Below are 61,958 nucleotides of genomic sequence, written 5' to 3' on the forward strand. Positions count from 1 at the left end.
CCTAAAATTTTGATTAATGCACAAAAAGTAGTGAAATTCATAAAAATGTCACCAGTTTGCAATCAAACCTTTCAGAAGAAAGTTACTGAGGAATTCTGTAAAGAAATGGAACTGCATCTGGATGTTCGTCATTGTTCGAATTCACTTTTTTCAATGACTGCGCCTTTGTTAAAAACTAAGAAATATTTATTCCAGACATTTACTGAATTAAATGCTCTTGGTGCAATCAACAAGCTAGATTTTGATTCATTAGCTTCATAACTTGCCAATTTAGAGCCAGCAAAACCAGCAATGGAATTTCTTAGCAGACAAGATGTAACGTTATCAACAGCAGATACTGTTCTTGATTTCATGCTTGCAAAACTATTTGCTATGAATACAGAAATCGCATCTTTATTGCATTCAAATTTAAAAAAGCGCGTTAATGAAAGAATTAACGGAAATTTTGTGCAGTTGCTAAGGTACCTAAAAGATCTTTCAGTTGTTCCATTAAAAAATACTTTAAGTTTTACTGGAAAACTTCCGTTTAGGCTTTTTGGATTTACTTCTAATGATGAGAAACCACAACTAGTTGAAGTACCATGTACAACATTGAAAAGTTCACCTGTTTCTCCTAAGGATGAGTTAAACCCACTTTTCAATAAAGATAGCAATAAATAAGATCAATTCTTGCCCCCTTGTTGTTCCTTATATACATTAATGACCTTCCTAAAGCCTCTACAAATTTTGATTGCATAATGTTTGCAAATGATACAAATCTGTTTCAATCATCCTCTTCTATCGATGACTTTTTTGGTCAAGTCAACTTTGAGCTTTAACAACTTAAAACATGGTTCAGTTCTAATAAGTTATCAATAAACGTACAAAAAACTAAATAAATTTTATTTCACTCAAAGCAACAAAGAAAGGCACTTCCATCAGTTCTTCCCTCTCTAAGTATCGATTTCAACAATATTTAAAGAACCCAAACAATTAAATTTCTTGGAGTGGTTATAGACGAAAATGTTTCATGGACAGCCCAAATAAAGGCCATCAACACTAAAGTATCTAAAAATCTTGGTTCACTTTTTAAAGCTACACTATTTTTATCACAAAAAAACTTGAAAACTCTTTACTTTTCGTTTATACATAGTCATCTTACATACGCTAACATTGTTTGGGGAAGCACACACAAGACAAAATTAATGTCTCTTTATCAACGGCAGAAGCATGCTTCGAGAATAATATATCATAAAAACAAACTTACACATGCTAAACCTCTATTAAAAGAAATAAAAGCGATAGACATTTATCAAATGAATATCTATGCTAATATACTATTTATGCTAAAATATAAAGTTGGATTATTTCTTTCACGACTTACGGAAAACTTTTTTCATTCAATTACCAATAAGATAAACACTAGAGCAACTGGTAACTTTATCGTACCCCGAAAAAGAAACAAAAAACTCTCAATTCTCTATCTCTTATCGCGGCCCCTATTCATATAAAAAATTAATTCCAAAATATACCTTAATTACTCTTCCTGAAAATATATTTTCTTTAAAGTCAAAACTTAAAAATCTTGTTCTTAATATAAATAATTACATAGAATTGAACTAGTTAACATGATAAATCAAAATTTGAACTAAAACAATCAACAACGTGAGAAAAGTCGGATTTATATATATATAAAAAACATCAAAAAAAAAATAAAAATACACAAATTATGGTACAACTAAAAAAAAAAAAAAAAGTTTTACCCAATAATATTTAAAATCTTTGTGCATAAGAATCACAATGTTTATGTGTATCTTGCATAATACCCCAAAGTTCTCGATGATAAGATTTATTCAGTCTTCTACGACTATAAAGATATAATTTATCTTAACAAGTCCTTCATAATATATTCGACTAATGCTTCCTAAATTTAACTTTTTCAATTTTTTCTTCTTTTTAACTGAGTGTTATTTTTTCTGTTATTTTTTATTTTATTTTATTTTTTTTGTTAGATGTATTTTAGCAGTATTTGGTTAAATATAATCTTTTGTAAAGGAAGTATATTTTGCTTATATTACAATGTGAAAAAAATTATAACTACTATGTAGTTGTGAGAATGTAAATAAAAAAAAACTAAAGTTGTTTTTCTAAATTAACTTTAATTGTCTTTCCATATGCATTTGGAAGTGTCTCAAAATAATTATGCTACTAAACCAATCTTGCTTAGAGATCTTGACTCAGAGGGGCAATATGATGGTCAACCCTGTTATATGCTGAATAGCAAGGTGCATGAGTTTAAAATGCTCCTATTAGTTTGACCTCCTTATCTCATTATTAGATTTAAATACTTATCAAAAAGAAACTTGTGCACCTCATTCAGCGGTTCAAATCTTGAAATCATTAAATTGTTGCTTGTATTCGGAAAATTTTGAGTGGCTAAACAACTACATTAAACTATAGCAGAGATTTAGAAGAGTAGCATCAATATATTTAATTGTAAAAAAAGAATTTTAATTTCTTCCTCATCAGTTTAGATAAGGTTAAGCCACTTTAAAGTCTTATTGTTGTCTATGACGTTTGTGGAGCAGTTTTTAGACTGTATTGTTTACAAATTTTGACAAATTTCACAAATAAAAGCAATAAAAAGCCATAATACTTGAAGCCTTAAGTCCACCGTTGGATATAACTTACTTTGTGTGATTCTGCTTATGGCTCTAACAGTTTAAATAATTTCAAGACTATTAAAAATTCATTCAAAGTTTACAATAAACCATTTTGTTTTTGCAATAGTTGGGACCAATGCTCGGCTAAGGCTAGCAATGGCAGAAAAGATATCTGAACATACTGTTCTCTTGAGTGGTTTTCATTTTGGATAGCAAGTAACATTAATCAAATTTGTTTTTTTAAACGTCTCTAAACAATGCACAATGATGCATCGAAGTACTGATTGTTGTACAATTAACTATTAATTGATTTGTAGTTTTGCTACTTCTTCTTTTATTAATAACACGAGCCTAATACAGAACAAGTTTTGCTGTGGTCTGCCTGTCAAAAATTTAGTAAAACCTCTATACATTCTTGTTTTCTTAGTTTTGTCACAGGTTGTCGTTATCAATAAAGATTTTTTCTGGTTCTGTTTGTTTAGTTTATAAGTATAAAATCTTATAAGGTTTGAATTTTTTTTTCATTTTTTATCATTTTCCCTTTGAGTTTTTGCTAGATATTGTATTTTTTATATCCTAAAAACTCTAGATAAGTTGTAGCACTCTGGACATACAGATAAGTTTAGTACGGTATGTTTATAAATAATAAGTTATTAGCAAATAATAAGATAAGTTTAGTATGTATAAAAAAGACTAATATATATATATATAAATATATATATATATATATATATATATATATATATATATATATATATATATATATATATATATATATATATATATATATATATATATATATATATATATATATATATATATATATATATATATATATATATATATATATATATATATGTAACTTAATTAGGTTAAAGTCTGCGCATTATGTCGGCCACTGTGGACATAAAACCCCGAAAAACCTTAAATTAAGTAAAGGTAAAAAAAAAAAAAAATAGTGGGACAAATGATGCAAACATGTAAGCTGTTACGGAATAGAAAAAATAGCATGAATATTTTGTTCCATTAACATGCCTCAATGCTCTATAACTAGCAGAATCCAGTCCACTGTGAAGTGAAATATTTATTTTTTATTTTTACTTTTTTTTTTCTTTTTTGGTAAACACATTTAAATAAATACATTTTTATTGTAAAATAACAAAGTATGTAACTTTATAATCAAACTAACAACATATAAGTATATAATCAAAATAATTTTTTGATAAGAAATTATATAATATAAAATTAAATAATTTTTTTTTTCAAAAATAGCCAAACTTGTGATAATACTTAAAGAAGGAAACCAAAGAAGATTTAGTAATTTTTATATATATTTAGTATAAAATGTTAGTAGAGACGTAAAAGCAATATAATTAACAAATTAAAAAATTAAAAAAAAAACAGTGTATAGGAAATTCCCCATCCTAATTTCCCATGGGAAATTTCCCATCCGCCAGTATCCGTAGCGCAGTGGTTAGCGCTTGCCTCAGAAGCCACGTGGTTCAACGCCAACTCTGGTCAAGTTTTATAACACCGGTAAGGAAGGAGGTGTGAACTTCCTTTTAAATACTCTTACGCAGTGCTCTGCGATAAGACCGCAAGGACTTCTTGCACCTAAATAAAAAAATAAATAAAATTTCCCTATTTCTAGAATTCCTAAAATCATAAATTCGTTACTTAAACTCTTTCACAAATTAGATAAAAAATTCATCAAAATTCATCAAAATATATGACAGTGTGAAGTTCAAAATTTTTCTCATTTACCCCTTGAAATAGCTTTGAATGATCGTAAGTGCTTTTAGGAGCCATATTCTAGGGAAGAGCTATTAGGGGTTGAATAGAGTCAGCTACAACTATTTATAATTAGATTGTTATTGATGTTTTACATTAAAAAGTCATATTAAACATTTGTTCATAGGAAGCTGATATTGTACTTTTTACGAGCTATCTGAAAATAGAAAGCTACTTTAAAAGTGTTTGTGGTTGTAATTGCGTTTTTACAGCTTTATACGCAGTATGAGGCTGTTTAAATAATAAGTGACAGTCTTAGGGTAGGGAGAGGAATTAGAATATTAGGTATTGGAAAGCGTCAACGAATACCACATGGGGAGGGCGATGGTTTGCTACTGTGTGACGTGACAAAAAACATTTTAAATTAAAATTTTTATCACTGCGTAATTAGTTTAAATTGCAAACTCGAAGGTATTTATATATAATACAAAAAATTTTAAGAAGTACGATACGCAACGACTTCACAAATAGCAAGCGATTGTTGTTTAATTATCATTTAACAAGTACTTCTTTTTTTATTAAATGATCAGAAGAGATTTACCTAAATTTACGCAATAAGAAGTAACTTGGGGTAATTGCTAGAGATCCCACAGTGCAACGAAAAATATTTGACGTTTGACAAAAACGCATAACTATCATAAACTTTTCTCACTTAAATCTTTTTTTATAATCAATCAAAAAACCTTACGGTTTTTTGCATCAAAAAAACCTTAAGGTTCTAGCTTGATTATAAAGTTAAACTCAACTTCTTTCCAACTAGTTAGACTCACTTTCTTTCCAACTTGTATAGAAAGTTTTCAATTAGTAATTTAAAGTACTAAGTTTTAATGGATTCACTTATATATTGTTCATATCTTAAGACTACTGTTGATAAAAAAACTTGCAGCGGTAATGTTTTTTCGAAAGAAGTTTTTGAAGGTAATGATTCCAAAGTACCAAAACACATCAAGTTGGTTTGAAAATCTCCAAACAGATTAAAAAAGGGATGAGGAATTCAACAGAATGGGAACCTTTTCAACATTTGTACGATATTTATATAAATAGATTAAAAGTTTAGGTAATTACAGGTGCCGAAAATTAGAACTTCAAATATAATACATAATCGATATTATTCTTGATTGCCATCGGATCAATAAATTACTTTTTTTAGTTTTGCAATACTATAATTTTCAATTTTATTATTATTATCGTCACATTTAATGTTTTGTGTCACTCTATAGCAATTAATTGGTTTAACTTCTTTAGTTACAAAAAAAAGAAGAAAAAATTCGTTGTGCCAAGGCATATTTCAAACAGCATGACCTTAATGACATATTTGTGACCACCAATGCTCATAGCAGAAGAGCCTTTAATAGGGCAGAGAGTCCGCTAAGCCATGACTTATATACTTTCATTTAATTATTTTTAAAGCGATCTTAATTAAAGAGGAGAAACAACAGACAAAGTTATGGAGAAAGGAAATTTTGCCAAAGTGAAGTTCTTGCACAAATTTGGTCCAGTAAAGTCGTTGATGAATTCGAAACTATAGGCGAGTACAAAGAACCAAACAGTTAAAATGTGTACAGTTAAAGCAGAGAGGGATGCTAAACATGTTTGAGATTAACATATTTAGCAAAAATTTTCAAATGTAATGATCAAAACTTATTCTTCCATTACTTTCTTTGTTCCAAGGAGAAAAGGGTTTGAGTGCAATAATACAAAGATTAATTTTGCAAGCCTCTTTTCAAACTTTTCACTTAGCAAAACAATTTTACCAAAGACAGGTGCCAAAAAGTTTCCCAAAACATTGCCATACGACTACTCATGACCAAGCATTCAAAGCTCTTTACCAAAAAGAATTTGTATCAATTGTAACCTATATTTTGTAACTATCAAACCAATAAAACAAAACAAAACAGTTTGCTCAAGTATTGGATTATCGAATGATATTCAAAAAGTCAAACCTCGCCGCTTAGTTGTTCAAAGTTTATCTGAACTCACAAGTATCTTTTTAAATTCAGACAAAAAAAAAAAAAAAAAAGAGTGGTATGATCAGGACAATGTTGGTACCTCTGACCACAACTGACCTTTAATAAATATTAAAGAACATGAAACTCAAATACTTGAAGGTCGAAGTCCGATTAGGCAACAAATTTGGGTTTTAAACAAAAATTTTGTAGTCACTTGTAACTGCATAAATATGCAAAAGTTCTACAATTATAACTCAAATTGTAGAACTTTTGCATATTTATGCAGCAAAAAGCAAATTTAATTACTTACAGTAAGCATAGATGTGTATTAATAAACTAACCAAATAAATTACCATCAGTAAAATGCACGTTCTGTAAAATCCGATATAATATTTTTAAAATTTTCTAGAACAAAACTTGTAAAAAATTACACTTAATATGTTTGCAAAAATAATAACAATAAAAATGATGATGATAACATTTTAAAAATTTTTCCAAACAAATAAATATGCAAATACATGTAAAAATTTTATTCCAAAAATGTGTAAATATCTTTTTCAAAATAAACAGCAAAAATATTTTCAATAAAAAATCTTCCTGTCATAAGACTTGATCGATGCATCAAGGTGCATGGAATGATTATTTTGTCTGAGATGATATTTTAAAGATGATACCAAAGATGATAATTTTCTATTTAGACATCATTATTAACCACGATGACATGAAGTATTTAAATAAAAATTCGTTTTATAAAAACAGATTTCAAATTTTCTTCATTTCTAAAATACTAAATACTTATTAAGGATTTAGAATAAATAAAAAATATATATAAACACACATAAACACATATAATACAGATAAATAAACAAATAAAAAGATACTTCTTAGTAAAATCGTTTCATGTCGTTTTGTTTTTTTTGATAAAAGTAAAACGATAAACCACCAGCAAAAGTAACAAATAAAAGTATCGCCAAGAGCCAGTTCATAGCTTGTTCACGACGCGTTGAAGGTTTAGATGGATCATCAACATGTTCTGAAAATAATAATTTTTAGCTCGATTGTTGAGTTTGAGTCAAGTTTTTCAATTTTTAAAAATTTGGTCGATCTATTCTAATATTATTTATAGTAATACTAATAAGTTATAAAAAAAAACTTTTAAATTTTTACCTCTATTAGGTTCTGATTCGTTTGAATTTGGTATAATATTTGAATAATCGCCTTCTTCCTCTTCGTTTTCAAGCTCGTAAAATTTCATTGAAAGTATATCGTGATTATCTTAAGAAAACAAAGAAGGAAAAAAGTAAAACCTTTTCTACGTAAGGGACGGACAAATATTATTTATTTAATTATTATTATTACATTTCTACGTAAGGGACGGACAAATTATTTATTCAATTATTATTATTACATTTCTACGTAAGGGACGGACAAATTATTTATTCATTTATTATTATTACATTTATTATACTCGAATTGCTATAAAAAAAAGAACTACACATTGAAAACACATAATCGAAACATTGCTTGCAACTATTTAATCAGTATAAACTATAATTTCATTAGTGTCTATTTAAAAAATTTATTTGTAAATTAAATTTTCATTGTCTTTTCTTAACTGTGGGTGTAATTATTAATTCAAGAATATAAATTGAAAAAAAATTGAAAAAAAAAAAAAAAGATCTACATTAACCTTAAAAAACATAAAACTTGTAAAAAAAATCAATAAACATATAACAAATGCTATATTTATAAATAATTATATTACAGGTTTGAATAAATTAATTTTTATTGATTACAATTTTTAAGGTTTACAAGATCAAAAACAAATAATTTTATTATTTTAATAGCAAAACAGATAAAGTTGCAGACCAGAAAACTCCTCAGTTTGTTATTAGTGACAACAAATGAAAAAAAACAACTGAAAAAATGGGCTGGTAAGCTAAATTATATAGAAAAGTATAAAAAGAAATTTATTTTTTATAAACAAAAGCAATTTCATAATTACACATGACCAAATTTCATTAAAAGAAATGATTAAGTTCAAATCAATTTTAAAATAAAATTAAAATATATGACCAAAAAAAATATATGTATATTATATAACATAAATATTTAACTATTACAAAACTTTTTGATAAAAATTTTATATAGTTGTATTCATTCTCCTTATTTTTTGTTTTGTTTCAAGAGTTGTTATGCTTATAACTTTTAATCTTTCTTTATATGAAATCTTTTTGAATGCTGTTATTAGTATTGTTGCTCTGTGTTGCATACTTTGTTGCTCTGTGTTGCTTTCTATTTCTTAGATTGTAGATCACAAGGGGCAGATCAAGAATTGCAAAATCTGGAAATATTCTCATTAAAAGCCACAAACACTGTTTTAATAAAAGGGTCTATTTGGAAAATTTAAGAAAAAAGAAAACAAATTTACGACTGCAAAAATAATAACAGCCAAAACTTACATATTACTTATATATTGTTTTTTTAAACACTAGCTAATTCATATTTTATGAATAATTATGGCTTTAGTCTGCATTGAAACCTAATAATCATTTTTTTGATCATTCGAATCTGGTGTCTAAATCCGATTTAACTTAACATGATTATACTTCGCTCCTAACTTTTGCTATTATTTTAGTGTCACCAGTATACATTTTCATTACTTTTTTCATATTTTCTGGTAAGTCATTTATATGTATCATGAATAATAAAGCTCCTAAAATTGGTTCTCGGGGCAAATGGCTGAAAACTAACATCTGCGCCAAAAAAATATTTTAACTTTTAAAGTTGTTTTCGAAGGCTTATAATCCCTTTGATCCATTTCAACAGTTCGTCTGTTATGTAAGCTGCTAGTTTGATTAGTAATCTGTAACCAAATGCTTTTGCAAAATCTAAATATGTTGTACTAACAACACTTGCATGGATCATGTCTGGACCGCTAGCTTTATCTGTTTCTAAATTCTTAATTTTACAATTTGTTAATATTCTGTCTTTTCCACTTATATCTTCTATCACTAACTGGTGACATTGATTATTCTTGATCTTTTGATTTTACTGCTCTTTTTGCTGTTTAACTTTTATTTGTATTATTTGTATACCTAACAACAACTTTTTTGTTTTTTCTTCAAGTACTTTATAAAAAGTTTTCGAGCTTGGTTAGTTTTAGTTGTTACTTATTTTTTAATTTTTTTATTCTTTAACTGATGTTTTGTTTAGCCATTTTGTTTTACAGTTGATATATATCATTTCAGGTTCTCTTTTTTTTTTGTATTAGTTAATTTGATTGACTGCTTATCCATGGTGTATTTTTATTATTTACGCTTGTTTTTGGCCTGAACTTATTGAAAAGGCTAATTAAGTAAATAAAAGAAAAATTTTTTGAACTGGGTAGTCTCTAAAAAAACTGATCCCATTGGTTGTTTCATCTCACATTTTTCTAAAAAAACTGATCTTATTGGTTGTTTCATTTCACATTTTTTATAACCAGCTTTTTTGTAGTTAAAAATATTTTTTTATTCTGCCCACCGCCAGCTAAAATAAAATTAAAATGTAATATATTGTGTCTTTGTAATATTACCTTGTGGAAACACTACCTAATGGAATTGAACTTTTATGATTCTTTTTAAGATTCATTCTTTAGTTTTAGAGATTTTAAGTTTTGTTTGATAAAAAAACTATTTGTTGAAAAGTCGGTATATTTAAATTAAATATTCATTATTTATCATTTTGCTGAACTGTTAATCAATTGAGTTGGTACTGGCATCTATTTGTGTAGCGTACCCATCTGACCATTTTATATTGGTAAAATTGAAGTTTCCTATAATTTAAATTGAAGTTTTCTATAATAATAATACTGTCTATATCTATTATGTCTGTAAAATTGCTTGGTCTGTATATGCAACCTATTTTGATTTTCCTAATAATTATGACAGCTCACATCCTAGTTAACTATTATTTAAAACGTCATCACTCGGCTCATTTAATGTTAAACTATCATCTATATATAAAGCTACTCCTACACCTTTTTGGATGCCTATTCTGTCATGCTTATAAACAGTTTATAGGCATGATAAAACAGGCATTATGTAGTTTTCTATACCACTAAATGTTTTGAACTATATTTCACTTATACCAATTATGTTTGGTTCACATTCATTTACCAGAAGTTTGAATTCTTTTTTTTTCATATAAAGACATTGTTTTCAGTCTACCCAATTTGAAAGTGGACGAAAACATAAGACTATAACAGACAACTAGACGGTATTGATGCTGATGCACTATACCATTACACTTGTAGATATTAACAGTCTCTAATATTATTATTTTTTTTATATGTTATTTTGCGTATTCATTTTTTGGTAATCTTTTTTACAAAAAACCTACAAAGTGTTAAACTATCTAGTTTTTATTGTTTTTGTTGCCAACAATTATGCTTTCAGTTTCAAGTTTGTTAGCTACTGTAACTAGCTCTACCATTAAAAACTAAAAACTTGTACTGTTAAAAAATAAAAACTGTTGTATTATGTACTATGTTTTGTACCATGCGAAACCATTTTTCACTTATACCAACTATGTTTGGTTTACTTTTATTTATGAGAAGTTTGAAAGACATTGCATTGATACATTTACATTTCAATTTATTTTAACTTTAATTAAAATCGAACGGTGAACTGTGAAAAAAATACTGCCAAAATACAAAACAGCTTGCTCACAAAAGAACAGCTTTGTAAAAAATTGTTCATTTTGACAAGACTCTCTTTTCAGCATTGTTTACATTGAGCTACTTTAGTGAGGCTGTCTTAATTGGATCTATTTTAGCCTAAGCAATTTTGATAAAGCGCTAATGTATTTTGTTGAGGCACTGAAATGTCAATGTTTGAAATATTTAAATACAACTAATGTTACAACTAATGTTCAAAAGAATACAATGTTTACTCAACACAACTTGGTTTAACATGTTCACTATCAAATAATACAGGTAATATTACCTGAAAGGTCACCAGTCTGAGCAGATAAACCAAAATAATATCCAGTTGGCATCTCAACACCATATTTGTCCAAACATTCCTTCCAAGAATCATCATTATCTATATCATATTGCACCTAAAAAGAGTAAATAAATATATGTTGTAAATAAGTAAACAACATAAATACGCTTGTTGTAAATAAGTAAACAAACTAGAGCTTTTTTTAATGCCCACTCACATGATTCAAATTTTTTTTTGAATTTTTCACTTGAAATTCACTTTAAAATGCAAATGCTGCAGACAGCCATCTTATAAATCAGAAAATATTAAGAAAATGGATAAGAAAATGAGAGAAGAGAATTCCCTGGGTCAATGTACATAGAAAAAATTATTATTACATTTATGATAAAATGTTTTTCGAATACATAGAAATAATCATTGTGAAATGACAGTCATACAAAAACAATTTTGCAGAGATAAAGAATAGATGAAAGCTTGTTAGAGTAGGAACCATGGGGTAGAGTAGAATCATGGTAGTAATTTTAACCTCATAGTATTATTTGATATCTAACTTAAACCTTAAAATTATATATAATATAACAATAAATGTAAATTTTATAATTTAAAATAAAAATTCACACACCCTTAAAAAAACACAAGCCTAATATGTTGATTCAAATATAGTCAAAAATGAGGACTTTAAAAAATAAAAAAAACACTAACTGTTAATCTTTTTTTTGATCCAAGATATCTAATAGCAACATGTGTTTCGCCTGCAACACCACGGAAATTAACCTTAAGAGAAAAAATTTTCAAAAAATAAGCAAAAAAAAAATTAACTGACTTACATTATAAACAAAATTTTAAAATCATACCGAACAACCCGCAAGTTGTGTGTGTGTACCATCACGATCATGATCATAATGTATTGAACCGTTTGAAACTTGAGCAGAAATATAAGGATGTTCATGCTGAAATAAATTATTATTGATTAGTAAATTTTTGGTTTTTTTCCTTTCTATTAATTCTATATATTGAATGTGACTTAAACTCTGTGGTTCAAACTTTCATTTACTACTGAAAAACTACTTTGTATATTAGATTCAGACACATTTTATAAAATGTAATGAACTCTCTCGTTCTCTATTTCTCTCTTTTTTTTAAACATGAAATCATGTTTTTAAAACTTGATTTCTTTTATTTTTAAAAAAAACAACATAATTTCACAAGTTTAAAAAATCTTATTTAATCTTTTTATGTTATGTATAATAGATAATATGAGTTAACTAATAGTTTTTTTGTTTTTATTGTTTTGAAAAATGTATGCGTTGGGGAGGGGATTGATTTTGAAATAATGGGTATGTATGCAAAGGGGAAGGGGGTCATTGAAAGTATACAGTTGTGTATAAAGGGAAAGGGGGGGGGGGTCCTAATACAATGGTTTTATTGTATACCACGTCCCTGGTAGTACCGCGCTCAACTTGTTTCTCCGCGCAGCGGCCTTGTTCGTCGAGGTTTGTGTTTCGGAGTTATAGAGTTGAGAGAGGGTTATAACCACTATTGAGTAGCCTCCTCATCTGTAGTGGCCTTCATGGCCTTGAGGAGGTGAATAACAAAAAAAAAAAAAAAAAAAAAAAAAATATGTACTTTATAGATGCTCCCAAGTAAATATATTATTCAGAGTGTATAAGTTATTTAAGTAAATATACTATTCAGAGTATATAAGTAATATCGGTAAATATATCATTCAGAGTATATAAGTTATATTGGTAAATATTAGGTATTGTTGTTAAAGGTATGTTGTATTTATAGTAGTTATCTATTGCATTTTTACAATATAAGCAACTGTAATCTACACAATATAAACAACTGTAATGTTCTAAGTTCAAGAAGTTGCATATAAGTTATATGTTGCAGACATTAAATTGGTGACTTAAAGTGTAGCAGTTAAGTTGCTATGCAGAGAGAGTTTTAGATTATATAGGGAGGAATCTGTGAGTGGGAGTGGGGGAGCGGAAATCCTGTAGAAATTAAAAATTTTGAGTTTCAGTTAATTGTTCCATATCAAATTTTGAGCAAAAGTTATACAGTTGTTGTAAATTGTTCATTTAAAATAAAAAAAATATTGAAAATTTTGCTTAAGCAATAAACTATATTTTTAATAATTAAATGATTTTTTACTCTTTTAAATAAAAATAATCAGAAAAATATAATCAGTGTGAAAAGAGCCTTGTGAGTGGAAAAGCATAAAACCTTATTATTTGAAAAGATAATGAAGGTAACTTATTTTTTAAATTTGATATTTTTATTTAATATTAAATACTTTTATTTAATATTTATTTTAATCTATATTTTGAACTTACTTTAGATATTTCAAAAACAATGTTAGTATTACCAAAGTAAAAAAAGATTATATAAATAAAAAAATTATATAAACCTATCTATATTATATTGATAAATAATTAAACAAATCTTATTTTGTTTTTCTACAAATAAATTTAGATATTAATATAGACACCTTCAAGCAAAACTCTTAAATAGAGGATGTGCCCTATATGCCCCATAAAATCACAAATATCCTTCATTCTACATCAATACTACCAATTCTATTGTTACATACTTACATCAATTTTAATACCACATTTTTAGTACCACTGTCATCACCATAATTATCTTTATCTCTATCTGTTTCTATTATCTATGTATTATCTCTTCTTTTATCTCTTTTATTGTACTATCTCTACTATAACTTATTGCTCTCTTCAATTTCTAACTTAATACTATTGACCTTTAAAAACATGAAATTAACCTGGTGTTCACCGTTTTGATTAGCATAAGTATCAAAAAACAATGCCAATCCAGTAAAGTAGTCTTTATTACCAAAAACTGGACCTAAAAAAAAAAATAAAAAACTAAAAAACATAAATTTTAGTAACTTAATATATTAAAAAATCAATTTCAACTAAAATAATTAAAAATAACAACTAAAAACTAAAACTTTTTTAACAATTAAAAAATTTAAAAAAAAAAAAAAAACTTGTATTAAAAACAAAACAAACATTTCATATAGTGATGCAAAAATACTGATTAATCGGCATCGCTATTGACTTAATCTCCTTTTTTACAATTGTTATTGCTATGGGTATCGACCTTTTTTTACTCATTAACATATTTTCTAACTGATTGCTTTTAAAAAAAATTTAATCCTGCATTATGTAAATGGTTAAATGTTAAATAAACCAAACTCTCTTTATATATAATAAAGGTATACCTTTTATTTTTGAGACAAAATTATGCAATTTAATATATATTTTTTATATATTTTACTTTCGAAAAATTGGGCAAATTTACCTTTAAAAAAGCAGCAATCAATATTATGTTAGTTGACTAACAGAGAGCATAAAAGAAAGTTAAATAACAAAAAAAGGGTTGAGAGAAGACTTTCAAAACTGTAAACTGCATAAGTGAGAAAAATATTGTGTAACAAAATTAATAAATTTACTGAGACACTATACTTTTGAAAAAAGATTAGAATTTTTTTACTTTTGATAGGCGCTTTGCCTGATGGATACCTTTTCTGTTAGCAAAGCTGGCGGAATGTCGGTAAAATTGGCTAAGTTTATTTTAAATACTAAAATTATTAACAGCGAAAACCATTTATCCTTTCTTTTGTTTATATTTTACCCAAATTTATTGTATTGTAATCAAATTGAAAAAATTTTGATATCCAGAAGGGTATTCTTTGATTTTTTTGGATGCATCCTCCTGATGATTCATCAGAATTTATATTTTTTAATACTTTTTTGGTCACCATAACTTAAAGAAGAGAATATCAGTGGCATTGATCATCAACAAAATATTTATTGAGCTCTAACGATGAGCTCTGCATATTGCTCAGCAGTGTAAACTCAATCAAAACAACGGGTCAATCTTTTTACGATTTTTTCTTTCACTTGATATGACTCTTTCCTCGACTTTCTTTATCATCCTTGGTGCATAAGAAAACTAACCTTTTATATAGAAATTAGCTACTATATTGCTTAGGGTTTGTTTTTAAAAGTAATCTTTATTCATTAACAAATCTTTTCATTTTTAAAATCGGCTAAGATTACTTGTGGGCTTGTATTTTTTTTTTTAATTCGCTTTTTAATACTTTTTTTGAAAAAAAATATTTTTTAAATAAAATTGCAAAAAAAATAACTTACAACATAATTTTGTTTAGCATTAATATAAAAATATAATACATATGTGGGATGATAAAAAGTTTAATTTAATTACAAATTTCTTCGCAAACGGATTGCTAAATATTGTAACTCTCTGTAAAGACTAAAAAGTAGAAAAAAAATATAACAAAAACATTTGCTGAAAAATATAATCTTTTTTATACTAAAAAGTAGAAAATAAACTTTTTAATTCAAATTACATTTTACAAACCCACAAGTAAAACAAATATGTATAATTGAAAGTTTTTAAGTCTAGTACAAGTCGTCTAAAATGTTAACTCAATAATTATGCATCAATAACAATAACAATGCTATATAACAATAACGCATTGTTAAATGCCTTAAATCATTATAGAGTCTATAAAATAGAAAATAAAATATAGCAAATACGCCATCTTTCCTAAATTTTGTATACAGGTGGTCCAGACAACATTTTTTGTTGTTTGAACCACCTGTGTGTCATGAATTTGAAAACAAACAATCAAACAATATATAAAAAAAAAACTATCAACAAGCATAATAAAATAAAAGATATAAAGATTTGGACTTTATAAAACTGCACACATTTTGAGCAATTCAAGAAATATCGACTTAAATGGTTACTTGCTTGTCAACAACCTCACTGTAATTAAAAATAACTTCCTCATCTTTGGCCATGCATTTGCAATATTATTTGACAATGACCCACATTTGTTCGGAAATCTTAATGACAAACAAAATAAGAATACTGTTGGATTAAATTTGTTTGATGCCTTAAAACAATTATTCAAAGAGCATTCATTCGGAATTTTGATTTCTGCAAGTAAATCTTATTCAGTGCTTAAACAACTTGACAAATTTACTTTGCCGATTCTCATTCTTGCGGATCAAAAGGAGCGCCAGCTGCAAATGAAAGAGCATGTTCATTGAATGCAACAACTCACTGAATATGCAGATGCACAACTGGAAATAAAAACATACAATATACTTTAGACAGAATTGATGTCATTGTCAAAAATGATTTTGTTAAACAAAAACTTCAGCTTAAAGATTGTCCATCCAAAAACGATGTTGACATGATTGACCACATTCTGGTTCAAACATCCGTTTGCTCACCAATAGAAGCTCATCAACCAAGAGAAGAAGCTATATTAAAAAACCTGTCTGAAGATGGAAATGACTACCTATTTTATGCCCTACAAAGATATGAATTTCTGAAAGTTAAATCAAACATGCTTAAGAAGAACTTCTAAAGCTCATGCTTTAGAAGAACTCCAGATTATGAAACCACTTATAGACTGTGATATAGAAATGGAAGAATGTAATGACGAAAGAACGACAGATACTAATTTTGATTTAGCCAAAAGAGCTATGAATGTTGGACCACATGATTTGTTTAATTATATTATGTCAAACATTCGATTGCAACTCAATGGAGACAATCAACGCGTTAAAGTGCTCATAACTGGTCAAGCTGGAACTGGAAAAACTTTTACTTTAAAAGTACTTAAAGAACAAATTCAAAGATGCTATGAACAAACAAATTTTGTCAGGAAAGTCTGTGCACTCACAGGAGCTGCTGCAAAGTTGGGAAACGGAGAAACAATTCATTACACTAAAACTACCGCTTAAAAAAGATGGTAAAATAATCGAATCTTCCTATGCTATCTGGAGACTACCTAAAAAGAATGAGACAACAATGGCGCAATACTAAACTCTTCATCATTGATGAAATTTCCATGGTTTCTTATGAAATGCTATGTATGATTGAAAATCGCTTGAAGCAACTTAAGGACAGCTCTGAATTATTTGCCTGAATCAACATACTTTTCTTTGGTGATTTGATGTAACTACCACCTATTCGAGGTAGCCAAGTGTTAAAGCAACCAGAAAGAATGCAACGGCAACACACTTATGGAGACTGTTTACAATGTGTGAATTAACGGAAAATATGAGACAGCAAGGTGACAACACTTTTATTGATATTTTGAATAACTTGAGTGTTGGAAAAGTGACTGGCGAAAACATCAGTGTTTTACTAACAAAACTTGAGTAAAACGATGTTGGAAATTCTGCTCTCAGAAAGGCACTTCCAGTGCATCCCATTATACAGCAAGTTGAAGACCACAACAAAGCAGTTTTGGAGCTTTACGAGAAAAACAATATGAACATTATTCATGCTCAAGATACAATTGTTGATGCAAAAAAGAGCTTAGAAAATTTCAAAATTCAGAAATTGTTTCCACTAGACATTAATAAAATTGGGGGACTCCCAAAGGAACTGATTATTTTTGAGGGTGGCTACACTATAACATTGGCGTGTCCAAAGGACTATCTAATAGATCAATTGGTTTCATAACAAATATACATGTGCCACTGTTCTGGCGCAATCAAGTTCATAAAAATGACATTCCTTACGTGGATTTTGCTGATATCGGAATTCACCATATTGAACCAAAAACCATACAATTTCCAGCTAAACACTCTTTCGGAACAGCAGAAAGACAAATGCTTCCTTTGATTCTTTGCTCATCATCTACAGTTCACAAAATGCAAGGCACAACTGTTAATCAGGCAGTTATCAATATAGGATCAAAACTTTTGCACCAAGACAAGCATACGTTGCCTTGAGTCGTGTACAAGCTTTGGAAGGATTAAGATTAGAGCAAAGTTGCAAAAAGCTAATATGTGAAAACGTTTGCAACAAATCTACTTTGAAAGAAATGAAATGACTAAGAGAACTTCCATCATTTTTTGAAGTAGAAAAAACCAATAAAATCCCTTTACCCACTGTAGACACTAATGACCCAGTAAATTTTTTTTTTTTTTTTTTTTAGATTATTAACCCTAACCCTAACCCTGACAGTAAATGAACCTTCTCTAAATTTTAAAGTTCTTTTTAAAAACCAAAAAGTATCATCTTTTCCAAAACAGTCAATTACTCAAAGAATAAATAAAAGAACATAAGAAATGGGAAAACGAAAACGAGAAACCAAAAAAATCCCAGAAAAGAACAAATAGAAGAAAAAAACCTAAAATCGATAAAGCTAAGAATTTCATGGCAGTGAATTCTAACAAATTTGTCATCTTTCCTAACTCATGCAACGTTATCATAAACAATCAAAAATTGCACATTCACAATTTGTGTCCATACAACTCATATGCTCATGGAATGGTCTGTCTTTTTAAAACAAATCCAGAAATTGCAAAATACATGAAAGAAAACACACTTCTGCTTAAAATTTAACATACATTATTGGGTCATTCCATATGAAATCATCTAGACCATGGCACCCTTACATCTCAGAATTAGTTCAATTTTATCTCACTTGCAGTCTTTTATTAAAAAAATGATAACTGCGAAAATTCAAGTCAAAAATACACATAGGTTCCAGAGATATTATCAGTTAAAATAATGCAGACTCAGCATTTTAGTGATTATCTGAGGCGACTATAAAGCAACTTTGACATATAGTATCTTCATAATGGCTTGGGGAAATTTCCTAAAAATTGGTACCTTGAATTTTATTATAAAATTTAAATTACCTTTGGTAACTTAAAAACAAAAGCAATTGAAATGTTTTTTAAAACATTTATTTGAATAAAACATCAAAATAGTGTTATTTATTGACTAATTTAGGATGTTTATAATGGGCCAAGGAAGGGCCAGGGGGCCCTCTGACCAACTCTGTTTCCCTTCCCCCAATCTCCCTAAATTTTTTTTTTTTTTTTTTAATGCATAAAATGATATAATAATAAATAATTATTAAAACTCAATTTAAAAACATAATTTTTTTTAGTTTAAGTTTGAGAAAATTTTTTTTCATTATTTTAATTCAAATCGGTGAATGCTTACCTCTTATTATATCAAAAACAAGCAAAAGTTTTGTTTTGTTCTTTTTAAAAGTTGTATTTTACTTGTTTGTATTTTTTTTTTGAAGATTTAAATTTACACGAGGAATGGGAATCAAAAAGTGAGAAAAAAATTAGGTTAGATACCACTATAGAATTGCTTGGAATTTCACTAGTCAAACTAAGTCTTTCAAAACACAGCAAATTGCCTGCAGTAAAACAAAAGTTTGAGAACATTATTGACAGAGTTGCAAAAATGGTCTCATTAGCATAACATTAGCATAACATTAAAGAAACTTCTTTAACAAAAGAAATAAAAAGCCCCATTTCAGATAACAACATTAACAATGACCATGATCTTAACATTTTAATGTATGAAATAAAATAAAAATTTCAGAGACTGACTCTTATCGCCACAAGGTGCAAATGTTAACACTTGCACCAAAATCATGGACACATACAAAGATATCAAGCTACTTTGAAGTGTCTGAGTATCTTGTTCGAACTGCAAGAAAAGTTAAAATTGAGGATGGAACTCTATCAAAAACTGGAAACCCATTTTCACCAGGAACAGTTAATTTAGTGATTAACTTTTATCAAAGTGATAAATTTTCAAGAATGATGCCAGGAAAAAAGATTTTGTAAGTGTTAAGAAAAACCAACTTGTTCAAAAAAGATTGCTACTCAATCTTAATGAATTACATGTTGCATTTAAAAAAGACTACGCCAAAGTCAGTTTGTCAAAGTTTTGTACTCTTAAACTTAAATGGTGCATTACAACTAATGTGTCAGGTACTCATAATGTATGTGCATGCATACATCTCCAATACAAAATTTCTCATTGATGCCATTAGGTGGAATAAAAGTTATAAAGATTTCATGGCATTGATTGTTTGTTCACTTGAAAATGCAGGATATATGTTGCATTGATGTACCCAACGCCCTAGGGTATTGAAGCATTAAAAAGTTTTTTAGTGCAGGAGTTTATGGACCATGAGCTCAAAGAAGATGTAGCATTCAAGCAATGGCAGAGTACCAATTGTACAACACTACTATTACAATCATTGCCACTAGCATTGACAACCTTGCCACTCATTCATGTATTGTAAAAACACAAAGTAGATACTTGAAAAACTGTAAGGAAAATCTTAACCAAAATGAATGCTTAATTTTAGGAGATTTTGCTAAAAATTATCAATATGTTGTTCAGGATGAGGTTCAAAGTTATCACTGGAGCAAAATTCAATGTTCACTTTTTACAATTGTACTTTATTTTATAGAGAAAAAAATTCTCAAATAAATCTTTTTGTTACCTTTCAGATGCTGATCATGATACAGGATTTATTTACAAGACTCAGGAAGATATTTTTTTTTTAAACATCTTTGCTTCCAACAAGGCTGCAAGCAACCACTATTTAGAATTGGAAGAGAAAAGATGAAGATTGTAGAGCAAGATAACGATTGACAGATGACTTTAAGGATTGCAAATTATATGACTCAGGAAAGCAATATGAAGAGAGCGAATTCCAAAGAACTGATGTTCAAGGAAAAAAACTAGACAAATAAGAGTTTTTGGAGCACTTAGGAACAGTCACAGAAAAAGGATGAGGAAGAAAGCTTATGGAAAAGACCAGCATGCCAAACTTTATCTAAAGATTTAAAAACCTTGCTTATATAGGAAGAAGACTAATAGGACGGTAGTTAGACAAATCGCTCTCCAGAATTTTTGAAAATAGGGATAACATATGCTGCTTTCCAGCAGGCAAGAAAACAAGACTCTGATAAGTACTTGTTGAACAGTTTAGTTTTTAAAGTATAGATGACAGCTCCAGAGAACACTTCTGCAAGAATGTAACAGGTATGTTGTCTGGGCCACAAGCTGTAGAAGAGTCTAAGCAGGAAATCACTTTAGATACAGAAGCTGGAGTGATACAAATGTCAAGAAATGGATCAACCTATTTGACGGCTATTACAGGTAGAACGCAACTAATGGAATCAAGAGATGATATTGATGAAAAGTTCTTAGCAAACAATTCAGCTTGTCTTTAGGTGAGGTGACAAAGTCTGAACCGTAAAAGATAGGTGGAATTAAAGATTTGCCCTTATTATTAATGCTATTAAAGATTCTCCAGAAGTCACGAGAGCCTAATTTTTATGATGAAATACGACATTTCATGATCTGAGAATAGCGGGCTTTGACTTAGACAAAACCTTTTTACAATGGTTTCTAGCTGTAATAAACAGATGCCTGTTTTCTGGAGAATTGTTTTGCTGATAGATACGGAAGTGATGGTTTCGATTGGCAATTGCAGCAGCACAATGTGAGGAAAACCATGGAGAAGAGTGAGGCCTGACCTGGGATCGTCAAGAGGGAATAAAAGATTCCATGCCAGCCTGAATCAAAGAAGTTGCATAAGAAGCATATTTGTCAGCAGGAAGACGAAAGATTTTTAACCAATAGCTATCATAAAGAAAATAATGGAAAGAGTCACAGTCAGCTTTAAGGTATTTGTAAGAGGTACGATGATAGGGGGATTCAGATGAAGAAGAATGAGATAATAGTTTTAGAGAGATCAAACTGTGATCAGAAGCACCTAAGGGTGAATGTGGAGAAACTGAGCACTGACTAGGATAAGAAACAAGACATAAGTCGAGTAGAGAATATAACTAGATATATCGAAAAAAATCTACCTGATGTATCAAGTGTGAAATACTTTTCCGATGGTTGTGCAGCACAATTTAAAAATTTTAAAAACTTTATCAATCTTTGTCATCGCGGTAAAGAATTTGATTTAAATGCTGAATGGGTATTTTTTGCTACCAGTCATGGTAAATCCCCCTGTGATGGTATTGGTGGGACTGTTAATAGTATATCAAGAAAGTCTAAAACAAATAACTGCTGGGCAGATTTTAGATGTTAATTTAATCTACTCCTTTTGTAAAGCTAAGATAAATGGAATTTGTTTTAAATTGATTTCTAAAGATGAAATTGACCAACATGAGCACAATTAGAAAAAAGATATTTAGGTGGAAGAACAGTTCCTGGCACAAGGATGTATCATCATTTTATTCCAATTGCTTCAAACACTGTAAGTTATAAAAAAACAAGTATTGATACATGTATTGAAATATTTGATATCATTCCAAAAAGCAAACCTAATAATGAGATTTCATTAAACATTAAAAAAATAGATTATATTGTCTGTTTTTATGATGGATTTTGGTGGGTAGGAATTGCTGAATATGTATGTAAGCTTGATATAAAAGTCAGATTCATGCATCCACATGGACCAGGTAAAACCTTTTTCTGGCCAGTGAGAAATGATGAGTGTTGGGTGCTCGATTCTAAAGTTATGTGCCTAATTTCTACACTCACAACAATATCAGGTCATACATACAACATATCTGATTCAGATTTGAAGAATATAAGCAGTAGGTTACAAAAAAAAAATTAAGTATATCAAAAATAATTTTGTAATTTTATTTACCTATTTTGCATTTTAAATTTATCTTTACTTTTTTTCAAATACTTGGATGGAAGGCTGAGAAGGAGGGGGTTTAAATAAATCCCACTGTCCACCTTATTATGTCGATGACTACATTAGTATTAATCTACTAAATAATACCATAAAGATATTGATTGTTAAAATGTTTTAAAAAACATTTCAATATCTTTGGTTTTGAAATTTATGATTTTTAAAATCGTGAAATGATCTTAGTTTTGAGTGCTTACTTTGAAATAAGAGGTAACTAATAAAAAAAATTGTTTCTCAAACTTAAACTAAAAAAATGTGTTTTTAAATTGAGTTTTAATAATTATTTATTATATCATTTTATGCATTGAAAAAAAAAAAAAAATCCAGGGAGATTGGGGGAAGGGGGATGGAGTTGGTCAGAGGCCCCCTGACCCTCCCTTGGCCCATTACTATAAACATCCTAAACTAGTAAATAAGTAACACTATTTGATGTTTTATTCAAATAAATGTTTTAAGAAACATTTCAATTTTGTTACAAAATTTAAATTTTTCTAAACAGACACAATTTTTAAACGCAAATTTTGATCAAGCATTAGAGAGACAATTGATGAATCTAATTTTTTTCAGTAGACCTAAGATAAAATAATGATATTCAATTAAACTTTTTATTCGGGATTTTGGGCCACAGTCTTCATTTTATCTCCAAAAATTATGAATTTACAAGTCAATAATTTTGAGCAAAATTGGATAACTGAGGCATTTCTTGAGACAATTGAGTCTTGAGGGTGCTATTTATGGATTCCACAATTAAAAATCTATTTGGGTACCAACTTTTAGGAAATTTCCCCAAACCATTATGAAGATACTATATGTCAAAGTTGCTTTGTAGTCGCCTCAGATAATCACTGAAATGCTGAGTCAGCATTATTTTAACTGACAATATCTCTGGAACCCATGTGTATTTTAAACTATAATTTTCGCAGTTATTATTTTTTTAATATGGACTGCAAGTGAGGTAAAAATGAACATTCTGAGACGTAAGGGTGTTGAAAATATTATTTTTTGGATGATTTCATATGGAACTACCCTATTGCTAAAAATATCATTCAGGTGACAAACCTAAAGAAAATTGGATTTCATACCTTTCAAAAGAAGCTAAGCAAAAATTTGTAATCAAAGACATTCAAGATGGTGTAAATGATAAAATGTATCAGATCGATACAACAAATAATATTACATTAATGGTTGGTAAAACTCTACAAGACTTTGTGGTATGTAAGACTCTCTGAAAATGCTTTACCGATGGTTGTAACAATATTGATAAAAATAATTTCTCAGAAATTTTGATAAGAATACCTTAGCATGGTTTGAAGGACATCAAGGAATTAGTACTTAAAATTGTGACACCAGAACGTCAAATATGCAACATGTAAACAGAATTACAAAATTCATGTTAAACTTAATAAATTCATCTTCATCAGTGTTTACCCTTTAAGGACTGATTTTCAAATAAATGCACCAAAAAAATCAATTTTTTTTTTATGCCTAGAACTTAAATATTGACATATTAAGAATAAAAAAAAAGTCTGTTTTAAAAATAAACTTTATTTTTATACATAAATATGTCGTTTTTTAATTCAAAAAAATGTAAAAATGATACATATTAGTAAAATATTAAAATAGATTTAATATAATAATATTGTTACAAGATTATTTTCACGAATTATTTCGGCTAATACATAATGAAACGTAAAATATGTGACCGCCTGAGTTATCTCGGGTTCGGTTTTTTTGGATGATATAGCATGACCCGAGATATCTCAGGGCTGGTCCTTAAGGGGTTAATTGAGTCGAAACAGATCTTGTAAAGTTTAGTGATATTCAAGAATTATTTTAAGCATGACGATTACCTTAACTTTGTAATTGATTTTCACTACTACCTTAACTTTGTAATTGATTTTCAAATTACACATTTTGTTTCATACTGTAAAACACCTGGAAACTTAAGGCTTTTAAATGACATCGGCATGAAAGAAGAAATTATCTATGGAAATGCTGACGCTGTTAAATTAAATCCAGTCTTCCTAATCTATTCTCGATACAGTCAAAACAATTTTTAATGAGCTAACATAAAAAGACTAAAACTACATGCAACTTACAACATAATTTTGTTTAAGAATGATATAAAAACATACTACAAAAGTGGAAGGATGAGATGCGCAAAGCAAATGAAATATTTGTTACTCTATTTTACTTCTATATTATATATGAAAAATTTCTATCCTTTAAAAAAAAAAATTTCGTTCCTTTAACTAGAAAAAACTACATTTTTTTAATAAGGCTAAAAAGCTCGATTTAATTACAAATGTCTTGACAAATGCATCGCTAAATATTGTAACTCAATGTAAAGACTAAAAATAAAATAAAATATAGCAAAAACATTTGCTAAAAAATATAATCTTTTTTGTACTAAAAAGAAGAAAATAAACTTTTTAATTTAAATTTAATATTCAGTAAACTAAAGATCTGCACAAGATTTATATAAAAACAAACCTGTCAATCTTTAGTTTACTGAACTATTAAATTTAGATTAAAAAGTTTATTTTCTTCTTTTTAGTACAAAAAAGATTATATTTTTTAGCAAATGATTTTGCTATATTTTATTTATGTTTTTAAATTCTTAATCGCAGAATAAAAATGAATGAACCCTGATTGAAACATAAGTTGTGATGTTTTTGAAAGACTTTGTTGCTTGACCATACCTTAAAAATCTTATTAACGTATGATTTTTGCTCTGTCCACCACATGAATCACTAAATAAAATAAGGTTCTTTGCTGTTAATGGCAATTTGTTCTTCAAATAACCAAGAATCAATTTGCAAACCTTGAGAAAATCTAAAGACTTTCTCCTGTGTTTTTCATTGTATATGTAGAACTTTGTTCGCTCATTTTTAACATTATGGATTCAAAAATACCCCTAACATTATGGATTCAAAATACCCCTAACATCATGGATTCAAAAAATGAATACCCCTAGATTCAAAGAATGAATACCCCTTATGGGTTTCATGGACAGGAATGTTTGGAAGGGCCATGCTTTGCATAAAGTCATAAAACAATACAGCAGTTGAATCCTTGTATTTTCTTTTATTGTTTTCAATTCTTGGTAAAAAATTTTGGCTCTCTTTTTGTGGACCATTATTTCTATTACAGCAGCCTTTTTAGCATTTTAATTCAATAAAAAGTGACTTAATTTTGCAGCTTAATTTTTTGCATTTATTGCAAACATTTGTTTGGGGTCAACCAAAGCAAAATTTTTTTTTGAAATATCTTCTGAAGAAAATATATGAAACTTTTATTCCTGATGAATGTAATTGCGCCTTTTCAACTTTTTATTTTCTCTGTCAATATCTATTATATCATTACTGTCGGACATGATTTATACTAGATGAAAACTCACAAAAAATGAAATGTGTTAATTGGTCTGTAAAAATAACATGTCTGCAATGCATGAGTTGTTTTTACAGATCATGTGAAAATCACCTACTTGTTGATGCCATAATGTACTATCACTGTGAGCCATAAAGACCGTCAGGTTCAACTTTTCCCCACCTCTAATTTTTTTTTTTAAAAGTAAATGGAGTTTTTGTAAGTCTTTTTCAAGTATAGAACAAATCTAAAGTCGATCAGAAGAGTTAGTATTTTAAGTATTAAAAATTAGAAAAACCTAAAAATTTAGTCTTAAAAATAATGCAATCCGCCATTCTCGGCTTCTTTTTCTTTAATAGTTTTGAAATGATTCAAGTAAAAAAATATACATATGGTAAAGATGGCTGATTTAAAACAGTCTGTTTGTGCAGTCTGTTTGGAAAAAAAAGATAAATATTCAAAATCTTTAGTAAAAGTACAACCATCTGTAGCAAATAAAAGCAAGGAGTTAATTTGGCCTGAGTACAATGCAGAGTTTAATGTCTGTCCGGATGTAATTTGTTCAAGTTGTAGAAGAAACATCTTTTTGCTGGAAAAGGTATCAAACACTTATCTTTCAAACTGGATAAGTAAAGTTTCTCAGGTATATGACTTTAAACTTACTTAAGTTAAATGATTAATACATATAAACATATAGATTTTTTATTAAGTGCTATTTTGAATTAGGTTGACAGACCAAGAATTAGACGTAGTACTGAGCTTAGTGATATTATACAATCATCTCATGTTAATACAAAAGATGTTGAATCTCTGAAAAAAAATATGTGCAGCTGCTGCTTTACTCTCCTTGCAAGAGGTTAAAAATTTATAAGTTACTTGATAAGTAAATAAAAAGTTATCAAATATTCATTTATAAACTTTAATAAAAAGCCTTTAGGCGTATATTAATTTAAGAGTAAATTTTATTCTTCAGGATGTCATAACAACTGTTGTTCTAGTCAGTCTGTTTTGAATTTAATTAATTTGGCAGAAACTCTTGATCCCACATCATGTGAGCAAGTTGCTTCAGGCATAATAAAAAACAAAATGAAGCGAGAAGACATTGAGAGAGGCCAGTCCTTTAAAATATCTACAGGTGTTTAAGTTTTTATTTTCATTTTTAAATAATTAAAAAGGGTTTATATGTTCAGATAAAACTTAAATGCACATATAAAACACTCAGTAGATATGAGGCTTTTGTAACTAAGCAATTGTATAGGTTGCTAACAATTTTTTCAAAATGTTTGCAATGTAAATTTAAAGTAGGGGTAGGTTAAAGATACATATAATTAATTATACTTTATCTTTAAGGTGGAAATCCGTTAACTTTAACTGTCGGAACTAAAGACAATAAATCTTCTAGAAAGTTTTTTAATCAGATATCATTTCAAACAGTGATGGAATTAACTTCTGTTTTGGAATTGACAAAAAATAAAACAAAAAAACTGATATCAAGTCTCCGTAAGAATCTGGGATCATCTACTGTTGTGGAGAATAATGTAATTAGTATGATGACATCATTACAAGAAGAAATTGAATCTAAATATAAAATAGAACAAGAGAACTTTATTTGGAATGATGAAATTGTAACAAGACATGTAGTATTTATCTATGACACTTCTGAATTTATTCTTAGTATTTTAATTGAAAGAGGAATGGATCCTCTCTCCAGTATGATACGTATATCAATTGATGGAGGTCAAGGATTTCTTAAAGTAATTGTAAATGTCTTTGATAAAATTGATAAAAATGAGATTTACATTGACAGTGGAGTTAAAAGGTGTTTTATTCTTGCTATTGTTAAAGATGTTTGTGAATACAATGGAAATTTGCAGAAAATCTTGAGTAGATTAAATCTGGATAATGTTACATATCACCTTGCGTTTGACTTAATATGGGCTAACAGCATCTTTGGTTTGTCTTCTCATTCAGGTAAATATGCCTGCTTGTGGTGCGAAGGCGAATGTTCCCTAGAAAGTGGTGCTCCAAGAACGTTAGTTTCTATTGATCATTGGTACAACTTATTTGTTGACAATGGAGCAAAGCGGTTAGAGATGAAAGATTTTAAAAATGTTATTAGTCCTCGTCTCGTTTATTTAGACAAAAATGCTGAAGATGAAACTAATCACTTAGTCCCTCCACCAGAGTTACATTTTCTTATGGGGATTGTGACATTACTTGGTAGACTACTTTTAGATCATTGGCCTCTTTTTAAAAACTGGCTCAAAGAACATTATATCTTACTTCGAGGTTATCATGGGATAGGCTTTGATGGGAACAATTCCAATAAACTTCTGGAAAAAATAGATATTTTAGAGAGAGATGTGTTAGCATCTCAAACTAATTTATTGCCTATAGTTCATTGCCTCAGAAAGTTTGAAAAGGTTAAAAAGTGCACCTTTGGATACGAATTAGGCAGCATTGCTTCTTCAGCTATTGAAGAGTTTAAAGTATCATTTTGTGACCTACAGCAGTATGCAAAGATGCATTTAAATACAGAGCTGAAGGTTACCTGGAAAGTCCATATAGTTGTCTGTCATATTCTTCCATTTGTAAAGTTTAATTGTTGTTCTTTGGGATCATATGCTGAACAGACTGGAGAAGCTGTTCATAGTGCTTTCAAACCAAGTTAGTCTCAATACAAGCGAAGGATTGAGCATAAAGATTATGCTAAAAGATTGAAATCTACTGTTGCAACTTTTTGCTTAGATAAAATGTAAATATTGTAATATAAAAGTAGATGTGTTATTTTTGTTGCATTTATTGTATTTTTTTTCTTTTATCTATTGTTATAATAGTGTAAAAGGAGTTTAAATCACTTCAATTTAAGATTAGTAAGAAAAAGTAATGCCTGTTTTAAGGAGGATAATGAAAGATTAATTTAAATTTTTTTTTTTTTTGAAAGGAGGTAATATCATCATAAAGGGGATAACTTTATCACTTGAAGGGGGGTAAAAAAGGTAAAAAAATAAGTTTTTATGTTACTTTTGATTGACTTTAGATTTGTCCAATACAAAAAAATAACATATCTAACCAGCACTTGTCTTAATATGAAAAAAAATTAGAGGTGGGGAAAAGTTGAACCTGGCGGTCTTTATGGCTCACTGTGCTATGGTACATGTCTGATTTTTACAAAATATCATAGATTCCACACACGAGGAACATTTTTGAAATAAAATCAAAAAGTAAAAAATGTGACATGTTTGCAGACCATGATTCAATAGATAACATACAAAAAAAAAATTAAATTTTTTTTTTTTTTTTTAAATTCCAAATAAAATATTGAAAATAAAACAAAACAAACGAAAATAAAGCAAAACAAACGCTCTATTTAAATTCCAGATACAAACCTTTTAAATTGTAAAACAATCAATTTAAATAAAATTGGCAAAACTTTCATTCTTTTATAATTTTTTTTAAACTACAAAGTTTGAAAAAAAAATTGACTCAGCATTTGATTTTCTGCCAATTTTATGCACTTTTGCCAAAGCCTGTTTCAAATTTTTTGCCAACCTAAAAGGGTTTTCTACCAGCAATTTTTGACAACCTTATTTTTCCTAATTCTGAGGGTTTTGTCATACTTATAGTCCAACATATGTAATCTTCATATGACATACAGCATTCTCATATGACATATATCATTCTTGTATGATATACATCATCCTCGAATGACACGTCACATGAGGTCTGATTCTGAGGTCGAACTGAAATAGAAATGCTGCTGGTGGCTTCAGTACAAAAACCATGTATAATAAGAAGATAATGTTGCTAAATCAACTTTTTGCAAATAAACTGTATGAATTAAGGTGGGAAAGAAAAAGTAGACAAACACATATCTATAAATGCTACAGTGTAATATATATGTGGATCATTCAACAGATATGATATGTACATATCAGAAAGAAGCTAATATGTACATTTTATGAACTTTCAGAAAAATAAGTTTAAAGGCTTAGCATGCAATGAAAAACACTATTTTGAACGAAATACATTTGAAAGGCTTATAAGCCAAACCACTTTACTTCACTTTTTGCAAATTTCTTAGTTTAGATCAATTCTAAATCGTCACTTAAGAACTCATTTAAAAAAAATTAATTTTTATTCATGTTTTTGGTATTTAATACCAAAAATAATGATAATACCTTAAAAAAAAAAAAATTAAACCAAAAATATAAATTAAAAAAATGATTTTTCTAGGAGTTCTTAAAGTGCCGATTTAGAAATTATCGAAACTAAGGAATTTGCAAGAAGTGGAGTTTGGCTTATGAGCCTTTCATTTATTAATTTATGATTGTAATTAATAACCTTGAATGAATTAAAATATTAATCCATAATACAAAAGTTTTTCAAAAGATTTCAAGTCAAAAATAAAGAATTTTTTGCAAACATTTTTTTTTTTACTTATCAACATTTCAAAAAATAAAAATTGTAAGAGTTTTTTTCATTTATAATTTTTATTCGTTGATAATTTAAAAAAATAAATGTTGCCAAAAAATACTGTGTTTTAAAAAAGTTTTAAAAATATAATTATTTTAGAATAAATCAACATAGTATATTAAAAGTTAATTAAAAACATTAAACTGATCTTTTAAGTAATTTATAATTAATGAAATAATGAAAACAATGAAATTAGCACTTTCTAAAACTTAACAATGTTAAATAAAAATACAATAAAAGCAAAAATAAAACAACTAACGGTTAAAGAACCACTTATGTTAAAGTTAAACCACTGTTTAACTTTGAACCACTGTTAAAGTCAGTTTAGCAGCATTTTTGAATGTTTTAATTTTTGGTTAAAGCTAAGTAAATAGAATTTTATCTATTTTTGTTTTTGCAGTCTTCATGTATCAACAGTAATAAACTCAACAAACCTTGTTTGTTTATTGCTTCTTTTTTTTTTTTTTTTTTTGGGGGGGGGGGGGGTTGATAGGTGTAGGTCTTGTATAACAATTGGTTAATTCTGTAGTATATAATTTCTACTTTTTGGTTTAACTCTTTTACCACACTGTGTAAGGTCTAAGAATCTAAATGGTTCTGGATTGAGACTATACTTAAACTGCAAATGACCATAGATTTTTATTGAACCCATCTTATATGAAACTAATTTACTTTATTCCGATCAGCATCTACTGCTTTCTTAGCCAGTGAAATACTTACAAAAGTGTTTATATCTAAACTATATATAAAGGGCTTACTTAAAACTAAAAGATGTGCTAATGTTTTATTTCAATAACTTTAAATGGTTCTTACCTTTACTGTCTTAACAAATTGATGTCTTTTGGTATCATTATAGGACTGTTGGAATATTTTTTCGCTCTTTCTATTTTTGCATGATCAACATCACACTCCAAATGAGTGTGCTCTGACAGTAAAAATTTTTGGTCTATTATTTGTAAGTGATAACATTGTTAGGCAAATTTAAAATTTTTTGGTACAGGCAAGATACTATATCATTAGATCTTTCTCTATTAATTGTCTCATGCCACATATAGCATTCAGCACTTTTATTGTCCTCAGTCTCTAATGGTCAAATTACGGCCTTGTTTTAAACCGTTACGCCTAGAGCGATTTACGTACGCCTTAAGTGATTTTTACATACGCGTAGAACGATTTTGGTTAAGCTACTTTTTATCATTTTTTAACTTTTCAATTATCGGTAAGATAATTGAAAAAGAAGCAATTAATTTTTAAAAGAACCACATTAACTTTTGAATGACGATATGTAAAAATATTTGTTACAAAAGTTTGAAAGTAGTTACGTTAAAAATAATTGTTGTAACTTTTTATTGCAATGATTTTTCTTATCTGTTTATAACAATTATATTCAACGTAATTTTACGCTAACCTTTTATCTAAATATTTTACAAAATGAAAAAAGTGTGCCAATCCTTAGCTAAATATTTTTTGCAGATGATTTTAATAAAAAATACAGTAAAAAAACTCAATACAAATCAATATTACAAAAAACATTTATATTCTGTAATCTCTGAAAACAAAAATATGAAATTATTTTTTCAAGATATTAAAAAAATGTGCCAGTATATGAATAATTTATTTTTAATTTACATAAAATTAATTCTTCATTAATTCTTACTCTTTGCTTTTTTTATTAGTTAAAAGTATATGGATACCTTTAACTTTAACATATACAGGGGGACGGGGCCTGTACATAAGAAAAGAAAGTTACCTGTTACTCAAAATTTTTGAAAGAAGACAATTTGTTTAACTGCGTGCGATTCAATAAACTTTTTTTTTTCATAAATCAAGTTATATTATAAAGTTAAAGACATCACGAGTAGACTATAACATCCGCTGATGACACGAATATTACGTTAAATATATTTATACAACGGAGGTTTCATTATGCATGCGCACGTTGCCGACTCCATTAATTTAAAACTAAGGCATGTTTTAGTTTAATGACAGTCTTTATTCTTTACTAATGACTATGTATTTTTCTATATAAAATAAGACAAACTAGAATATCAAAACCTAGTATATTTTTATTCTCTCCAAATTGTTTGAAGTTCAATAATGGATTGTATTTTGAAGAACCAAAAAATTACTTTGAAAACTTTTGAGTCCTGGGACTTTGCCGATGTTTTTCTAAATTGAAACACTCACTGAAAAAGGGAAGATTTATGTCATTAAAATCATATGTAGTTTATGTAAGCTTCATCAACAGAAAATCTTATCCAAAACCAATGGTGCCATGAGGGCAGCTGCTCTGCGGTTTATAAATGGCACGAATTATGTTAAAAAAGATAGTGTTTGTAGACATTTGTCAGGAGCAACTCATCAGCATACAATTCAATTAGAAAATGAAGGCAAAAATGAAGATGGAGTAGCCAACAGTGTAAGGGTTTATAAATTAGTTAAATTTTTTTGTTTCATTGTCAATCGATTCCGTTTTAGTTAAAAGCAAAAAAAAATATTATATTTTTGGCTTATTAAATTAAATATTTATCCAAGTAAAGTTGTTAGACTTGAAATAATTTTAAATCTTGTAAATCGTGAATCGAAGCACTTGCTGATTGTGTCGTAATTCTTAGAAACCATAGTCTTTGGTCAGAAGAAGACTATGATAATATAATTGAGCGTTCTCTCGCCAAGTACACGCAAAAACGCCGAAAATGTGTCACTGCTATTGCAGAAAAAAAAGTAGTTCAAAAAACTTAGCAGATTTCGATCAACTAATCGAAACAAGTTATACGGAGGACATTGATAGTGACGATGATCTTTAACAGATAGTCTTCGCGAACTAATTATGTAATTAAAAAATATATATATATTCAAGTTTATACAGATAAATGAATTCATTAAGCTTGATTTTGACTCTAAGCTTGTTTTTTGTTTTGAGAATTATTAACAAAAGAGTTTGCATAGTTAAAACTTTTTTATGTAATTTAATTTTTTTTTTGTTTAATAAAATTCAAAAAAAAAAAATTTATTTGTTAAAAACGATTATTCTCTATAGCTGTGTTTTTTTGTGATTTGTTTAAATGTAAAACATTTATAAGGTAACGTAAAACATTTATTCATTAAATTCCTGGCGAACGCGATCTAACTAAGTGCAAAAATATGCTCAAAACAGGCATTAAACTTTTTAAAATGTTTTTTATAACGCAAGTGAAAACGCTGAGCAACATAAATATACCTAATATACGTAATATCTTAAAAACCTAACTTATTCTTTGCTAGTCAAAACAAAATCGCTGTTCAAGTAATTAACAAAGGTTTTCCTTTATCAATATGTTAATATTTTTTGTTTACTCCCGAAGTTTTAAAAAATAAAAAATAATTGTTTTTTTTATTAAATAACGCTATTACAATTTTTAGAAATAATGAATATATATATATATATATATATATATATATATATATATATATATATATATATATATATATATAATATATATATATATATATATATATATATATATATATATATATATATATATATATATATATATATATATATATATATATATATATATATATATATATATATATATATTTTACTTCATAATATTGAACTAAATTTGATATTAAAATAACAATTGAAAACACAACAAACTTTTCATAATATATTTACATTTACAACATTTATACATTGTTTTAGTTAATTGAGTTAATTGTAAAATTAAACCAGTTCGCGGTCATTTATTTATTGCGGTAGTTAAAACACTTAATGAATATAAAAAAAATAAAGATAAGCCTATGACATCAAATATCGCGTTAAGCTAATGCGTTAAGCACTTTTTTATTTAAAACAAGGCCTGAAATTAAATATTGACAAAAACCTAAAATAAAAATAAAACATTTGTAGAGAGAGAAAGAGAGAGAGAGCTGAAGTATCTAGAACTTGCTCTAAATTAAATACTAAAACTCTAATACTGCTAGAAGCATTGATTTGTTTTTTTCATGTAACCTAAATCTGCATATTGTTTCATATTGTTGCTGGAGTAATATCTGCTGTTCTTTATCTTTCTTATATCTTGTTTAATTTGTAATATAAAAATATCATAAGCTTTACACGTGTCCAGTTTTAGTTAAAGTTATAGTTATAAGTTTTAAACTTATAACTAGTTTCTTTAAAAACATGTTTAAACAAGTTATATGATTCACATTTTTCACCATTTTTCTCAATTTTATATTCTTCATACAACTTTTTAAACTTATTCAAATTACATCGGGGATAAAATTTATTTGAGTGCCTATGAGAACAGTGGCTTTGTTATTAAGGATATTTTTTAATGTGATTTCTTGTGTCTTCTTTTGTCATTTTATTATGTGGTTCATGATGATCATGATTATAGTAGTTGTAATATACCTGAATCACTCAAATTTTTTTTAATGTACAATTAAGTCAATTGTACCACTAGGTACACACTTTAAAATATCTTTTTATAAACTGTTTTTTTTTTGATTTTCTGTTTGCATCACCATATGAAGCAGTAACTAAACGATTATAATTTAGTCCTTAGCAACGTATCTAAGAATTTTTTTTTTTCATAGTGCACTAGTTACGTGTAGTGAGAAAAGGGTACTTTGATAAAATTAAGGCATTTTAACAGTTTGCTGCTTTATTTTTGTTTAACATGTTACGTTTTTATTTACTAGAGGCCAAGTAAGTTTAATTTATAGAATAAGTACATTTAAGTATTGTTACTACAACCCTATCTTGAACATTTTTTAAAAACACAAACATTGATAAATATGACCACTACACAGAGAAAGAACTCAAATGCAGTAATAGCAGAGATTTGGTGGGTAACTCCTAACCTTTTTTACTAAAAAATTGTCTAAAAGCTACCACAAAAAGCTCTGATTATTTAGGAAAAGAATAGTTTTTATTATGAAAATGCTCAACTAAACGCATAGTCAAACTGCACTGATAAATATATTTTAACTAACAATAATAACAATGACATCCAACTCCTAAAATTACATTGCTATTGTCAGATAGTTTTTATTTTGTTATTTAACTTGCATACGTTAAAAGAATTAAAAATCCAAAAAAAAAAAAATTAATTAATGAATCAAAGCCTAAAATCACCTGGCTGAGCACGTTCTTTTGAATACCAAAATGCAAATCCATCACCATACAAACGAGTGCCATGGCCATGAATTTTAAAGTTAATATGTATCTCCCAATTGCGTATATAACATGGCTGAAATTTTAAATTTAATATTTATGTTATATCTAGTACTAAAAAGCAACAGAAAAGAAATTATTAAATTAATTATTAGCTTAAATTATCAAGCCTATGTAATGTCTTTTTACATATACACACATAAGAGTGAAATGGATCAAAAAACATTAAGCAATTTTGAAATATATTATTTATTTTAATTCACCTTACATATCAATTATAAATATTAAAATACATGTTTTGCTGTAAAGCTTCTGACTATTTTTTTTTTTTTAAATTACCTCATCACTGAATTACCTTTCAATTAGTACCTCATCACTAAATTACCATTCAATTAGCATCTTGTCACTGAATTACCATGCAATTTGTTCTTTGTTGCTCCTCTTCTACTTAGGGCTGAAATATTTTTAGTGTTGTTTATGATCAAATTGACCAAGCTATTTCTCATGACAGAGTCCAACTCTCAAGTAAAAAAGTGTCATTTTATCATTGCAAAAATCAGATGCAAAAAGCTATTGTTTAATGTTAAGATCCATTATTATTATTTTATCATTATTTATTTTATATTAAAAGTTAAGTTCTAGATACTTTTTGATAATCTTTTTTTCCTCTGCCTTTAATTCCTCCTTGTGGACAACATTCTTTTCATAGTTTTACAAAGGTGTTCTCAAGAACTTTTTTCATTACTCTCTAAACTATTTAATGAGTTTAACCTTGTTTTAACTCAACCTTGTTTTAACTGAATCTTGTTTTAACTTAACCTTGTTTTAACTTAACCTTGTTTTAACTGAATCTTGGTTTAACTGAATCTTATATATCTGAATATCATATATTTTAAAAAGTTTTATGATAAAATGTTTTTAAAGCAAAATATTTTCATTTAAAGTAATCTAAATGTTTATCAATATGACATTATTCCTTAAATAAAAAAAATGATTGTATCTACTTTTTTTAAATGGAAAGCAATTATTATTGTAAGCTTTAGCAATATTGATAAAAAACTTATTAATATTGATAAAACCTTTAAGTATGACATTGATAAAAAAAATTTGATCATGATATTGATTGAAAGTTTTAACATGATATTGATTGAAAGTTTTAACATGATATTGATTGAAAGTTTCAGGTTTGGTCAGGAAGCAGGAGCGATCGCTTTTGATTAATGACTGGAAATAATATTTAGTTGCGAAGAACTTGCCAGATTTTTTAGTCATTTTGAGAACATTTAAGTTTATATATGTCTGTAAAATAAAAAATATTTGTTTGGGAAAAATTAGTTTGTAAAATTTGAGTTTTGCATGCTTTTGATATATTTTTTCTTAAATGAACGAAGTTATATGGTGACCGAACTTAAGCGATTTTACGGTATATGTATGTATGTATGTATGTATGTATGTATGTTTTTATGTTTGTATGTATGTATGTATGTATGTATGTATATATATACATATATATATATATATATATATATATATATATATATATATATATATATATATATATATATATATATATATGTATATTAATTTATACAATAATTATACTATAATTTATACCATCATAGGTCTTTACATGTTATCAGTTTATAACTGTTTGTAAACTGTATATATATACAGTTATTATTAAAGTGAAAATATATTGATTTGATTTGATATATATATACATACATACATACATATATATATATATATATATATATATATATAAATATATAAATATATAAATATATATATATATATAAATAAATATATATATATATATAAATAAATATATATATATATATATATATATATATATATATATATATATATATATATATATATATATACAAATATATATATATATCAGGGCTCGAATTAATGTAAAAAAATCTAATCGCGATTTTTTTGTTGCTCATAACCCCTCCTCCACTCCCGCCGGAGGGGAGGGGCATTATTTATTTTAACTTATTTATAATAACATATATAAGTCTTATTTTTGCATAAGATGTCATAACATTTACGTTCAGCGGTCGAAAAGTAGCTTTAGTTATAATTTACATTATTACTATTATTATATTGCATTAAATCTAACGGCTGTATTTTTGTAAAATCAATGAACTTGATATAATCTTCTTTTAATTATTTCATTTTCTATTTTATTTACATATTTTAAACTGTTTAAAACAACTAGAATATTTCATTTTCTATAAATTTTTAACAGTAAAAAAAATTATTTAAAACTCTAACAAAACAATTTATAAATTTGAAACAGTTATAAAAAACTATTAAATATGACAAAAACATTATCGTGATAAAATGTTAAAACTTAACATTTTCACGAAAACTCGCACAATCACAAACAAGAATGATAATTAAATTCTTATTAAGTAAGTTTTCTTATCTAAGTAACCTTATCAAATTCCCATGATATTTCTATCTATTGCTTTTTCATTCAAAGTATTTTTTAATAAAAGTTAGCGTTCACTTTTTTCATTCAATAAAATAAAGCGAAAGAAAAAAATGTGTCTAAACAATAGAATCTTTTACGATCTAATACTTTTTTTGATTGCTAATAGAAAAAGTATTAGATGTTAATCATAAATATTTTGATCGTTTTGTAATCATTTCACTAGTTTAATGCTTAGAAAATTAAATTTTCTTCCTCGCTTTCACTTTCTTCTAAATCCGATATTGTAACTGTCGCTAGATCAATGTCTGTTTTTCCTGACTTTCTTTTATCCAGATAACGATGAAAATTTGCTGACAATCGTCTAACTTTATCATTATACCACTTGTCCATAGCAGTATCAGGTTCAAATTTGTCAATCTTAGGACCTTCTTCACTTATCCGAAGTAGAGATTCTAAGAGATCTCATCTAAGTCAGCTTCTCCAGTCATTTTTTACACAATTCATACATGAAAACATTCGTTCTACTTTCGCATTTGTAAAAGGACAAATTAAAAATAGTTCAAAAATATCAAAAATATTTTGGCATTCTTTGACCAAATTTGATTTGGAAAAAACATTTCCCCAAATTTTCAAATAATACTCATTTGGATTGTTACTTATGATGGGAAACACGTATGCTTTTAAAATGATCCACTCATGAAGTATATTATTCAAATCACATCCTACCAATTAAAAATTCAGAAAAATGTTCAACAACTTCACCAATAGCTTTATCGCCAAAAGTTCCATCATTCACATTTAATGGCCAGTTATAAAAGTTATTTAACGGCCAGTCTTTTCTAATGCAATCAAATAAGGATAATCTGTGAATGGACGCTCTCGTTTTGCCAAGTAATATGCAATATTAAACTTTTTCCGTAACAAGTTAGCGTCTTTTACGGCTATTTTACGTAAACCACACCCGATTGGAATATTATGAATAACATGATTAGATAATGAAACTGAACCTAATGTTGTTTGTTGATGAATTCGCGTAGCCTCTTTATGTTGCGCACTGCTTAAGTGCGATGCCAGTGAATCTTTTTTTATTGATATTGTTCCTGGTTTGATCCAGATCATGGAAAACGATTTTGTTTGACTTATCCGTTTTTCAAATTGTTTACATAAACTGCATCTTAATCTTATATCTTCATTTCTATTTAAATCGTATTCTAACTCGCAATTAAAATGTTTTTCCCACTTTTTAACTGTAGATAATCTGCATCTGTGGTCCTTATTTGCATCCATTTATTGCTATTAATTTAAAATTAGCAAGTGTACTAACAAACTTTAAAGTTTTTTTTAATAACTGTTTAGAGTCTATATTGCCTTCCACTATTCTTCGCAAAATAAACTTATAAAAATATCATTAAATTTGTTCATAATGAATGAGCTAAATCGGAATAAAGGCCTTGAGAATTCAAGTTAAGAAAGTGACTTTTCAATCAATTAACTTTTAATTCTTTTTCAATCAAAATCTTTTATTTCTTGATTCAAATAGGTATTTAATTGTTTTTTTATTATAAATTTTTCCTTCCTTAAACAATCGGTCTTTTTCCTGCATTTGAACATTTTTGCTAACTGATTTTCTAAATCTTTTATTTTTCTTTCTATTACTTTATGCTCCGCTTAAAAAAAAAAAATTATCGTTACAGAAGTCACTGCAATTTTATACTGTAAAAGAACACTAAATATTCACGAATAGAGTATCAATCTTCTAAAATAAAAAAAAGAATAATCACGAAAAAAAGAAAGATCGCGAAAAAACAAATTTTAAGAAAAAACTAATTGCGAAGGTGCGAAAAGTAATCACAATTGGCAATCGCAATACGCTTAATTCGAGCCCTGTATATATATATATATATATATATATATATATATATATATATATATATATATATATATATATATATATATATATATATATATATATATATATATATATGAACACACACAAACCTTTACATACACAGCGATCAAAGGAGAGTGGAAAAATTTATAGGATGGTTTTTAATATTTCAAAATATTATTCTGATTCATCATTGCTATTTCAAGAGAGATATAAAAAAGAAGTCATATAAAGTGCAATTCGAGAAATTTATATATAAGAACAATATTAAGTTATACCAAGATATTCCACACTGATCCAGCTTTGCTTCGTTCATCTGGAGTTAGACGAAGATAATCAACAGAAACCATTGTTGATCCAAGAATTTCCCAATACTGCAAAGCTAAAAAATGATTTTTTAAGAATAAAGAAATTTATAAGCATTAAAATGTTTTTCTTTCTTTTGAAAGAAAAAAATCATTTTTAGTGTAACAAAAAAAAAAGAGTATATAACAACTAAACTCACAGAAATAGCTTAAAAACAATCTATTTTCTCTTTATTTTTTCAAACAAATAAAAAATAGAATTTATTAGTAATTGAGAGTTTTTTTATTGACTATTTATCTGTTTGAATAAGTCTGGAATATAAAACCATGGATTACAAATAATAGCCATGTCTTCACTTTAGGAACACATATATTTTCTTTACAGTTGTTAATCATCTGAGGTGAGACAATCAATATAAAAAATATAAATAGATAAACTAATGTGTTATAATGATATAGTGTGTTATGGACATACTATATCACTATAAGGAAATTATTATAGTCGTATAACCTATTGGAAAATTGCTATGCTTGATATATATTATACATTTTATATATATATAACGTTGATTACTTGACACTTTTTATTTAAACTAAGATGAAATACTTAAAGAGATCAACAAGTGTTGATCGTGCATTATTGTGTATTAGATGGAGGCGGAGAGGCTAGAGGTATTGTATCTGGGAAAGCTTTTGAGATTATTAAATCCTTTTTTTTTTAACCACTTTATTAAAGTCGCCCTCAAAGGTCAAGATTCTTTTTCATTTCTAGTAAATTCTGGGGTGCCTTAAGGTCCTATCCTTGGTCCTGTTTTATTTCTTATCTACATTAATGATCTTCCTGAAAACCTAACATCTAAAAAAGCTCTTTTTGCTGATGACTCAACTTTATACTCCTGTCTTGACAAAAAGTCTTCTCTTGAATCTGATCTCACTTCTGTAACAGATCGGGGCTTACAGTGGCTTGTAAATTTTAACTCCAAAAAAACTCAGTTATTTACTGCAAACAACTATTACAGTATTGTTGACATTCCTATATTAACAAATGGCAACCCTCTCACTGACTCCTCTCTTTACGAAATCTCCTGGACTATCGTTTACTACTGACCATTCATGGAAACCATAAATACAGTCGATTGCTAAATTAGCATCTGCCAAGGTTGCTTCTCTTTACTATGCTCACCATTTTCTCTCTTCTGACTCCATTCTCTATCTCTACAAATCTCTTATTAGTCCCTGTATAGAATACTGTTGTCATATTTGCAAAAGTTCTTCTAATGATACTCTTTCTCTTCTAGACAAGGTCCAAACATGCATTGCAAATGTAGTTTACCTGAATTAGCGGATAGCAGTAACCCTAGATTAGCAGATAAAGCGGAACCCGCTCTATCTGCTAAGCTTGAGCCTTTTTCCGATCGTTGTAAAGTTGCACCTCTTATTATTTCCTACAAATACTATCATGGTTGCTGCTCAAAGGAACTAACATCTCTAGCTCCATCAACTAAAACTCATTTCTGCTTGACTCGCCATTCAGCAAAGTCTCATTCAAATCTTTGGAACTCTCTCCTATCTTCATGTTTTCCTAGACTCATACAACCTTCAATTTTTTAAGTCTTCTGTCAAATGTTTCCTTGCTCTATAAATTTTTTTTTTCTTTCTAGTAACTCCCAACTTAATAGTGGTTGATTACAGCCTTGTTGGGAGTGAATCAGAATAAAAATAATAATAATAAAAAGTGTTAAGAAAAGTTTCTATTTTAAATAAAATAATTAAATAATAGTTAAAATTTTACTAAAACAAAAAAGTTATCAAGATTTTTAGTTGCCATTTTATGTCATTTTTTTCAAAGCAAACAATGCGGGTGCATTTAAATTATTCTTAAAAAATCTAATTACTTTACTTTGGTAATTTTCAAATTGAGTTTAAGGTTAAGGTTAATGATATTTTAATTTTCAGGTTTCCCTTTTTCCTTTTTTAAATCTTCCTTTAATGTTTTTAATTTTCCTTTTTTTCTAATCTTTCTTTTTCTAATCTAATCATAATTCTCTTTCATAATTCAAACTTTCCTTTCTTTTATTTAATCGTCAATAAAAAGCTTATTTTTTATTTAGTTATAATTCAATTTATAATTTACTAAAATTAACTTAATTTGTAGTAATAACTTAATTAGAGTGTTGCTAAGAAGAAAAATGTTGAAACAAAGAAAGTTAAAAGTTTTTAAATAAACTTTTTAGGGCATATGTAAATTAAATAATTAAAGAAAATCTCTAGATTGAACACATAGATTCATTAAATAAACCAAATACTTTTATAACAGATACTATAACAAATAGACAATGCAAAAAGCCTAATTTTTGGCTAAAAAATGAAAACATGATGGCGAAGAAATGAAACAGCTAAAATATTTTAAATATTTTTTTTTGGCATAACTAAAATTTAAATAACTATAGACTTATTTTAATTTAAAACTATAGACTTAATTCCTTTTTTTATTAATATTTAATCACAATAGGAACACAACTTGTCTAGGTGCTTCGTGATTATTTTGAATCAAATCCTGATGAAAATGGATAGCAGTACACGCAATCATAAAGAATATCCTTGCAACATTATAGGGAGAAAAAAAAGTGGAAAAAAACTTTGGGACAAAATTGATTTTATACTTCAGTTTTTTAATGGATACTTTTAAAAAAAAAAAAAATTTAATTTGACTTTCTATTCTTATTTATAATAGGAAGCTAAGGTTTTTAATTTTGTCAGCCAAATTTTAGTGATTTTAAAGAATTTGCTACTAAAATCTAGATTTTAATTTGCTACAAATCATTAGAGAGTTTCATCGAAAAGTTATTAGCCATCAAAGTGAGCCAGACCAAAGTTTTTTTTATATTGAACCCTGATGTAAAGCACCTGATGCAAAATACCTGTTACAAAAGCATTATTTTACCTAAAATTAAACTTAAAATTGTAAATATAAATTATTTGCTTGTTAAATTTTAAAATACTGATGTGTCAATCCATGACTTATTATATTGACAAGCTGAAATAATATAAAGAAAAACAAGCTTTAGTTCTTTTTGACTTAGCAGAAAACTATAGTTTTCTAATACAGGATGAAGTGCAAAGTTTCCACTGGATCAACAGCCAAGAAACTTTGCACCCCTTTGTTGTTTATTTTCTAAAATATGAAAAACTTGATAGTCAAAGTTACTGTGTTATACCAGATCATCTGAAACACAAAACAGATGCTGTTCATTGCTTTATCAATGTTATAGACAGAATTAAACAATTTGAAACATTGGAACACTTAATCTATTTCAGTGACGGAGCTGCACCACAATACACAAATTAAGAAAATATTAAAAATTTATGCTACCATAAATATTACTGTATACAACATGTTTAATTTTACAATAATGTTAACATTGTCAAATGAAGTGAGTTTTGTTTAATGGTCTTAGCATCAATGCAAATTTATACTTGCAGAGTTCATACTGAAGTTATTCACCAGTAATAAATACAGACTGTATTTATGACACTCAATGATATTTAGGAAATAAACTTAGTAGTTCGAGAATCAAGATTTTCTTTATGTTAAATTAAAGAAAAAGTCTGCATTTAATAGTTCAAACAAATTTTTCAAAAAAAAAATTTACCATGAAACGGTTTAATTAAGGAATATTCTCTTCTCATATAACCAGTTGGTTCTAAATTAACATCGCTATCAGATTCAAAAGAACATATTTTAAAACATAAAACTATTATAATAACACATTTTATGAGCAGCAACAGCAGCGCCATCTTGTGTGCCGTCAAATAAACAAAACATGAAACCGGCACGAAAACATAGCGCTAGTTTTATTTTAATTTAATTTTACTAAGGATCGTGTGAACTTAATCTCTTCAAATGTAAGTATTGATATTTTTAACAAAGTTTCTCACAAAACCAAGTACCAGAACAAAAAAACTATCAATCAAATTATCTATCAAACACGTGACGGGGGCGATGGTTTCAAGGCAGGTGCGGTAAATATGTAAAGTGTTTACGAACCATCAACGTTTGTATTTATCCAAAAAAAACAAGAAAAGAAAAAAAAAAGTTTTACCATAAAAAGTTTTGCCAACGTTTCTCATGTATATTAAGTTTTTTATGAGAACAGGAAAATAAGCGTTATTTTTTAGCCATTTACATTGTTAACAAGTAGTAATAGACATTTAACCTTTAATGGGCGATAAAAAAAAGTTCCGGACGCAGAAGCGTTTGCAGGGGGGGGGGGGTGCAGGGGGAGCGAATGCTCCCCGTGCAAAAAAATTCGGAGCTGGTGGCGCCTTTATGAAATTCAGTGACAGTGTCTATTTTTTGAAATTGTTTTATAACTGTTTAATTTCCTCACATAATAAAATGTGAAAAAGCGCTAACGTAGCCACAATGTCCTCGTTAAAGGCGCAGATAGGTAGACCGGGGCGATTTCGCCACTTTTGCTGCTATGTTATAATGTTATTTGTTCAACCTGATACGCTTTTTTCGTATACTATTAACTGAATAATTTTGAATAAGCTATATTTAGTTTGACCACATTTTCGCCAATGTAAAAAGAGTTGAAGCTTATTATATTTTGTCGAATTAAGCACATTCGGTGCACATGTCGATGCAAAAGCAGACTTCACATGCCCATATATGAAAAGAAACTCATTGGATCCAGTCTTCTGATAAATCCACCCATGCCACATCGAACACGCAGCTGTGAGTTGTTTTTTGCTGTTTCTGTTATAAGTTTTGATGTACTCGGTAGCATTTAATTTAATAATGGTTTTAAAATATGGGATTTCCTCTTCTTTAAGCCATATGCTTATATTTGGTTAGGCAAAAAATTCTTTTTTTGTTTGATGGAAAACTTCTTCTTTGAGTCACTTGGATTAGAAAACACATCCGGAAATTTTCTATTTTTTATATAAGTGAGTAATCTAAGTGAGATTTATGCCAAGTAGTGGGCAAATCTTTTTGAAGTAATCGACAACAATGTAATCTCTTAGCATATACCTCAACCATTTTGTTGTCAATGAAAATCCACGATCTGCCATGTAAAAAAGCCTGTTTACTAGTGCTTATTCCTATTACTTTGTAAACACTATTTTTCTTTTGACAGAGCTTGATTGTCAACGTCCATTTATCTTATCCTTCAGCGTTAGTCTTGGTACTCCAAATGTTTTTGCTGCCGTTAATATTTTACTTCCATCTTTAACAGCTTGAATAGCCAATTGGAGGTTGGTGTTACAATAGGATTTCTTTTTCCTTAAGAGATACTTGTGTATCATCTGAAACATAGGTAATATACAGCGAGTTTTAGATTTTGGCACTTAGTATAAAAAGGCAACAAGATAATTGAGCCCCTGAGATGCATAGTGGTATAAGTCACTCATATCTAGTTTGGAGAAGTCTGACTAATATCACTATGGCTGTGATAAAAAACAGCTGTTTAGTGAGGAGCATAACAAAAAACAGTTCCAGCATCATAATCGATATCATTTGACTTATACCACTCTGCCATGTAATAGAATAAACAAAATGCTAACCATTGGTGGCAATAACTCAAAATATTGAAAAAAGCTAATCGATATAGTGGCTACAAACAATCAGCGATGTAAAAAGGCAACAAGATAATTGAGCCCCTGAGATGCATTTAATGATAGGAAATGCAAATATAAGAAATGCATTCAATTGGAACAAATGACATTTTCAAATATAAAACTTTAGGAGAATTTTAGAAAACTAATTTTAAAGTAAATTATAAAGTACTTTAGCTTTAAATGTATATCTAAAAACTATTGATTTATTATATCTTCAAAATACTTCATACTATAATTACTGATATATGTCCAATGATTTCATAAAATTATTTATATAATAATAAATAATAATGATAAATATTGTTTAGAAAGCAAAAATACTGTATTTATACTTTTTTATTTGTGGGACTATTTTATCATTCTGTCGCGAAATCACCCCACAATATTCTACTTGGACAAAAAACCTTTTTAAAACATATACCACGAACGCCAGTTAAATAGTTTTAACAAATTTATGAAGCTCTCACCTTAGCAGTTATTCTCAAATGTAGTTTCAAAATTTTCAAAAATAATAATAATGCCACTTGGAGCAAGAGTGACACAATAATATCAATTAATAACATTAAACAGCAAATCTTATTAAAAAATTTACAACAACCAATCAAATTAGGCGACAACTACGATCAATCAATAGTTATAAGGTTAAAATTTTAGAATAATAAATATTTTACATCATCTTAAGATAATGTTATGCCAAAATAACATCTTTTTCTTAAAATATTAAAATATATATATATATATTTTAATATTTATATATATATATATATATATATATATATATATATATATATATATATATATATATATATATATATATATATATATATATATATATATATATATATGTATATATATATATATATATATTTATATTTATAGATATATTTTTAACAATAAACATTATTATATATTTCGTTAAACATTTGCTGATTTGAAAACATAAAGCTGTAGTTTTCAAAATCTATTGTTACGTTAGCCATTAGTTAAGATAATTAAAATAGCGCAATGCTTGAAAAAAAATTTTTACGCATAGTTTTTAAATCTCTACAATAAATTTTATCAAGTTTAATTACAGCAGACTTACCTTCGATTATTGATCATCGATTTAAATCTTAAATATGTCAAATTTAAAAAAAGGAAAAGAAATTCTCTGAATACGAATATAAAAAACTAAAAGACGCCGAGTGTTTGAAAAAATTTTGCTCGTAATAGTGACTCATTCACAGATCGTGCGGATATACCGCCACAACGTGATGCTGATGATAGTGACTCAGTTACAGATCGTGAGGATATACCACCACAACGTGATGATGATGTTAGTGACTCAGTCACAGATCATACTACTTTGTTGAAACCCATTATTAATTTCCAAGTAAGCTACCCAACAGACCCTCACTTATTTTGTAATGAAAGTATTACACCTGCAGTTATTCAAGACTTACTACAATACGGGCCATGCCAGCAAGGACTCTGTTAGACTTTTAATGATTTCATTAAACATGGTGAGAGAAGACACTTTAGCACAGCGTGATACAAAAAGAAACTGTTAAAAGGTTCACGAGAGAAGGAACATAATCGTCACTGGTTGATTTATTCCCAACGAGTCAACGCTTTGTTTTGTTTTGCCTGCTGACTTTTCAGCAATAATATAGCAGACTGTCCTTGGAGCGATTGTCGAAAAAGTTGTTCAAATTTTACAAAAGGTATCTCCAAAATTGAGAAGCACGAAACATCAAAAAGCCATGAAGAATCTGTGAGACATGACAAAAGGGTTTTAGCAGAGCTTGTGGCCTCAGAGAGAAAACAGAAAAAAACAGGAGGATTTTAAAGATTATCATAGATGGAGTAATGTTTTTAGGCAAACAAGGATTAACTTTTGTGGACACAGAGAATTTGGCGGTAGGGGTTCCTGTAATGAAGATATTTTTCACTAACTTACAAAGCTTCTTGCCAAATATGACAATGTATTAGAACAGCATGTCAATCAAAGTGACCGCAATGCCTCCTTTCTCACTCCAGACATCCAGAACGACCTAGTTACTAGGGAGTTTAGGCAATATTTATAGCAAATGTAAATATTTTTTATATTAAATGCATTATATTCCTTATTATATTTCATTTTCAAAATGGTTTCAACCACTGTAGCTTATTTAGTTCCAAAGATATACGTGTTTAAATATTTTCAATTCATAGACTTTTTATAAAATATTTTCTTAAAGTATCTCGTTAAATTTTTGGCACCCAAAAATAAACGTTTTTATCTTTTTTTTTTCTTGCATAAAAAGTTGCGTAAACTAACTTATAATAAAATTTTATTAGAAATTAAATTGTAAATCCAAATTATTTGAACAATTCTTAAGTAGAATTTTTTGGAGGGTGAACGCAGACGTGCAATGAAATAGTCAATTAACAGTATAATGTATAACAGTATAATGTTTGAATATGTTTTAAATTTTTTTGTACAAAATAAATTTTCAAATGTTTTAATTTATAATACGTTAAGCGTAACAAAACTTTGATGATAAATATTAACTTAAATTATTTTTATTAAAATAAATTAATTTTATTTTTCTTTAATAAATTATCAATTGAACAAAGTGGACCCAAATAAAACAGGCCGAAAACGTCAAAATACGTACAAAATAAACATAAATCTAAAATTTATTTCTACACAAACAAAAAAGATTTTAGTCAACGACTTGTTAATAATTTCAGTATTATTATAAATTCAAAGAGATATTTAACCGTTTATAGTCTACTGTTTCGACTAATTTATTGTTTTCAGCACCTACGATAATATGTTATGGATAAATTTATCGTAGATAAAAAATCTACGATAAATTTCTATTTTTTAATGGGGTTAGGGCTTTTAACTTTTTTGAAAATTTTGAAAACAATGAATGAAAAACTCGTTGAATTGTTCTATTTTATTGTGTTTGGCTTTATTTGATTGTGTACTCTCGAGTCCATAATTGAATGGGGGGGGGGGGGGGGCGTTTTTTAATTTTTGAGAAACTTTGCTACCCACCCTAAGCTTATTAAGACCCCCTCCTCTCTATTAATTTTTACTTGTTATTAACAAAAAAATGATATCTAAAAACTAAAAAAAAAAAAATCAGTGAAAATCACCTTTAAAAATTAAAAAATATATACTAGTTACTGATAAGTAATAAAACTTTCAGTGTAAATTCTGACACCCCCGGTTTATTAAATCTTGACTAAACTCCCTACCCACACTTTTATTACCCCCCTCCTTCTTGTATTAGGAAATTGAGAGTACATAGATTAACAGATATGGAATTAACATAGATTAACAGTCATGGAAATAAACAGTCATAATAACATAGATTAACAGTCATGGAAATACTTATACGGATTATCTTATCTATCTATTTGTCTTAAATTTTTTCAAAATGTCTTAAATCGTTCTTTCTTCGAAATAAATTATCGCACTATTAATGTACCCAAGTTTGACTATATGTTGCAAATTATTTTCATACAGAAATTTCAATTTTCAAAATTCATTCAAAACTTTGCAGACATCATATCTGTAAATTTATGCAATTTTATACATAATTTGCCTTGACTATTCCGTTCATAAATTAGACAATATTGTCTAACTTACTTAACGAAGTGCACCAACGAGAAGGTAAGCCATAGGACTTTGCACTCCATCAGTGAGCTGTCATGTTGCCTAAGGTTAGCCCTCCATAACTGGATTCTTTCCTTTACTTGATAGGCAGTTCATGTAAAAGTAATAGTATTTTTGCATAAACTTTTTTTTTTTATAATAATAATGTGCAGTTAAGCTGCAAATAAACAACAACAAATAAACAAAATTGGTACAGATAAACATATCAGATATGATTCATACTATTTATAAAGATAAAAACCACTGAACTCAAATGCAGTAAAAATACTTTATTGGAACATAACAATAAAATAAATAAGATTAATATATACTATAACATTATTCTAAATTTACATTAAATAAAATTACCTTGCAATCCTAGCTACAAAGAATAAGATCACCTTTTTCAAAATCAATTAATAAAGGAAATGACCATACTTCATCAGGTTCGTTATCATACTTAACAAGGTATGTAGTTCGCTACCGTTTAATTGATCAATTTGAACCACTTGCGCTCGTGGTAGAGAAGATCTTCTTCTCTACCACGATGTTGTATAGAAAATCCTACAAAATCAGATGGATTGTTAATAAATTTTGATAAGGAGTGCTTTTTTTGTTGCTCTATTAATTTGTTTAGTCTTGCATCTAGAATTTTAGACAAACTAAAAGATAAAGTTTTCCCAATGGTTGAAGCAATTTGAAAATTTTGATAATGCTTATGGTATTTCTGAGTACCATCACCATGCAAACATTTGCCTATATTAGAGTTTTTATTTGTCAAATTATTTTCAAGCATTGCTTCAGCAACTTGAAATTGACCTAAAATTGAAGCTTCCTGCATTAACCTACATTTTACAGCGGCTGATGGTAGCCTAGATATGTTCTTTTTTGCTAGTTTGTTTAATACTACTTTTATGACTCCGTTGACACTATTCATACTCACGTTCAAAAACTACTTCACGTGAGAAACTTTGCTACCCACCCTAAGCTTATTAAGACCCCCTCCTCTCTATTAATTTTTACTTGTTATTAACAAAAAAATGATATCTAAAAACTAAAAAAAAAAAAATCAGTGAAAATCACCTTTAAAAATTAAAAAATATATACTAGTTACTGATAAGTAATAAAACTTTCAGTGTAAATTCTGACACCCCCGGTTTATTAAATCTTGACTAAACTCCCTACCCACACTTTTATTACCCCCCTCCTTCTTGTATTAGGAAATTGAGAGTACATAGATTAACAGATATGGAATTAACATAGATTAACAGTCATGGAAATAAACAGTCATAATAACATAGATTAACAGTCATGGAAATACTTATACGGATTATCTTATCTATCTATTTGTCTTAAATTTTTTCAAAATGTCTTAAATCGTTCTTTCTTCGAAATAAATTATCGCACTATTAATGTACCCAAGTTTGACTATATGTTGCAAATTATTTTCATACAGAAATTTCAATTTTCAAAATTCATTCAAAACTTTGCAGACATCATATCTGTAAATTTATGCAATTTTATACATAATTTGCCTTGACTATTCCGTTCATAAATTAGACAATATTGTCTAACTTACTTAACGAAGTGCACCAACGAGAAGGTAAGCCATAGGACTTTGCACTCCATCAGTGAGCTGTCATGTTGCCTAAGGTTAGCCCTCCATAACTGGATTCTTTCCTTTACTTGATAGGCAGTTCATGTAAAAGTAATAGTATTTTTGCATAAACTTTTTTTTTTTATAATAATAATGTGCAGTTAAGCTGCAAATAAACAACAACAAATAAACAAAATTGGTACAGATAAACATATCAGATATGATTCATACTATTTATAAAGATAAAAACCACTGAACTCAAATGCAGTAAAAATACTTTATTGGAACATAACAATAAAATAAATAAGATTAATATATACTATAACATTATTCTAAATTTACATTAAATAAAATTACCTTGCAATCCTAGCTACAAAGAATAAGATCACCTTTTTCAAAATCAATTAATAAAGGAAATGACCATACTTCATCAGGTTCGTTATCATACTTAACAAGGTATGTAGTTCGCTACCGTTTAATTGATCAATTTGAACCACTTGCGCTCGTGGTAGAGAAGATCTTCTTCTCTACCACGATGTTGTATAGAAAATCCTACAAAATCAGATGGATTGTTAATAAATTTTGATAAGGAGTGCTTTTTTTGTTGCTCTATTAATTTGTTTAGTCTTGCATCTAGAATTTTAGACAAACTAAAAGATAAAGTTTTCCCAATGGTTGAAGCAATTTGAAAATTTTGATAATGCTTATGGTATTTCTGAGTACCATCACCATGCAAACATTTGCCTATATTAGAGTTTTTATTTGTCAAATTATTTTCAAGCATTGCTTCAGCAACTTGAAATTGACCTAAAATTGAAGCTTCCTGCATTAACCTACATTTTACAGCGGCTGATGGTAGCCTAGATATGTTCTTTTTTGCTAGTTTGTTTAATACTACTTTTATGACTCCGTTGACACTATTCATACTCACGTTCAAAAACTACTTCACGTGAGAAACTTTGCTACCCACCCTAAGCTTATTAAGACCCCCTCCTCTCTATTAATTTTTACTTGTTATTAACAAAAAAATGATATCTAAAAACTAAAAAAAAAAAAATCAGTGAAAATCACCTTTAAAAATTAAAAAATATATACTAGTTACTGATAAGTAATAAAACTTTCAGTGTAAATTCTGACACCCCCGGTTTATTAAATCTTGACTAAACTCCCTACCCACACTTTTATTACCCCCCTCCTTCTTGTATTAGGAAATTGAGAGTACATAGATTAACAGATATGGAATTAACATAGATTAACAGTCATGGAAATAAACAGTCATAATAACATAGATTAACAGTCATGGAAATACTTATACGGATTATCTTATCTATCTATTTGTCTTAAATTTTTTCAAAATGTCTTAAATCGTTCTTTCTTCGAAATAAATTATCGCACTATTAATGTACCCAAGTTTGACTATATGTTGCAAATTATTTTCATACAGAAATTTCAATTTTCAAAATTCATTCAAAACTTTGCAGACATCATATCTGTAAATTTATGCAATTTTATACATAATTTGCCTTGACTATTCCGTTCATAAATTAGACAATATTGTCTAACTTACTTAACGAAGTGCACCAACGAGAAGGTAAGCCATAGGACTTTGCACTCCATCAGTGAGCTGTCATGTTGCCTAAGGTTAGCCCTCCATAACTGGATTCTTTCCTTTACTTGATAGGCAGTTCATGTAAAAGTAATAGTATTTTTGCATAAACTTTTTTTTTTTATAATAATAATGTGCAGTTAAGCTGCAAATAAACAACAACAAATAAACAAAATTGGTACAGATAAACATATCAGATATGATTCATACTATTTATAAAGATAAAAACCACTGAACTCAAATGCAGTAAAAATACTTTATTGGAACATAACAATAAAATAAATAAGATTAATATATACTATAACATTATTCTAAATTTACATTAAATAAAATTACCTTGCAATCCTAGCTACAAAGAATAAGATCACCTTTTTCAAAATCAATTAATAAAGGAAATGACCATACTTCATCAGGTTCGTTATCATACTTAACAAGGTATGTAGTTCGCTACCGTTTAATTGATCAATTTGAACCACTTGCGCTCGTGGTAGAGAAGATCTTCTTCTCTACCACGATGTTGTATAGAAAATCCTACAAAATCAGATGGATTGTTAATAAATTTTGATAAGGAGTGCTTTTTTTGTTGCTCTATTAATTTGTTTAGTCTTGCATCTAGAATTTTAGACAAACTAAAAGATAAAGTTTTCCCAATGGTTGAAGCAATTTGAAAATTTTGATAATGCTTATGGTATTTCTGAGTACCATCACCATGCAAACATTTGCCTATATTAGAGTTTTTATTTGTCAAATTATTTTCAAGCATTGCTTCAGCAACTTGAAATTGACCTAAAATTGAAGCTTCCTGCATTAACCTACATTTTACAGCGGCTGATGGTAGCCTAGATATGTTCTTTTTTGCTAGTTTGTTTAATACTACTTTTATGACTCCGTTGACACTATTCATACTCACGTTCAAAAACTACTTCACGTGAGAAACTTTGCTACCCACCCTAAGCTTATTAAGACCCCCTCCTCTCTATTAATTTTTACTTGTTATTAACAAAAAAATGATATCTAAAAACTAAAAAAAAAAAAATCAGTGAAAATCACCTTTAAAAATTAAAAAATATATACTAGTTACTGATAAGTAATAAAACTTTCAGTGTAAATTCTGACACCCCCGGTTTATTAAATCTTGACTAAACTCCCTACCCACACTTTTATTACCCCCCTCCTTCTTGTATTAGGAAATTGAGAGTACATAGATTAACAGATATGGAATTAACATAGATTAACAGTCATGGAAATAAACAGTCATAATAACATAGATTAACAGTCATGGAAATACTTATACGGATTATCTTATCTATCTATTTGTCTTAAATTTTTTCAAAATGTCTTAAATCGTTCTTTCTTCGAAATAAATTATCGCACTATTAATGTACCCAAGTTTGACTATATGTTGCAAATTATTTTCATACAGAAATTTCAATTTTCAAAATTCATTCAAAACTTTGCAGACATCATATCTGTAAATTTATGCAATTTTATACATAATTTGCCTTGACTATTCCGTTCATAAATTAGACAATATTGTCTAACTTACTTAACGAAGTGCACCAACGAGAAGGTAAGCCATAGGACTTTGCACTCCATCAGTGAGCTGTCATGTTGCCTAAGGTTAGCCCTCCATAACTGGATTCTTTCCTTTACTTGATAGGCAGTTCATGTAAAAGTAATAGTATTTTTGCATAAACTTTTTTTTTTTATAATAATAATGTGCAGTTAAGCTGCAAATAAACAACAACAAATAAACAAAATTGGTACAGATAAACATATCAGATATGATTCATACTATTTATAAAGATAAAAACCACTGAACTCAAATGCAGTAAAAATACTTTATTGGAACATAACAATAAAATAAATAAGATTAATATATACTATAACATTATTCTAAATTTACATTAAATAAAATTACCTTGCAATCCTAGCTACAAAGAATAAGATCACCTTTTTCAAAATCAATTAATAAAGGAAATGACCATACTTCATCAGGTTCGTTATCATACTTAACAAGGTATGTAGTTCGCTACCGTTTAATTGATCAATTTGAACCACTTGCGCTCGTGGTAGAGAAGATCTTCTTCTCTACCACGATGTTGTATAGAAAATCCTACAAAATCAGATGGATTGTTAATAAATTTTGATAAGGAGTGCTTTTTTTGTTGCTCTATTAATTTGTTTAGTCTTGCATCTAGAATTTTAGACAAACTAAAAGATAAAGTTTTCCCAATGGTTGAAGCAATTTGAAAATTTTGATAATGCTTATGGTATTTCTGAGTACCATCACCATGCAAACATTTGCCTATATTAGAGTTTTTATTTGTCAAATTATTTTCAAGCATTGCTTCAGCAACTTGAAATTGACCTAAAATTGAAGCTTCCTGCATTAACCTACATTTTACAGCGGCTGATGGTAGCCTAGATATGTTCTTTTTTGCTAGTTTGTTTAATACTACTTTTATGACTCCGTTGACACTATTCATACTCACGTTCAAAAACTACTTCACGTGAGAAACTTTGCTACCCACCCTAAGCTTATTAAGACCCCCTCCTCTCTATTAATTTTTACTTGTTATTAACAAAAAAATGATATCTAAAAACTAAAAAAAAAAAAATCAGTGAAAATCACCTTTAAAAATTAAAAAATATATACTAGTTACTGATAAGTAATAAAACTTTCAGTGTAAATTCTGACACCCCCGGTTTATTAAATCTTGACTAAACTCCCTACCCACACTTTTATTACCCCCCTCCTTCTTGTATTAGGAAATTGAGAGTACATAGATTAACAGATATGGAATTAACATAGATTAACAGTCATGGAAATAAACAGTCATAATAACATAGATTAACAGTCATGGAAATACTTATACGGATTATCTTATCTATCTATTTGTCTTAAATTTTTTCAAAATGTCTTAAATCGTTCTTTCTTCGAAATAAATTATCGCACTATTAATGTACCCAAGTTTGACTATATGTTGCAAATTATTTTCATACAGAAATTTCAATTTTCAAAATTCATTCAAAACTTTGCAGACATCATATCTGTAAATTTATGCAATTTTATACATAATTTGCCTTGACTATTCCGTTCATAAATTAGACAATATTGTCTAACTTACTTAACGAAGTGCACCAACGAGAAGGTAAGCCATAGGACTTTGCACTCCATCAGTGAGCTGTCATGTTGCCTAAGGTTAGCCCTCCATAACTGGATTCTTTCCTTTACTTGATAGGCAGTTCATGTAAAAGTAATAGTATTTTTGCATAAACTTTTTTTTTTTATAATAATAATGTGCAGTTAAGCTGCAAATAAACAACAACAAATAAACAAAATTGGTACAGATAAACATATCAGATATGATTCATACTATTTATAAAGATAAAAACCACTGAACTCAAATGCAGTAAAAATACTTTATTGGAACATAACAATAAAATAAATAAGATTAATATATACTATAACATTATTCTAAATTTACATTAAATAAAATTACCTTGCAATCCTAGCTACAAAGAATAAGATCACCTTTTTCAAAATCAATTAATAAAGGAAATGACCATACTTCATCAGGTTCGTTATCATACTTAACAAGGTATGTAGTTCGCTACCGTTTAATTGATCAATTTGAACCACTTGCGCTCGTGGTAGAGAAGATCTTCTTCTCTACCACGATGTTGTATAGAAAATCCTACAAAATCAGATGGATTGTTAATAAATTTTGATAAGGAGTGCTTTTTTTGTTGCTCTATTAATTTGTTTAGTCTTGCATCTAGAATTTTAGACAAACTAAAAGATAAAGTTTTCCCAATGGTTGAAGCAATTTGAAAATTTTGATAATGCTTATGGTATTTCTGAGTACCATCACCATGCAAACATTTGCCTATATTAGAGTTTTTATTTGTCAAATTATTTTCAAGCATTGCTTCAGCAACTTGAAATTGACCTAAAATTGAAGCTTCCTGCATTAACCTACATTTTACAGCGGCTGATGGTAGCCTAGATATGTTCTTTTTTGCTAGTTTGTTTAATACTACTTTTATGACTCCGTTGACACTATTCATACTCACGTTCAAAAACTACTTCACGTGAGAAACTTTGCTACCCACCCTAAGCTTATTAAGACCCCCTCCTCTCTATTAATTTTTACTTGTTATTAACAAAAAAATGATATCTAAAAACTAAAAAAAAAAAAATCAGTGAAAATCACCTTTAAAAATTAAAAAATATATACTAGTTACTGATAAGTAATAAAACTTTCAGTGTAAATTCTGACACCCCCGGTTTATTAAATCTTGACTAAACTCCCTACCCACACTTTTATTACCCCCCTCCTTCTTGTATTAGGAAATTGAGAGTACATAGATTAACAGATATGGAATTAACATAGATTAACAGTCATGGAAATAAACAGTCATAATAACATAGATTAACAGTCATGGAAATACTTATACGGATTATCTTATCTATCTATTTGTCTTAAATTTTTTCAAAATGTCTTAAATCGTTCTTTCTTCGAAATAAATTATCGCACTATTAATGTACCCAAGTTTGACTATATGTTGCAAATTATTTTCATACAGAAATTTCAATTTTCAAAATTCATTCAAAACTTTGCAGACATCATATCTGTAAATTTATGCAATTTTATACATAATTTGCCTTGACTATTCCGTTCATAAATTAGACAATATTGTCTAACTTACTTAACGAAGTGCACCAACGAGAAGGTAAGCCATAGGACTTTGCACTCCATCAGTGAGCTGTCATGTTGCCTAAGGTTAGCCCTCCATAACTGGATTCTTTCCTTTACTTGATAGGCAGTTCATGTAAAAGTAATAGTATTTTTGCATAAACTTTTTTTTTTTATAATAATAATGTGCAGTTAAGCTGCAAATAAACAACAACAAATAAACAAAATTGGTACAGATAAACATATCAGATATGATTCATACTATTTATAAAGATAAAAACCACTGAACTCAAATGCAGTAAAAATACTTTATTGGAACATAACAATAAAATAAATAAGATTAATATATACTATAACATTATTCTAAATTTACATTAAATAAAATTACCTTGCAATCCTAGCTACAAAGAATAAGATCACCTTTTTCAAAATCAATTAATAAAGGAAATGACCATACTTCATCAGGTTCGTTATCATACTTAACAAGGTATGTAGTTCGCTACCGTTTAATTGATCAATTTGAACCACTTGCGCTCGTGGTAGAGAAGATCTTCTTCTCTACCACGATGTTGTATAGAAAATCCTACAAAATCAGATGGATTGTTAATAAATTTTGATAAGGAGTGCTTTTTTTGTTGCTCTATTAATTTGTTTAGTCTTGCATCTAGAATTTTAGACAAACTAAAAGATAAAGTTTTCCCAATGGTTGAAGCAATTTGAAAATTTTGATAATGCTTATGGTATTTCTGAGTACCATCACCATGCAAACATTTGCCTATATTAGAGTTTTTATTTGTCAAATTATTTTCAAGCATTGCTTCAGCAACTTGAAATTGACCTAAAATTGAAGCTTCCTGCATTAACCTACATTTTACAGCGGCTGATGGTAGCCTAGATATGTTCTTTTTTGCTAGTTTGTTTAATACTACTTTTATGACTCCGTTGACACTATTCATACTCACGTTCAAAAACTACTTCACGTGAGAAACTTTGCTACCCACCCTAAGCTTATTAAGACCCCCTCCTCTCTATTAATTTTTACTTGTTATTAACAAAAAAATGATATCTAAAAACTAAAAAAAAAAAAATCAGTGAAAATCACCTTTAAAAATTAAAAAATATATACTAGTTACTGATAAGTAATAAAACTTTCAGTGTAAATTCTGACACCCCCGGTTTATTAAATCTTGACTAAACTCCCTACCCACACTTTTATTACCCCCCTCCTTCTTGTATTAGGAAATTGAGAGTACATAGATTAACAGATATGGAATTAACATAGATTAACAGTCATGGAAATAAACAGTCATAATAACATAGATTAACAGTCATGGAAATACTTATACGGATTATCTTATCTATCTATTTGTCTTAAATTTTTTCAAAATGTCTTAAATCGTTCTTTCTTCGAAATAAATTATCGCACTATTAATGTACCCAAGTTTGACTATATGTTGCAAATTATTTTCATACAGAAATTTCAATTTTCAAAATTCATTCAAAACTTTGCAGACATCATATCTGTAAATTTATGCAATTTTATACATAATTTGCCTTGACTATTCCGTTCATAAATTAGACAATATTGTCTAACTTACTTAACGAAGTGCACCAACGAGAAGGTAAGCCATAGGACTTTGCACTCCATCAGTGAGCTGTCATGTTGCCTAAGGTTAGCCCTCCATAACTGGATTCTTTCCTTTACTTGATAGGCAGTTCATGTAAAAGTAATAGTATTTTTGCATAAACTTTTTTTTTTTATAATAATAATGTGCAGTTAAGCTGCAAATAAACAACAACAAATAAACAAAATTGGTACAGATAAACATATCAGATATGATTCATACTATTTATAAAGATAAAAACCACTGAACTCAAATGCAGTAAAAATACTTTATTGGAACATAACAATAAAATAAATAAGATTAATATATACTATAACATTATTCTAAATTTACATTAAATAAAATTACCTTGCAATCCTAGCTACAAAGAATAAGATCACCTTTTTCAAAATCAATTAATAAAGGAAATGACCATACTTCATCAGGTTCGTTATCATACTTAACAAGGTATGTAGTTCGCTACCGTTTAATTGATCAATTTGAACCACTTGCGCTCGTGGTAGAGAAGATCTTCTTCTCTACCACGATGTTGTATAGAAAATCCTACAAAATCAGATGGATTGTTAATAAATTTTGATAAGGAGTGCTTTTTTTGTTGCTCTATTAATTTGTTTAGTCTTGCATCTAGAATTTTAGACAAACTAAAAGATAAAGTTTTCCCAATGGTTGAAGCAATTTGAAAATTTTGATAATGCTTATGGTATTTCTGAGTACCATCACCATGCAAACATTTGCCTATATTAGAGTTTTTATTTGTCAAATTATTTTCAAGCATTGCTTCAGCAACTTGAAATTGACCTAAAATTGAAGCTTCCTGCATTAACCTACATTTTACAGCGGCTGATGGTAGCCTAGATATGTTCTTTTTTGCTAGTTTGTTTAATACTACTTTTATGACTCCGTTGACACTATTCATACTCACGTTCAAAAACTACTTCACGTGAGAAACTTTGCTACCCACCCTAAGCTTATTAAGACCCCCTCCTCTCTATTAATTTTTACTTGTTATTAACAAAAAAATGATATCTAAAAACTAAAAAAAAAAAAATCAGTGAAAATCACCTTTAAAAATTAAAAAATATATACTAGTTACTGATAAGTAATAAAACTTTCAGTGTAAATTCTGACACCCCCGGTTTATTAAATCTTGACTAAACTCCCTACCCACACTTTTATTACCCCCCTCCTTCTTGTATTAGGAAATTGAGAGTACATAGATTAACAGATATGGAATTAACATAGATTAACAGTCATGGAAATAAACAGTCATAATAACATAGATTAACAGTCATGGAAATACTTATACGGATTATCTTATCTATCTATTTGTCTTAAATTTTTTCAAAATGTCTTAAATCGTTCTTTCTTCGAAATAAATTATCGCACTATTAATGTACCCAAGTTTGACTATATGTTGCAAATTATTTTCATACAGAAATTTCAATTTTCAAAATTCATTCAAAACTTTGCAGACATCATATCTGTAAATTTATGCAATTTTATACATAATTTGCCTTGACTATTCCGTTCATAAATTAGACAATATTGTCTAACTTACTTAACGAAGTGCACCAACGAGAAGGTAAGCCATAGGACTTTGCACTCCATCAGTGAGCTGTCATGTTGCCTAAGGTTAGCCCTCCATAACTGGATTCTTTCCTTTACTTGATAGGCAGTTCATGTAAAAGTAATAGTATTTTTGCATAAACTTTTTTTTTTTATAATAATAATGTGCAGTTAAGCTGCAAATAAACAACAACAAATAAACAAAATTGGTACAGATAAACATATCAGATATGATTCATACTATTTATAAAGATAAAAACCACTGAACTCAAATGCAGTAAAAATACTTTATTGGAACATAACAATAAAATAAATAAGATTAATATATACTATAACATTATTCTAAATTTACATTAAATAAAATTACCTTGCAATCCTAGCTACAAAGAATAAGATCACCTTTTTCAAAATCAATTAATAAAGGAAATGACCATACTTCATCAGGTTCGTTATCATACTTAACAAGGTATGTAGTTCGCTACCGTTTAATTGATCAATTTGAACCACTTGCGCTCGTGGTAGAGAAGATCTTCTTCTCTACCACGATGTTGTATAGAAAATCCTACAAAATCAGATGGATTGTTAATAAATTTTGATAAGGAGTGCTTTTTTTGTTGCTCTATTAATTTGTTTAGTCTTGCATCTAGAATTTTAGACAAACTAAAAGATAAAGTTTTCCCAATGGTTGAAGCAATTTGAAAATTTTGATAATGCTTATGGTATTTCTGAGTACCATCACCATGCAAACATTTGCCTATATTAGAGTTTTTATTTGTCAAATTATTTTCAAGCATTGCTTCAGCAACTTGAAATTGACCTAAAATTGAAGCTTCCTGCATTAACCTACATTTTACAGCGGCTGATGGTAGCCTAGATATGTTCTTTTTTGCTAGTTTGTTTAATACTACTTTTATGACTCCGTTGACACTATTCATACTCACGTTCATTGAAAGAAGTTTCATGATAGTTTCTCGAATGTCATCGGTGTCTCTGCCATCTTCAAATGTTATTACTTCCT

At 28.1% G+C, this 61,958-nt stretch overlaps 1 protein-coding gene across 2 annotated transcripts; it reads right to left on the reverse strand.

Moving 5' to 3' along the window:
• Positions 1-6,752: 6,752 nt before the first annotated feature.
• On the reverse strand, positions 6,753-44,556 carry LOC100213998 (vesicular integral-membrane protein VIP36). Of its 2 annotated transcripts, none has more exons than XM_065798219.1 (10): positions 44,241-44,556; positions 40,561-40,664; positions 35,907-36,021; positions 14,159-14,241; positions 12,225-12,320; positions 12,073-12,144; positions 11,371-11,485; positions 7,550-7,657; positions 7,264-7,415; positions 6,753-7,169 (listed from the first exon to the last, which is right to left on the reverse strand). In XM_065798219.1, the coding sequence occupies exons 1-9, from the start codon at positions 44,383-44,385 to the stop codon at positions 7,267-7,269; spliced, it is 987 nt and encodes a 328-aa protein (XP_065654291.1). In that variant the 5' UTR covers positions 44,386-44,556; the 3' UTR covers positions 6,753-7,169; positions 7,264-7,266. The 2 variants fall into 2 exon arrangements, with proteins under 2 accessions (XP_065654291.1, XP_065654292.1); XM_065798220.1 differs by having other exon boundaries at positions 6,849-7,176; positions 44,241-44,439.
• Positions 44,557-61,958: the final 17,402 nt, after the last annotated feature.

The sequence above is a fragment of the Hydra vulgaris genome, chromosome 05 (assembly GCF_038396675.1).
Source record: "Hydra vulgaris chromosome 05, alternate assembly HydraT2T_AEP".
Lineage (NCBI taxonomy): Eukaryota > Metazoa > Cnidaria > Hydrozoa > Anthoathecata > Hydridae > Hydra > Hydra vulgaris.

What these genes read in the sequence shown, in the direction of transcription:
- LOC100213998 (XM_065798219.1), bottom strand. Translation starts at nt 44,385, where the DNA reads ATGGCGCTGCTGTTGCTGCTCATAAAATGTGTTATTATAATAGTTTTA. An exon ending in CACAACTTGCGGGTTGTTCG is followed by an intron (nt 12,145 to 12,224) that starts GTATGATTTTAA and finishes TTTTCTCTTAAG; the next exon opens with GTTAATTTCCGTGGTGTTGC. An exon ending in CGAATCAGAACCTAATAGAG is followed by an intron (nt 7,416 to 7,549) that starts GTAAAAATTTAA and finishes TATTATTTTCAG; the next exon opens with AACATGTTGATGATCCATCT.